Here is a 72,089-nt window from a genome sequence, read left to right as displayed (position 1 = left end):
TCCAGTGTGACCTCCTGCGAGAACCCTCTCGCCACCTTCACTCAGCGCTTCCTCAACGGAGTCATACACCAGAAGCATGGGAGCCATTTATTTCCTTCCCTTCTGGGCATTATATGAGGAAGAAGACCAGCTGTGGCACCAGCAGAACCAGGAACAACAGCAGCAGCAACAGCAGCACCAACAGCAGGAGCGCCAGCAAGAGCACCAGGCTGCTGCTCACCCACCTGAAGCTGCACAGGCCAGAAGGGGCCAGCGCTTGGAAGTGGCTTGAGAGCACCTTGCTGCACATCAGAGGGCCATGGGGACCCGTATCTGCACTGGCAGTCCTACTCAGAAGGACTTCCATGAAGGTCTGGTTTCTCTGTTCAATAGATGCCCATCGCTCCTCCAGAGATGTCATTCTATTATGAGCACTCACCATGTTTTCCATACCCTGGCGACTTATCTCCTCCATGGAGGCTGCCATCCTTTCCATGGTGATGCAGTCAGGAGCCAATGACTCCACAAAGGCCCTGCTCATGGTCGCTATGGACTCCTCCATTCGCTCCACACTCACATCGACCCTGGAGACAAAACCTGCCAGAGACTCCTGCATCTGTTCCTGGAGTTCCAGTCCCGCTGATCTTATGGATGGACCCAGAGGCAAAGGGTCGACATGCAGCTGAGCCGAGCTGGCAGAGTCCTGCGCCCTCCGACTAGGACTCTCCACTGCTATCCCTGTCTCCACAATCTGCTGATGCTCACTTGTGAGCTGTGATACACCAGGTGAGAACACTGCTCTATGTCCCGAAGGTCCCATCGAGGTGTGAGTGTCTGCGCTGGTGCTGGGTGCACTGAATTCTGATGACGCTGCGCCCTCAGAGGTTGCAGATTCCTCTGAGGAGTCTGGAAGCTCAGGCTCTTCCTCCTGGACAGTGGTGACGGGGGCTCTCGATGGTCCTGTGGGGGAGTGAAGGAAAGAGTGGGAGATGTGAGGTCAAGGTTACATGCACATTGCTTATTGTAGATGATCATAGGTCCATCTGTTATAGCTTCAGAATCATTATCAGCGACTCATGCAATGTCAATGAGAAAGATGGAAAACTATTCTGACACCAGCTTGCTGTGATACACCCCTCTGTTCATCCCCCACTTGCGCATCTTCCTCCACTCCTACGATCTCCAGGACCCCCTCCTCCCAGGGGGTGAGGTGGGCTACAGAGGGTGGCCCTCCTCCTGTCCTCGCTCGTTCTCGTTTATTGTGAGCTCTCTTTTCCTGCACTGCAACCACGTTCTTCGTGTGAGCCCCAAGGAGTTGACTTGACCTGCCACCTGTATCCACACAGCCTTGGTCTGACTCGGCTGCCTCTTCCTCCCTGAAGAAGGGAAGAGGACCTCCCTGTGGGCCCTAGCACCATCCAGTAATGCCTGGAGTGAAGCCTCATCAAATTTGGGGCCAGATCTGGCCCTCCCGCTGGCCGCTGCACCTGCAAGCTCCTGTGCCATCTTAATGGTGAAGTTTGGGAGCCTGCAGAGGAAGCAAGGCTTGCTGTGGACCTTAGAAGCAGCAGCAATGATGATGTCATATTCTGCGACATTCTGACTGGAAATATTCAATTGCCAAGGCTTCCCACACGCTGGAAATCAATTGGCCAATTGAGTTAAAATTGCATCAATCTCACAGACCCATTTACAATCGTGTCGGAATCACTAAATTCGGGGAACCCGCCAATTCCCTGCACCTGAACTAAAATCGACCCCCTTGTGTCCAGTGCAGCATCAGGTACTGGCGGAGAAGGTTGGTGATGTTGTTGGTGATGTTGGTGTGCCTGGTGATGTTGGTGCTGGGGCTGATCGTGGAGGGATTCAAAGGACCAAGGTCTGATTTTTTCAAGGGCACCGATATTGCTGCAGGTGAGATGACAGAAACGATCTGTCAGTGGTGAGAGAGGTTGTTCCAATGAGGTGGCACTGGACATACAGTTGGCTCTAAACACTTGCAGGCTAAAGAAATCTCTATCTGCCTTACAAATGCAGCAACAACAGTTTCTGCGCTCTGAAACTGACCATCTGCAACATGGCATCCTTGACACCACTTCTGCAGCTGTCAGCTTATCAGAAACATCAGAGCAGACTCAACTCACGCCAATTTGAGCTGGCGTGTTCCCTGAGCAGCGGGTAACCCATGGGGGAGAACGTAAAATTGGAAATTAGCCATTTAATGATCTCAATTGTCTCCTCCGCCGCTTGGTGTCGGGTCAGTTCTCCGCTCACTGACCCGACACCTGGCAGACTCGCGTGGAGGCAGGTTGACAGTGGGTTTCCTACACGCTGTCAATCTTTGCTATTTTGACAGTGGACCCAGCTCCAAATCTGCCCTCTGAGCGCTGGCAAAATTCTGGCCAGAGAGTCAAGAGTAAGCGTAGTCTTCAGATGAATCAGGGTTTAAGGGGTAGGAGATAATTGGAGCAAGGTGTGCAGATATAATTCAGTCTTTTTAAAATCGTACATTCTGTCCTTATTGTATGTAATATTTCATTTGATATTATTTATTACCTTATTCAAAATATATTGGGCCAGCATTTGTGATCAGAGGCTTCCCGCAGGCGGATGCTTCCGACCCTCAAAAAAACGACAAAAGTACCTGGTGGCCCGGGGGGTGCGGAGGCTCGCGATCCTGGGCCTCTTTGGGTCCACGCGGGCAGAGCCCCACGTATCCCAGGGACGCAGGTGGTTCGTAGGCGCCCCTGGGATCACGTGGGCCATCCCAACCAATAAAATAAGGGAATCCCCATTCATACTTTGGACAGTTCCGTACGTACAGAACTCCAATATGTATGAATGGAGATCACTTAAAAAATACACCAACACATGAAATAAATTTTTTTTAATTACATATTTAAAATTAATTAAAATTCCATTTAATTAAATATTTTAAACAAAAATTAAATTTTTTGTGGAAAAAAATGTTTTTACGGGGCTAAATATAAACTTACCTTATTGAGGAGTATTTTTAATTTATAAATGAGTGATAAAATTTTATTTTTCTATTTTTTAAAACTCTTATTCTGGAAAAAGCAGTCCTTACACTTTTACCAGGCGTAAGAATTTGACAGGCATTCAGCGAGCGGAAGTTGAGCAAATAGCGCAACTCTCCACCCGCAGAGGCCCATCTCCCGGGGATGCGGAGGATCTGTTGATTCTTGACAGATCGCAAGTGCCGGGTTTTAGCGCATGCGCGTCGCACACCTAAACCCGGAACTTGCGCGGCCCCTATGGGCGCCTGCGCACCTCATACGCACCCATAGGGGTCGCAAAATACGGCCCATTGAAAATCTTCTATCTGTGCGTACTAACTTTCACAATATTCCATGTCCACATTTATAATGAAAGTCACACTATAAATACACCCCCCTGCAAAAAGCTGCTGGTTTTGCCAGTAATACTATGTACTATAACCGGACTGTTATAGCCAGTAAGCTTGATAGAGTTCTTTGAGGAGATGACAGATATGATGGATGTGGGAAATGCAGTAGATGTGGTGTATATGGGCTTTCAGAAAGCCTCTAACAAGGTACCACACAGGATACTATTGGAGAAGATTAAGGAGCATATAATTAGGAGGAGGGTAGCTAGTTGGATTAAAATCTGGTTAAACATAGAAACATAGAAGATAGGAGCAGGAGTAGGCCATTCGGCCCCTCGAGCCTGCTCCGCCATTCAATGCGATCATGGCTGATCATCCAAATTCAGTACCCGGTCCCTGCTTTCTCCCCATATCCCTTGATCCCTTTAGCCTTAAGAAATATATCCAACTCCTTCTTGAATATATTTAATGTATTGGCCTCTACTGCCTTCTGTGGTAGAGAATTCCACAGGTTCACCACTCTCTGGGTGAAGAAATTCCTCCTCATTTCTGTCCTAACAGGCCTACCCCTTATCCTTAGACTGTGACCCCTGGCTCTGGACTCCCCGACCATCGGGAACATCCTCCCTGCATCTAGTCTGTCCAGTCCTGCCAGAATTTTATAAGTTTCAGTGACATCCCCTCTCATTCTTCTAAACTCCAGCGAGTACAAGCCCAATCATCCAAATCTCTCCTCATACGTCATTCCTGCCATCCCAGGTATCAGCCTGGTGAATCTTCGCTGAACTCCTTCCATGGCAAGAATATCCTTCCTCAGATAAGGCGACCAATACTGCACACAATACTCAAGATGTGGTCTCACCAAGGCCCCGTACAACTGCAGCAAGACATCCTTGTTCCTGTACTCAAACCCTCTCGCTACGAAGACCAACATACCATTTGCCTTCTTAACCGCCTGCTACACCTGTATGCTTACCTTCAGCGACTGGTGCACAAGGACACCCAGGTCTCGTTGCACTTCCCCTTCTCCCAATCTATTGCCGTTCAGATAATAATCTGCCTTCCTGTTTTTGACACCAAAGTGGATAACCTCACATTTATCCACATTATATTGCATCTGCCATGCTTCTGCCCAATCACCCAACCTGTCCAAATCATCCTGTAGTTTCTCGGCATCCTCCTCACAGCACACACACCCACCCAGCTTTGTGCCGTCTGCAAATTTGGAGATATTACATCTAGTTCCCTCGTCTAGATCATTAATATATATTGTGAATAGCTGGGGTCCAAGGACCGATCCCTGCGGTGCCCCACTAGTCACTGCCTGCCACTCGGAAAAAGACCTGTTTATTCCAACTCTTTGCTTTCTATCTGCCAACCAGTTCTCTATCCAAGTCAATACCTTGCCCCCAATCCCATGTGCCTTAACTTTACACACTAATCTCTTATGTGGGACCTTATCGAAAGCCTTCTGAAAGTCCAAATACACCACATCCACTGGTTCTCCCTCACCTATTTTACTAGTTACATCCTCAAAAAATTCCAGTAGATTAGTCAAGCATGATTTACCTTTTGTAAATCCATGTTGACTTTGTCCGATCCTGTCACTGTTTTCCAAGTGCTCTGCTATTACATCTTTTATAATGGACTCTAGCATTTTCCCCACTACCGATGTCAGGCTTACCGGTCTGTAATTCCCCGTTTTCTCTCTACCACCTTTTTTGAATGGTGGGGTAACATTAGCTACCCTCCAATCCATGGGTACTGTTCCAGATTCCATCGAATGTTGGAAGATGATCAGCAATGCATCAACTATTTCTAGGGCCACTTCCTTAAGTACCCTAGGATGTAGATTATCAGGCCCTGGGGATTTATCGGCCTTCAATCCCGTCAATTTCCCTAACACCATTTCCCTACAAATACTGATTTCTTTCAGTTCCTCCCTTTTATCAGACCCTATGTTCCCCGACATCTCTGGGAGGTTATTTGTGTCCTCCTTTGTGAAGACAGAACCAAAATCTGGTTAGAAGGGAAGAAACAGTGTAGGAGTTAACACCCATGGGTGTTGGTTCTGGGGAGCTTCACATCACTGTGTTGGTCAATGATGTCCAGCTAGAGGGAGTGGTGTCCAAATTTGTCGATGATACTAAAAAAGGAAGCATAGTAAATAATTTTGGGGACCAAAGGAGGATGGTGGAATTGGCAAAAAAAAAGTAGCAGGTGGAATTCAATGTCAGTAAATTTGAGGTAGTATCTTTTAGTAAAAAAATAGAATTAATCATTATACTTTCAATGGGGAAACGCTGGACGATGTAGAAGAGCAGAGGGATTTGGGGCTTCAGGTTCACAAAACATTACAAACAGCACCTCAAGTGGTTGAGGCCATAAAAAAGCTAATGGAATTCTGGATTTTATGGCAAGAGATATATAAAAGTCGAGATGTAATAGTGAATCTATATAAAACCTTAGTTAGACCACAGTTGGAATACAGTGTGCAGTTTTGGGCTCCGCACTATAGGAAGGATCCTGAGGCAATTAAGAGGCTACAGCACAGATTCTCTAGGATTCTGTCTGGTATGAGGAAATTCAAATATGGAGAGAGACTTTAAAAATTCTGACTGTTTCTGTGAGAACAGATAAGTTTACAGGGTGATTTGATATAGGTGTATGAAATTATGAATTGATAGATTCATATGAATTGATAGACTGAATATATTTAAGAAGGAGATAGGTAGATTTCTAGACACAAAAGGCGTCAAGGGGTATGGGGAGAGAGCAGGAATATGGTATTGAGATAGAGGATCAGCCATGATCATATTGAATGGTGGAGCAGGCTCGAAGGGCCGAATGGCTGACTCCTGCTCCTATTTTTCTGTTTCTATGATAGGGACAGGCTAGATAAAGTGGATTAAAAAGGGTTTTAAAAACATGTAGATCGGGGAGCCTAGAGTTTCCCAGGACCTGCCTTCAGTCCCATGGCTAGAAACATAGAAACATAGAAGATAGGAGCAGGAGTAGGCCATTCGGCCCTTCGAGCCTGCTCTGCCATTCAATGAGATCATGGCTGATCATCCAAATTCAGTACCCTGTCCCTGCCTTCTCCCCATATCCCTTGATCCCTTTAGCCTCAAGAAATATATCCAACTCTTTCTTGAATATATTTAATGAACCAGCCTCCACCGCCCTCTGTGGCAAAGAATTCCACAGGTTCACCGCTCTCTGGGTGAAGAAGTTCCTCCTCATTTCTGTCCTAAATGGCTTACCCCTTATCCTTAGACTATGACCCCTGGTTCTGGACTCCCCGGCCATCGGAAACATCCTTCCTGCATCTAGTCTGTCCAGACCTGACAGAATTTTATAGGTTTCGATGAGATCCCCTCTCAATCTTCTAAACTCCAGTGAGTATAAGCCCAATCGACACAATCTCTCCTCGTACGTCATTCCTGCCATCCCAGGTATCAGTCTGGTGAATCTTCGCTGCACTCCTTCCATGGCAAGAACATCCTTCCTCAGGTAAGGTGACCAAAACTGCACACAATACTCAAGGTGCAGTCTCACCAAGGCCCTGTACAACTGTAGCAAGACATCCTTGTTCCTGTACTCGAACCCTCTTGCTAATTCTCTACATGCTATATGGGGCAATTTTCTGACTTTGCACTCTCAGTGGAGAGTCTCGCCCGCTGGGAGCACAGCTCGAAAATTTCAGGGCACAGTTTTCTGACCATTTAAAATAATGGTCGGAAAATCATGCACAACCGGCACCGGAATCCCTGATCCGTGCTCTCGGCAGGTGAGACTCCCTACTGGGAGTGCAAAGTCCTCAAATTGACCCTTTGTGTCGTATGTTGTAGAGAGGAGGCCACATGTCATTTTAAGCAAATGAGTTTTAACTGACATGTCACAAAGCCTTGCCTGAGTTAAGTAGGTCAGGAACATATTTTAAAAAGTGCTGGTGAGTAAAATTAACCTCTCACGTTGGGGCCTGGGTTTAAATCCATCGCAGACTGATGGGTTGAAGTTCTCCTCCATCTGCTGGTTGTAAGAGTCCTATGAGAAAGGAGTTAGGATAGGCTGAAAGTAATATAAAACTGCCGCCAATTGGCTGGTGTGAGAAATGGAAGAATGGCATACTGGTGCAGTAAGGGAAAATTATGCACATTATCTAGTCAGAGTTTAGGGTGCTTTACTCTGCACTTAACTGTGATATATTTGACCTGGGAGGTGCTTGCTTCTGACATTACTCCATTGACCCATCCTAAAAGATTGTTTAGTGTGTAGGAATTTGCTTGGGTTTTGTTGACAGTAATTAAGCATAAGCAAAATGATGAAACTTTTAACTCTCCCTTAAGAAAGAAGAAAGAAAGACTTGCATTTATATAGCGCCTTTCACGACCACCGGACGTCTCAAAGCGCTTTACAGCCAATGAAGTAGTATTTGAAGTGGAGTCACTGTTGTAATGTGGGAAATGTGGCAGCCAATTTGCACACAGCAAGCTCCCACAAACAGCAATGTGATAAATGATCAGATAACCTGTTTTTGTTATGTTGGTTGAGGGATAAATATTGGCCAGGACACCAGGGATAACTCCCCTGCTCTTCATCGAAATAGTGCCATGGGATCTTTTACATCCACCTGAGAGAGCAGACGGGGCCTCAGTTTAATGTCTCATCCGAAAAACGGCACCTTCGACAGTGCAGCATTCCCTCAGTACTGCACTGGAGTGTCAGCCTAGCTTTATGTGCTCAAGTTCCCTGGAGTGGGACTTGAACCCACAACCTTCTGACTCAGAAGCGAGTGTGCTACCAACTGAGCCACAGCTGACAGCAATGTTGTCTCGCCCTATCCTTTGATGTGTCAATATTGGGATTTTAATTCACAGCAACCAAACTTTTGCACTGAGCTATTCTGATTATTTTGAAAAGTGCGACATCGCCATCTGGTGGCTGTAAATATAGTGCTACATAAACAAACAAATACTCCGAAAATTAATAAAAAAACAGAAAATGCTGGACATTCACAGCAGGTTGATCAACATTTGAAAGAGAAAGGACAGGCTAACTTTCAGATGGAACCCTTCATCAGACCTGCTGCACTCAGACAAGTAGGATCCCTTTCATTGGACTAAAAGGACAATTCAGGACATGCCCAAGAGAACAAAGAAGGGAGGGGAGAATGGGTCAGGGTCAGAAGTTCAAATCCACCAACTACTTTCACAAAGAGCTTCAAAGACTCAGTGTTGTAGCTCTCAGGGAAACCAAAATATGAACATTTCAGCTCACCTCTGTGAACTATAATCCGTGAATTATCTCCATTTGGCCCAATCTTGCACAACTTTCTAGATAGCAGGCTCAATGATGTCACCATCACACATCAACCCTCAGAGGTTTGAGGGTAGAGACATTTGTGAATTCCCTTCCTTTTCTTTACATGGGTTGATCAGTAAAAGACACATTGGGCTAGAAATTCCCCTCGAGCCCCGTTTGGGGCGTGAAATCAGAAAAGCTGGAAAAGTTAGCGCCAGGCTAAAATTTCTAAAATTCCCACTTTTTGCTCCAAGAGGGAAGTGTGGCGCTAAATCAAGCGCTCCACTTCTCTCTTGGCGCGCAAGAGGGGGGGGAAGTTCATGACCCGAGGCGCACGGCTCAGCGGCGCCACTCACTGGGCCGCGTGGCGCTGGCGCGTTGCAGGGGCTCCCTGAATTAAAGGGAAGGGGCCCACGTTGCAAACTCTGCAGTTTTTTAATAACTTACCTGCAGCACCGGGGAGCGGGGGTGTCGCGCGATCAGCCCGGCGCTCAAGCAGAGTGCCGGGCTGAGCGATCAGGGCACGGACCCCGCGTACGGAGCAACAAAAAACATTTTTCAAAAAAGCCGACATTTTTTTTCGGGGAGGCCGACCACCTCACCTTTAACTTCCGCCCCACTAGCTGCCAGCTGGCGTCCCTGGCAGCGGTCGCTGCCGTCACCTGGCGCTGCTGCAGGGGGCGAAGGGCAATTTTTCTGCCGGGGCGATGCGCCCGGAGATGACGTCATGATCTCCGGGCGTATGAGATGGGGGCGCAACCCGGCAGCGCCGCCGCTGACCTCCCGCGGAATTTGGCGGGAGGCGCGGTCAGCGCCGCGGGCGGGCGAAAAGGCCTTTGCGCCCCATTAGCGCCCCCCCAAGGGAGACGCAAAAAGGGGGAAATTTGATTTTGTTCACTTTCCCCTTTTGTTATTTTGGAAGGTTCCCAAATAGTTTCTGGCAAAGGCCTTTGGAACAATTGTTTTAGCTTGCGATGTTGTCAATGCAAATAGTAGGCGATGACTTAACTGTTCGGATGGGAAGGAATGTCCTGTAGAAGGTCTGTCTCCTGCACCACAGAGCAAGGTGATGGTTCCGTGGATCGTGTGATCCACCGAGAAGGATCTCACTTACCACATGGAATGCCAGTTTCTCTTCTTATGCAGTCAGTGCAAAAGGGATTGTTAGGAAGAGATTTGTGTGATAGCATTTGCAATAACATAGTGATAGCATCCTAAAACAATCATCTCCAAGATTGCAAAACTGCAGTGCCTTACCTCTATCAGCTTACAATCTGAAACTCATGCTTAGCATCACCTTATTCCTCCTTGGCTTATCTTGTCTACATTTTTCAATCACCGTGTTGTGCTGCACTATGAGCCTTCATGTATATTTCTCAGCTATAAAAACAGGAAATATGTGAAAGGAAAGTCGTTGCTAGCTGCATCACAGCTGAGTCAATACACAGTTGTGAGTAACATTCTTTTATCCCACTGCAACTGACTTTCAACTTTTAAAAGACTGGCATGGACCTCATGGTCACTGTAAGGTTTGTGGTGTGTGGTTAAGACCGCCCTCACTTACTGTGCCCTCCAGGCTAAGGTAGGTCATGAGGAGGTGATCTAATATTATCTAAGTTCTGTGGCCCAGACCAATTTGTGTTGCCCTGCTGCTTCACCTGAACTAGGGCACGCAGAGATCAAAGTCCGTGCAAGAATTAAAAACAAAATCTTCACAATGTCCTGCGACACCATAACTGGTTTCCAAAAACAGTCAGTTAAACAGCCGCATGTAATTCATTCAGCAGAGCGGAGCCCATTCGATCCAATGATTAGACCCATTCAATCCAGTGACTAGTTTATTGCCAGATTGAGTTGTAGCTGGGTACAGGAAACTTTCGATTTACCGGCACCTAAATAACCGGAAATCTCGGTTAACCGGCAAAATTCAGGAGTAGGTTCAGGTAACTTTTATTACTTGCCTTCCTCCATCTGTTGCTATGCAAGGGTGTGGCTGCAGCTGTTGCTAAGCTACAGAGACGCTTGGAACTTGTGGCCATTGTTCTGAACCTGTTGCTAAGCAACAGGGTTTGATGCTTTATACGGAGCTCTCAGCTCTCGTATCTTTTACTATAGCGTTCGGTTATCCGGAATTTTTGATGAAACGGCACCACGTCGGTCCCGTCGGTGCCGGATAAAAAAACGTTTCCTGTATATATGACACGCACTGGAAAATGTCACACAGAGAACAAGCAAAGATGACTGGTGTAGGAAATGTATAAATGTCACACTGGCACAGTCCTGTTTTCCTGTTTGGGTTAAGGGCAAATGTTGGATAGGGGGAGCTTTAGCCTGCCTCTAACCCTTACTATATCTGACCTGGGAGTGTTTGATACTCAGACTACGTGCTGTAGCTAAAAAAATGTTCCACTTATCAGTTCACCTTTTATGAGAGATAACAGTTACCTGATAACATGGAGAGGGGATCTCATTGAAACGTATAAAATTCTGACAGGGCTAGACAGACTGGATGCAGGGAGGATGTTTCCCCTGGCTGGGGGGTCTAGAACGAGGGGTCACAGTCTCAGGATATGGGGTAGGACATTTAGGACTGAGATGAGGAGAAATTTCTTCACTCAGAGGGTGGTGAACCTGTGGAATTCTCTACCACCTGTGGAGGCCAAGTCACTGAATGTATTTAAGAAGGAGATAGATAGATTTCTAGACACAAAAGGCATCCAGGGGTATGGGGAGAAAGCAGGAATATGGTATTGAGATAGAGGATCAGCCATGGTCATATTGAATGGCGGAGCAGGCTCGAAGGGCCGAATGGCCGACTCCTGCTCCTATTGTTCTATGTTCCTATGAAATCTTTTCACCCAACAGAATTGGATTTCCTTCTTAACCTTGACTGTGCCGAGTTTATTCAGGCAGAGGAGTAAGGTTCTTATTGCTGATGAAGAATGTATCAGATACTGACGTGATCACACCTCTGACCATAATGACCATACCAGTCATTACTGGCTTTCAAATGGCTAAAAAAAAAAACAGCCTTTGGGGCTGATTTTTGCCAATCGCGTATTTTTTTAACCATAAAAAGGATTAGACCATAAGCAGGAAAAAATTGTCTCCAAGTTATTTTTTATCAAACAACTAAGCTATAGAAGTGAAGTGGATTAGATTGGAAAGGAAAAGGAAAATGGGGATTAAAAATGGACAAAGATCGAAAAAGAAGAATGTGGCAAATAAATTGCACAGAGTGAGCACAATACAAGTATTTGAAATGATTTTCAACTAAAATTGTTGTTAAGTGCTTATTTTTATAGGTAAAGCTAGTAATGTAGTAAGAATCCTCCTCCTGACATTTGAGCAGTTTTATTACTGTAATGTTAATGTTTGTTTCCGAATTGTAATGAAGGAAATGAAAACTTTAAAAATCATAGCGGGAATGACTTTGTGTGATAATGTAAAATGGGTGATAACTCGTCGGCAGCCCGTTTTACATCGCTTCCGTTTATTTCTATTGAAGTCAATCAGCAGAGATGTAAAAGAGGCTGCCGACACCTGAGGTACGCTATCGCACAAAGTCAAAATTATACCCAGTCAGTCCAGAAAGTCAGACATTTCCCTGGACTTCTAGACTTGACTATTCCAACTCACTCCTGGCCGGCCTCCCACGTTCTACCCTGTTTAAACTTGAAGTCATCCAAGACTCTGCTGCCCGTATCCTAACTCGCACCAAGTCCCGTTCACCCATCACCCCATGTGCTCGCTGGCCTACATTAACTCCCAGTTAAGCAACGCCTCGATTTTAAAATTCTCATCCTTGTTTTCAAATTACTCCATGGCCTCGCCCCTCCTTATCTCTGTAATCTCCTCCAGCCCTACAACCCTCCGAGATCTCCGCGCTTCTCCAATTCTGGCCTTTTGCGCATCCCCGATTTTAATCGCTCCACCATTGGCGGCCGTGCCTTCAGCTGCCTAGGCCCTAAGCTCTGAAATTCCCTCCCTAAACCTCTCCGCCTCTCTACCTCTCTTTCGTCCTTTAAGACGCTCTTTAAAACCTACCTCTTTGCTGCCCTAATATCTCCTTCTGTGGCTCGGTGTCAAATTCTGTCTGATAACGCTCTCGTGAAGCACCTTGGGACGTTTTACCACATTAAAGGCGCTGTATAAATACCAATTGTTGTTGTTGTTGTTGGACCTGATGGCAGTCAAAGGGTTAATCTCTGGCTGGAGCCTTTTCAAAGCCTCTCACTTCAGTGGTCTGCTTTATCTCTCCCTTTCTACTTCCACTCCAGCTTTCCAGCTGACCTGTCACACGGGCTACATTACAACGCACTTCTTGAACCGAACCAGTTGCTCTCAGAAATGCAAATCGCTTCCTAATTGTTAAATTCAATGAACATACACATTCTCTGGCACTCAGCTATTTAGCCCTGTTGGCGATATTGGTGGGTGAACGTTTAACACGCTCGTTTCACATTCCTCTGTCCGCTATTTATTTGAAATGGGTTAATCCTTCCATTAAAATAGTACAGGGAGGAATGTTTTATGAAGAGGTTGAGTATTCGGCCGGTATTATAGTCAACAGTCCATCATATCGTCAACTAGACTGACAACTAATGCCCTGTTGAATGTCATGGTCCAGATTACCCATCCAACTACTACCAGGCTGTGAAGCTACCTGTGAATATATTTATCATCAAAACAGAAAACACATCATGTCGGCACCTGAAAAGAGAAGAAAGCAGGTTACTGTTTTGGGCGGAGCTTCTTCAGCAGATCTCATAGAAATTAAAGCACAGAAGGAGACCGTTTGACTGATTGTGCCACTGCAAGCTCTTCTACTGGTGCTGTCTACTGTTGTCCCATTCCCCTCCACTTTAATCCCATTGCCCTGCCTTCTACTCATTTTTACTCATCAGCAACCTTCGTCACTGCTGTTCATGCTTTAGTGGTTGAGAGGAAGTGACGTGTGATGTGACCCAATCAATCTTCAGGCCGTTGCCACTTGAAGAAGGTTTGAACCCAATTGTGAGGCACATTTTACAGAGTTGCCTCCATCTCTGCGGGGGACAATGGGAGCAGAAGAATAATGGTAAGTAACGTGCACTAAAGTTAACAAGAGTACGGGAAAGAAGGTGTGAATGTGCAGAATAAAGTATATTAGTCAGAAAAAGGGTGAAGTTAAAGTTAAAAGGGGTGTTCATGAGGTTGGGCTGTGTGCTCCTGATCTCCAGACCATTCCCTGCCAACTCTACTCTCCACTGGGAGCATTAGATCCTGGATTCACCCCCAAATAAAAATAGGCCAGAGGGAGAACAGGAGGCATAAAGAGGCCACTGGAGAAACGTGGGTTAAAGGTTGAATATTTGTTATTACTTGAGCACATGATCTAGGCTCCAACTTCAGAGCAAGACTGACTGAGTACTGCACTGTTGGATGAGATATTAAGCCAAGGCCCCATCTGCTCGTTCCAATGCACATTAAAGTTGCCATAGCAACCACTTGAAGGAGAGCTGGCCAACATTCTCCTTCAATCAATACCTCCAAGAAGCAGAATATCTGCTCACTCATCTCATTTACTGTTTTGGGACTTTGCTGTATGTAAAGTGACTATTTTGAAAGTGCTCATGGACAACCTGAGCATGTGGTAAAGAACTATATAAGTGAAAGCTCTTTTATTAAATTTTGCATAAATTCACGATCCTATTATTGATGTTAGCACTTCAGGGTTAACGTTACAATAATAAATGTATTCCTGTCGCTCGAGTAGATTTATCACTGTAACGCTAGTGTTTGTTTCAGGGTCACAGTGCATGAGCTGGAAACCTATAAAATCAGTCGGCCCAGGGAGAGGAGAGTTTCCCTGAATCTGCCATCTATTCTGTATAACTCTTGTACATTGCTTCAGTTAGGTTCACTTGCCTGGATGAGTGCAACTCCAACAACACTCAAGGAGCTCGACACCATCCAGGACAAAGCAGCCCGCTTGATTGGCACCCCATCCACCACCTCAAACATTCACTCCCTCCACCACCGGCGCACCGTGGCTGCAGTGTGTACCACTCACCAAGGCTTCTTCGGCAGCACCTCCCAAACCCACGACCTCTTCCACCTAGGAGGACAAGGGCAGCAGGCGCATGGGAACACCACCACCTCCAAGTTCCCCTCCAAGTCACACACTATCCGGACTTAGAAGTGTATCGGCGATCCTTCATCGTCGCTGGGTCAAAATCCTGCAACTCCCTCCCTAACAGCACTGTGGGAGTACCTTCACCACATGGACCGCAGCGGTTCAAGAAGGCAGCTCACCACCACCTTCTCAAGGGCAATTAGGGATGGGCAATAAATGCTGGCCTTGCCAGCGACGCCCACATCCCATAAAAAAACGAATTAAGAAAAAGTTAGGTGCGTGGGGTGTACGGTTGAACGGGACCAATTCCGTTTTTAATGGCAGAGCTCTCAGCATTGAGCTGCAGCATCAATGTTCTTGATGCCCTTGTTGTACAATATTCTGACAAGGTAACTGATGCTTATGACAGTATGAATGCAGCTTTATCAAAGCACAATCAGTATCTCTTTACGTTTTGTACATGATTATACTTATCATTGAGGAATCCTTCAGTGGTTCACTAGATCAATGTACCGCCTTATGTACCAAACCAGAAAGACCAGAAGGTCCCAGGTTTGACCTCCACTCTATGCAGAGTTAGCTGATCTTAGTCCAGGCAATTGCTGGGAGGCTGCAATTAGCTTCAGAGCCCCTGGACTGAGCAGAAGAAAAGCCAAAGATTTCATCGTTATTTAGTAACTTCTGCTGGAAAGTGTGTGGACATCAGATGAAGGAAGGGAAGGAGTCGACTATGCTCCACAGTTGAAAAGCCTGCCAAAATTCATACCGCGATTATAACTCAGCGAAGGAATCGGGAAATCCGTCTGACAAACCCCTCCCCCCCCCCAACCCCCATCCCCCAGAGCGTGAGGCCGTGGAAAGTTTAAATCTTGGGCCTAGTTACCACATCCAATGCTGACTCCAGCTCGAAGCTGGAGGGAATGACGTCACCGTCAGCCACCCATGAAAACGGTCCCTGGCAAGGTAAGTTAGGATTTGGGCAAGGGGAGTGGGAATTCCATGATCAGGAAGAGGGGAAGCTCGGGGCAGGGAAGGCCCAGGATTTCCTTGTGGGACCAGGAGGAGCTCAAGGAACTGTAAAAAGTTTTTTTTTTAAATTGACCTTACCTGGGCCTCCTGTGGCTAGGCCTTTGCCTTCCGTCAGCATTTGTCGCTGTTATCGGGACTGTGCGAGCCTTAGTAAACACAGAAGATAGGAGCAGGAGTAGGCCATTCGGCCCCTCAAGCCTGCTCTGCCATTTAATGAGATCATGGCTGATCATCCAAATTCAGTACCCTGTCCCTGCTTTCTCCCCATATCCCTTGATCCCTTTAGCCTTAAGAAATATATCTAACTCCTTCTTGAATATATTTAAGGACACCCTCAAAGTCTCCTTGAAAAAGTGTAATATCCCCCCCGGCACCTGGGAATCCCTGGCCCAAGACCGCACAAAGTGGAGGAGAAGCGTCCGGGAAGGCGCCGAACACCTCGAGTCTCTTCACCAGGAGCAAGCGGAAGCCAAGCGCAGGCAGCGCAAGGAGCGCACGTCAACCCAAGCACCCCACCTACCCGCCTCTTCAACCATCGTCTGCCCCACCTGTGACAGAGACTGTAGGTCCCGCATTGGACTCACCAGTCACCTGCGAACTGATATTTAATGTGGAAGCAAGTCATCCTCGGTTCTGAGGGACTGCCTAAGAAGAGAAGAGATATTTAATGAATTGGCCTCAACTGCCTTCTGTGGTAGAGAATTTAGGTAGTAGAGCCTGCAGTTAAAATGGCGTGTGTATCCCAATGATGCCATCTGATGCGACTTCGCCATTTAAATTAGAGCCCCCCGCTCCCCACTCCTCTAAGACAGGCAACCTAAGATGCCCAGACGCACACCTGAAACATGACCACTTGGGCAAGGTACAAGTGGCTTGCCAGCCCTTCTGGCACTGTGCCCCAGCAAGAGTCAGCACTTTCAGGAGAACAGAGAGATGAAAAACATGTTACTCTGGGCCCGGCCGAGAGGGGCAGGGCTGATGAGTGAGGAGTTATGCTTGTGGCTTTACGTGAATATTCTGGTTATAAACCTAAGCCTCAGAAAGAGGGAAAATCCATAAACACTAAACCATTGAGCCATCTATTGTACGCCATAAAACTCAGGGCCAATAATAAAATATAATTACTTGGGAGATATTTGAAGACATCGTAACCTCTTGCAAACCTTCAAAACCACAAGGGAAAAACATGCCAAAGAAAAATGCAACTGATATTTTTTAATAAAATTCAGATAAAAAGATTTTTATTCCATCACTGGTAGTTGGGAGTATCTGTATTTCCTTTATATAAAAAATGCATCTATAGCTACTCTCCTGATGGCTCAGTGAGTAAATGATTGTTCTGTTCGGAGCCGTACAGACTAGTAACGACCCCCCAGGTCCGATCCGTGTGCTATGCTGGCCTCAGCTGATGCAACAGAATGGGCTAGGGATGGGGAACAATCAGACAGGGTTCCTGCTCCCTGGTGTGATATCCATCCCATACAAGTGCTCACAACTGATGAATGTTACACATATCATAGAATCATAGAGGGGAAAATTGGCTCATGCCCCCTTTGCGGCGCTAACTTCGCCGTGGCGCTACTTTTAGCACCCCGAAAAAGTTAGTGCTCCCGCGCCTGAAATTCAATGATAGCGCCCCAAGCAGGAAGCGGGGCGCTACTGGAAGCGCTCCCCCTCCCTCTTGGGGCGCTCCCATGGAATATCACGGTGCTACATGCGACAGCGCCACACGCGCCGTCATGTAGCTCTGCGGGACTGCAGGCCTCCCTCCCCTGATTGAAGGGAAGGGGCCTAGCGCAGCGCGCACCAGGGCCCTGCTGGACCACCGGGGAGCGGGGCGTCGGGAAAAGAGCCCGGCACTCAAGAGGGGTGCTGGGCTGCCCGATCGCGGCCGGCACCCCACAGCAGGAGGCCAGAGGGGGCAGGTGCTGGCAGGCGCTAACGGGAGGCACCAAGCAACCAAATTTTTCCCCCATAGAATCTTACAGCGCAGGAGGAGACCATTTGGCCCATCGTGCCTGTGCTGGCTCTTTGAAAGAGCTATCCAACGCGTCCCACTCCCCCCGCTCTTTCCCCATAGTCCTGCTGTTGCGTTTGCAAAGATAATCCAGAGGACGTAAGCAGAGCTCAGTTCATGTTGCTTTTTAATGGCTGATCCACACACACACTCTCAGGCAAAAGCAATCGAATACCTATACACAATACAATGATAACAGCACTATCAAACTCCATGTGCTCAGGCCAAGGCAATCGAGTACCATTAGATCCGTGTATCTTAATGTTGTGTCCTTCAATAATCAGACAAAAGACTGCAGGGAACGATCAACAGGTGTTTACTGAATGAGGGTTACTCTAGAACTAACTGTACAGATCACTACTCAGGGTTTATATACAGGTGTGGTCACTGCCGGTACTACAGTATACAGGAGCTGTAAAAAGTAGTTCTCCCCTTAAAGGTACATACATTACAAGTACCTATCACCAAAGTCAGACATAACATTTCGTCCCCCCTCACAGAATTTCAAACATGAAATGTAGTGACAAAGTCCTGTAGGTGGCCAGGGCGAGAACGTGTACGAACAGGCCGAGGTGCGGACTGGTGAAGAGCAGGCCGAAGTGGGGACTGGTGAGGAGCAGGCTGAGGCACAATATCTGCTTGAGGGTTGGCTGGCTGAGCCACATGTGCATCCCGCCACTCTGGGGGTAAGGCTTGGGGATTAGGTCCATATAATCCCGCATCAGGGGGTGCTGGCACCTTCCGAAGGCGGCTGGCATGCCACCGAGAGCCGTCACTGAGGCAGAAAGTGGCTGGTCCAAGTTGGCGGCTGATTTGGAGAGGGGAGGACCAGAATGACGCCATCTTATTATTGCGGTGAGGCCTGCGGACTCTGACCCAATCGGAGACTGAGATGTTGGGCGCCTTGGCCCTCTTCGACTGGTCGAAGCGGAGTTTCATCTTCTCCTGCTGTCTAGCGACTGTGGCTTGAGCCGGTGGAGCAGGGCTCTGAGCTAGCGAGGGGCGGAGCCTGCCAAGGGGCAGCATGAGCTCACAGCCTAGCATGAGGGATGCGGGTGAGACCCCTGTAGTGGAATGCTGGGAGGCTCTGTAGTGCAGCAGTGTGTGGAGGAGGGCCTTGTCAAACGCACACCCCTGGGATAGGTGTGCTCTGAGGCCATTTTTCAGTGTCTGGTTAAAACGCTCCACCCCCCCATTTGACTCGGGGTGGTAGTGTGCGTATGTGACGGATGCCCTTGCTCTCAAGGTAAGAGGAGAGTTCCGAAGAGACCATTTGGGGGCCATTGTCTGTGGTGATGGGCTTTGGATGCCCCCAGCGGGAGAAGAGGGACTCAAGGATATCAATGATGACCCGAGAGGTGACAGAGCCGATGGCAGTGACCTCTGGCCATTTTGAGTGCAGGTCATAAGTCACCACTAGGAACCGTTGATGGTGGGGGACACCATGGATCTCCCCGCAGACGTCCAGCTGCAGGTGCTCCCAGGGCTGAGAGGGCCAGGCAAGGGGTTGCAGGGGTGGAGGAGCTTGGTGGCCAGTCTTGCCACTTACAAGGCAGGCTGCACAGTCCTTGACCAGGGCCTCGATTTCCCTGTCGATACCCGGCCACCACACTAGGTCTCGGCATCGTTGTTTGAGCTTCACTATGCTCTGGTAGCATGTGAACGAGATCCGCAGTTTCCACACTGTTGCCGCGGTAGCGCACGTTGCTGCCGTTGTGCGAGCATTACAGTGTCAGGGCTGTCGGGGCCGAGGGTGCCGTCACTGGGTGTGTGTGCTAGTTTCGCTGCACATTCGGCTGCAGACTCCACTTGAAAGGCAATGTTAACTGCCTGTGACAACGACAGATCGTCAGACTCGAGTAACAGTCTTTCACGCACTCTCACGTTGTCGGTGTGCTCTATTAGTTGATCATGCACCATCTCGTCTTGTAGCGCACCGAACTTGCACGAGCTAGCCCCCTCAAATTAGCCACGTATTGATGCACCGACTCGCTGGGAAGTTGGTGACGCTGTCTAAAAATGAATCGCCGCAGGAGGGCACTTTGTGGGGCAGAGAAGTGTGTGCTTAACAGAGCCACAGCCACATCATACGTTTCAATTGAGTCTGCTGTGCATAATGTCCCAAAAACACGCTGGCCCTCTGCTCCCAAGCAATGGGATAACAGTGCCTTTTTCCGAGCCATACTCACAGTTTCTAGTCCAAGAGCAATGAGGTAGGTTTCAAAGGACTGTAACCAGCGAACCCATGGGATCGGGGGCTCACCTGGTAGTGCAAGGAAGGGAGGAGGTGGTGGAAGAGAGATTTCAGCCATCCTCGTCGCCAAGTGTTGCGTTTGCAAAGATAATCCAGAGGACGTAAGCAGAGCTCAGTTCATGTTGCTTTTTAATGGCTGATCCACACACACACTCTCAGGCAAAAAGCAATCGAATACCTATACACAATACAATGATAACAGCACTATCAAACTCCATGTGCTCAGGCCAAGGCAATTGAGTACCTATCACCAATGTCAGACATAACACCTGCAAATTTTTCCTTTTCAATATATATTCAATTCTGCTTTGAAAGTTACTATTGAATCTGCTTCCACCACACTTTCAGGCAGTGCATTCCAAATCGTCATAACTCGCTGGGTAAAAAAGTGGCTCCTCATCTCCCCTCTGATTCTTTAGCCAATTACCTGTATCTTAAATCTGTGTCCTCCCGTTATCGTCCCTCCTGCCAGTGGAAACTGCCATGACCTGACTTTTCTCTTTACAGATACTGACTGACCTGCTGTGTGTTTCCAATGTTTCACTGTTTTGATGTCGGTCACGGCTGACTGATACCAGGGCGATCTCTCCCGCTGCACAGCCCCTGGACCACAATTAAACCATGTTCAACTAAAAAGCAATTTGCTCCCATCGAAATTAAATCTGTGAGAGAGCCGGAAGAAGGTAACGAGACCCTGGCTGTAATCTCATCGAGGGGTTTCGATTAAATTATAAACCACACGTGGGAAGCCTGAGCAGTTTCTGCCATCTGAACCTCGAGATTCGATCGTAACTTTGATATCGCTCCTTCTTGCTCACAGTTGGTGCCATGGCCGATGGCAAAAGCCAGCGCATGCCATGCATGGCGATGACCTCATGAAGGATTAATCCTCGCATGCTATGGGTGAATCCACTCCTCTGAGGGCTGTCCGGCTGTGGGGACCATTAGCAAATATATCCGTCAGTACTGGTCCTGGGTTTTGATGTTTAAAAGCATGTCAAGAGCATTAATCCTGAGTGGTTTCAGTGCCACCACAAAGAACTTAAGCTTCTCTGTCCCAGTTATAACATCATCTGAGCAAAAACGACTTGCACTTGTCCAGTACCTTCGCTGTAATAAAGCGTATCAAGGTCCATCACACAGGAGAGAAAAGGTCAGAAGTGGGGATGGTCGCTGATGACTGCACAGTGTTCAGCGCCATTCACAACTCCTCAGATAATGAAGCAGTCTATGCCCGCATGCAGCAAGATCTGGACGACATTCAGGCTTGGGCTGATAAGTGGCAGGTAACATTTGCGCCACACAAGTGCCAGGCAATGACTATCTCCAACAAGCGAGCGACTAACCACCGCCCCTTGACATTCAACGGCATTACCATCGCCGAATCCCCCACCATCAACATCCTGGGGAGGGTCACCATTGACCAGAAACTTAACTGGACCAGCCACATAAATACTGTGGCAACAAGAGCAGGTCAGAGGCTGGGTATTCTGTAGGGAGTGTCTCACCTCCTGACTCCCCAAAGCTTTTCCACCATCTACAAGGCACAAGTCAGGAGTGTGATGGAATACTCTACACTTGCCTGGATGAGTGCAGCTCCAACAACACTCAAGAAGCTCCAACACCATCCAAGACAAAGCAGTCCGCTTGATTGGCACCCATCCACCACCTTAAACATTCACTCCCTCCACTACCGGCGTACCATGGCTGCAGTGTGTACCATCTACAAGATGCACTGCAGCAACTCGCCAAGGCTTCTTCGGCAGCACCTCCCAAACCCGTGACCTCTTCCACCTAGAAGGACAAGGGCAGCAGGCGCGTGGGAACACCACCACCTGCAAGTTCCCCTCCAAGTCACACACCATCCTGACTCGGAAGTATATCGCCGATCCTTCATCGTCACTGGGTCAAAATCCTGGAACTCCCTCCCTAACAGCACTGTGGGAGTACCTTCAGCACATGGACTGCAGCGGTTCAAGAAGGCAGCTCACCATCACCTTCTCAAGGGCAACTAGGGATGGGCAATCAATGCTGGCCTTGCCAGCGACGCCCACATCCCATGAACGAATAAAAAAAAAACAGACCCAGTGATGGTAGAAGAATTAGGAGAGTTGACAAAGGACCAACAGATGGATAGTTTTGAGTAGGCTCTTAATGGGAGGGCTGAGAGCTCCAGAGGGTAGGACATAATTCCACTAAGTGAGATGCACTGAGGGAGGAGATACACAGGGGCCAGAGTTGGAGGACCATCAGGCTGGAGCTGATTTCAGAGGTAGCATGGGCAAGGCCCTGGCGGGGCTTTTAAATGAGGATGAGGATTTTGAATTTAGTACATTGACTGACAGGGACCTAGTGGACAGCGCCAAGTGCAGGATTGTCTGGTGAGCAGGACTTAACATGGGACAGGACTCAGGTGTTGGGGTTTTGGACAGGTTTTAGTTTGTGTAAGGAGGACATTAGGAAGCAAATAAGTTGACCATTTGATAAGCCACTCTTGATTGAATTAATCTGCTACAATCACTCCCATGAACCATCTAAACCCTTAAATTACATTCCAACCTGTCACTCATTGTATTCTATATATAAACCATCCAAATCTCTCAGTTAGTTAACAGTCTATAACTCACTACTGACCATCCATCATAATTGCCTCTCAGTCTTCAATCAACTCATTTCCGTTCTACGTTTAACTGTCACTGACCACTGTATATGCGATAGATCATAATTATAGATGTTAAGTAATGCATATAATTTGCATACAAATGGCTGATCGATCTGAATACATCCAACCCCAATCATTTATTTTGAACTGCTAGGATCCGGAGTATATAATTATATCATATTTTGAATTGTAGAGGGCTTGTTGGAGTCCCAAGGTATGTGTCCAAGAGTCCTGCTCCAGTACCAAGCAGCGCAGTGAAAATTTGACATTCAAGTTGGATGCCGTGGAAGGGACTTGGCCAGGCTGGACAGCTTGCCAATATCATTCAGCTTTCTTTTCTTCAGCTTTTATTTTTCTGTGTGCAAGTCCAAAAAACAACTTCTGCAGTCGAAATAAAAGTGAATGCTCGCAATCAGAGAACCTTGTGGCAGCGATGACAATTTTGGATGGAGAAAAGGACACACTTCAAGTAAATAAACACTTTCAACTATCTTTACAAAGTACCATTGCAAGAGGAGTTGATGGAGCATTAACGGCATTCTCAGTGACTCCCCCTTCTCCCCCCCATGGATCGTAGCCATCTGTAAGTCACGCAGTCGACACACGGCGTGATCTCTATTGATGCCGCCTGTTGGTACAGAAAGATGAAATACCCTGTATGCCAAATGGGAAAAGTCCACCAGGACTACATGATGTCAATTTGGGGGAAGAATTCCTTTGATTACTGTTTCTAGCAAAATCATAAACTCGATCTTTTAGAACACTAGAAATAGCAAACAGAGGAAATCTTGCTGTGGTTACGATGTCATCAACACATTGTGATCAGAGAAAATCTTTCCTCCTTGATATTGCTGGGTTTGTTGGGTTGAATCCTAATTTTGGGATTCATCTTTCAGGAGCTAATTGGGTTTAACTCTAAAATCAGAAGGCTTAAATAGGATGAAGATAAAGTCTGATACAGTTAGTATTGATTCATTCAAATACAAATTGGATAGATTTCTTTCAGAAAATGATATTTTGGGATACAATATATGAGTAATTTGAGACATGACATGTGGAACAGGCTTGGGAGGAACAGGTGACTTTGGACCTCTGGTTCTCAAAGCTCTCGACCACTGGGATATTCCTCGCCTCATGTCTGAGTCTGTTGTAGACTAGTTGATGGAGATTGATTGCTGTGATTAGTCAATAACTCCATTATTGTTGCATCATGGGACTGCCAGGATGGTAGAGGGCGAACTAGATGGACCTTGGTCTTCTTTCGTCTAGCAATTCCTATGTTCTGATGTAGTATCCCCGTTTGGCCACAAGATGCCACTATCAATTTGGACAGGATGCAAGAAAAACCTGATAGATGATCCCTCTCTCACCTCCAACCTCTCCTTCACAACCTTTCTCGTCACTATTTCATCAGTAGATTTCTCCTCTAAAATGTCCTCTCTTGCTCCTTCTAAGCTCCAAATACATCATCTACATGCTATTTCTGCTCTTCGCAACCTCACTGTGTTGAAGTCTGTGTTGTGTTCATCGCACTGTCTCCAATTCATTCCTTTCTAGGATTCAGAACTGGTACTTGTTCCCTTCCCCAGGTATTCAAAACCCAAGCTTGGCATCACCCAACCACTACTTGCTTTTTCTACTCTTCTCTCTTAATCTTTTCAATCCTGGTGTTGTGCACTATGATCGTTGACCTTTCACCTAGGTTCCTCAATAAAAAAATAGGTAAAATAAATATTATTGCCTACAAACCATGCTGAAGGCATCTAGAGGTTGTGGAGCAGGACTGCGTTAACTTTCTTCCCACTTTGACTTCTTTAGTCCGATATGGGACTTCCAAAAATTGGAGATGGGGCCCCGAGTGGACTCCGAGTTTAAGAACCCTAGGTATAACAGGATCTGGAAAAGCTCCGCTCACGCATGTGTTGTTGTCCAATCTGACTTCAGATCCCAACCATCTGAATGAAGGTGCGAGGGCTTGAATCCAAGCTTGAAGCCTGAAACAACTTGAAATCTCCTTGCTAATCGCAGGGTAACATGGCACTTCCGAGAACGTTGTCCCTTGGGTAGCATACTACAAGCTCAGTGGAAACAAAGCATAAACTTCACATCGCATCAGCATTCAAATAAATTCTCTGTAGCTGAAGCAAGTAACTACACTGACAAACATCTGGTTTGGACATTTATTAATTTTTGCCCAACTTTCTGATTATTTTGTTATCTTGCCAACAAGGATCTTGTTAGTCTAGCCTTATGGCTGAATGGATTGCCCTGTATAAATACAGTCATAAAATAAAAAATACAGCTTCATTGAGCCTATGTGGTCATTCAAGGTAAAGGGTGATCAACATTTTTCCATTAAGAGCTTCCAATTAGATGTATATCATGCATCGAATGAAATAGGGAGGTCACCTTACACAGCCCCAACCAAATCCACCCTCAGAGGAGGATCTTCCACAGTCTGTTTCTCTACTCTTGCAGCCTCTCTAAGGAAAATTGTTTAATTAGAGTAACACGTGAGCCTAAATTGGTACCGTAGACTCATGCTAAGGAGAATTTCACCTAGCGGTTAAGTGCCAAGAATGGTGTCCATACATAAATTCTAGATGATTCGTTTCTCTCCCTCCTTTCTGTTGATTTCTTCAATATTCTTACTCGCAGGGCTCCACAGGGGACCCCTGCATTCATCCATTTTAGAATGGGCACGCTAGAATGATCTAGGGCTTTAGGAGGTAGATGTGACTAGAAACACATGCACAACTCAACGTAACTGCTGAGGTGGCCTAAAAGTTGCCTGAAAGGTATGGCTCATTCTCAGTTGAAGGGGGTGGGACCATGTGCGGCGAGTAATGGAGTGGGGGAGCATTGGTGAAAGTCCAAATAAAAAGATTTTCAGTAATTACAATCCACGTTTTTGTTTCTAGTTACAGTAGTTGTAAGTGCTAATGGGCAGTCTCCAATAAGGCATTAACTGTAAAGTACTTGTTTTCTACCACAGAAGGCAGTAGAGGCCAATTCATTAAATATATTCAAGAAGGAGTTGGATATATTTCTTAAGGCTAAAGGGATCAAGGGATATGGGGAGAAGGCAGGGACAGGGTACTGAATTTGGATGATCAGCCATGATCGCATTGAATGGCGGGGCAGGCTCGAGGGGCCGAATGGCCTACTCCTGCTCCTATCTTCTATGTTTCTATGTAACATAGATTTAAGGCCTTTGATTTGCAATAAAGGAGGTTTCGCCATCCACCTGAACACATATCACCATTTCTGTTGACAGTAGATTGATTTCTATCCATGTATCCTGTTTCCTTCCTTAACTCTACACCTATGTTAGAGAGTCTAGCCCTCTCCACTGTTTTAACTTAATGTAGCTTTCAAGAGTTCTGAATAACTTAATAAAAAGAAAATTATCCAGTTATTTTCTGATAAGCTATTGAATACTTCAGTGCTATTTCGCTGAATCTGCTGCCCCTACGAGGAGCTAGCCCAGCGGCTATGACCTGGGAGTTGGAAGGCCACATGACCTACTCCTGCTCCTATTTCTTATGTTCTTATGACTGGGGGGGGGGGGGGCGCATAAACCTACGACAGGAGTGGAGCAGTCTGGCTTGATGGAGTTGGTGAAGTCAACAGTGAAAGTTCTCCCGCAGTAAGTTTCTGCAGCGAGGAGGGTGGAGTGAAGTGTTTTGAAATCAGAGAGAAGGAGACAAAGACTAAGAGGGAACAGTAAACCAATGCCAATTGGATGCCTTGCTTCTGGAAGAGTGCAGGTGGCCCTTGGTTAGTAGGGTGGGGGGGGGAGATTATTCTGCCCATCCTCCTCCTCACCTCAGTGAGATCAAAATGAAAAGTAAAGGGAACTAGCTCCCTCCCCCAATAAGATTTGGGGGAAGGGGCGGGGGAGGAGAGAATATTTTATTCATTCATGGGATGTGGGCGTCGCTGGCAAGGCCAGCGTTTATTACCCATCCCTAATTGCCCTTGAGAAGGTGGTGGTGAGCCGTCTTCTTGAACTGCTGGTCTTACTAGCAGTTTGTTACAACTGAGTGACTTGCTAGGCCATTTCAGAGGGCAGTTAAGAGTCAACTACATTGCTGTGGGTCTGGAGTCACATATAGGCCAGACCGGGTAAAGGTGGCAGATTTCCTTCCCTAAAGGACATTAGTGAACCAGATGGGTTTTTACGACAATCCGGTAGTTTCACGTTCACCATTACTGATGCTAGCTTTTTATTCCAGATTTATTTGATTGACTGAATTTAAATTCCCCATCTGCACTGATCCAAGCAAACCAAAAGGTCTCTGGTTTAATAACCAGTCTCTTGTTAAGTTAGTGATCTCAGCTGGAATGGCGATAAAAATGTCACTATTGGCCTCCACTGCTGCCCTGGGCTAGGGAGGGGAAAAATCAGTCAGGGTTCACATTCCTGCTGATTATTATCATCAATAGCACACTTGCTCCCTCTGCCAGCCCCTTGACCAGTGCTCACGTTAGTGTCAAACTGCCCCAGCTCCTGCCAAGGGGCTGCAGTCTGTAGCAGGACATTCGTGCCCTTTGACCCGCTATGGATGATCAGCAGCCTTCCACCTCCCAGGTCATAGCCACTGGGCTAGCACCTCATAGGGCCACCAGATTAGACAAAACAGCACTGAAGACAGGCACCAAGGGTTTGCCTGAGGGAGACCTTTAGTTTTCCGACATTTTTATTCACAATTGAAAAATGAACAATTCGAACCAATTTCTTGATGTGCACTGTATCTTTGGATTGGTTTGACCACGCCTAGTGAGGTGATAGAAGTACCCATACTAGTGATGGGGTTGAGGGCATTCATCTGGGTGGTGGAAGGACTGTTTCTGATGGTAGGAGGGACTGTTGGTGCAAGGGAGAGGGAAGGGTGGTTCATAGGATATACGGCACAGAAACAGGCCATTCGGTCCAACCAGTCCATGCCGCCGTTTATGCTACTCTCGAGCCTCCTCCTGTCTTTCCTCATCTAACTATCAACACAAGCCTCCATTCCCTTCTCCCTCATATGCTTATCTAGCCTCCCCTTAAATGCATCTATACTATTCGCCTCAACCACTCCCTGTGGTAGCGAGTTCCACATTCTCACCACTCTTTGGGTAAAGAAGTTTCTCCTGAATTCCCTATTTGATTTCTTGGTGACTATCTTATATTGATGGCCTCTAGTTTTGCTCTTCCCCACAAGTAGAAACACTCTCTCTGTATCTACTCTATCAAAACGTTTCATAATTTTAAAGACCTGTGTTAGGTCGATGAGTTGCTGCTGTTAAGCTCTGGCAGCTGGTAGAATTGGTGGCCCTTATTCTTCCTTGGCATCCTCAGCGTCCTGCGGCTCTTCCTGCTCCTGCGTGTCCACTTCTTCCTCCCCAGGTGCCCACATTGCACGGCAAAGTTATGGAGCATGCAGCAAATCTGGAGTCTCTCTCGGGGATATGTTGCAGGATGCCTCCATACCTAGCCAGGCAACGGAACCTCTGTTTCAACTGTTTGCTTAATTAGAGCTCTGGTAGAGGCGTGGCTCTGATTGCAGTGCTCCCCTGTATCTGTGGTCGGGTTCCTGGCAGCTGTCAGGAGCCACGTGCTCAGAGGATGCACCTTGTTCCCCAAGCAGCCAGCCTGACTCCTGATGGTCTGGGTAGAAGAGATGGGGGATTGAGGCCTGCGCAGGGTAAAGGCATCATGACAACTGGCAGGAAACCAAGCACAGACCTGTATGATTCTCTGCCTGTCATCACACTGCAACTGATCGTTGAGTGAGTGGCACACAAGTTTATGTGGGTGCAGTCAATTATGCCCTGCACCTGGGTGACGCCTGCTGGAAAGATGCTCTGTTCCTGTACATTCGGTGGTGTAAAACCTCCCACGCCCTCCCCTCCCACGCCCTCCCCTCCCACGCCCTCCCCTCCTACGCCCTCCCCTCCCACACCCTCCCCTCCCACGCCGTCCCCTCCCACGCCCTCCCCTTTCACGCCCTCCCCTCCCACGCCCTCCCCTCCCACGCCCTCCCCTTCCACGCCCTCCCCTCCTACGCTGTCCCCTCCCAGCAGCTGCAGGTCTTGCTCCTCTTCGTCCTCCTCGTACTCTAGCCCCCTCCGTGGCAGACTGAGCAACATGCCCAATGTTGGCAGAGTGACTTTGTTCACAAGCCCCTGGGTAGATTCTCCTGCAGCTTCAAAAAAATAACTCTGCACAATTATTGAACTCCACTAGAGCAGCCAACACAGCCAGAAATAAGCCTAAAAGCCGTCACAGCTGTCTAAAGTGAAGAAAGAAAGCAAAGAAAGAAAAGAAAGAAAAGAAAGACTTGCATTTATATAGCGCCTTTCATGACCACCGGATGTCTCAAAACGCTTTACAGCCAATGAAGTACTTTTGGAGTGCAGTTGTAATGTGGGAAATGCGGCAGCCAATTTGCGCACAGCAAGCTCCCACAAACAGCAATGTGATAATGACCAGATAATTTGTTTTGTGATGTTGATTGAGGGAGAAATATTGGCCAGGACACCGGGGGTAACACCCCTGCTCTTCTTCGAAATCGTGCCATGGGATCATTTACGTCCACCCGAGAGAGCAGACGGGGCCTCGGTTTAACGTCTCATCTGAAAGACTAACCAGAGACTTACCGGAATGCTGCTGAACATCCCATTAAATAATGTTAAATAACAGCCTTTTTCCCAACTGTCATCATTAAGGGTTTGTGGGCAGGTTTTAGAATGAGCTATGCTAAACACGCTATCTGAATGGAAGTTGTCATTGTTGTTGAATGAATACAGCGCTTCCAAAGTCCAATTCGGCAGAGGGGTCCTTAACCAGGCGCCGAATCCTTATTTATATATACTTGTTAGGCCAACCGTCGTTTTCGGGCAAGTGCCCATGTCAAAATGGAGTCTGGTGCAATTCTGGTGTAGTTTGGGCGCAGCAGAACATGCCCCAAAATATGGAGCTCTTGCACAGGTATGACGTCGGAAAAACGGGCATCCGTGAGTCGATCTTCTCCCCGAGCATCAGTTTTCGTGCATGTGGTGCCATTATTATAATAAAGGTGGCACTAAGCTCTCTTTTCTGGGTCTTCTCTTTTCCCCATTTCTAAGAATGAAGCCAAACTCGTGGCCAAACAGTTTTCATTAATAAAAAGACGCTTTAGTCCATCAAGCACCACAGGTGAGTCTGCTCGCCTGGGTATTCTTGTGTTGCTGGTACAGCCATTCTGGGTTTTTAAGAGTGAGAATCAAAGACTGAATGAGACGCGACCCAACCCTATCAATCTTCGAACTCGGAGCTTTCCATTGGCTGAAAGTACTGGCTGGGGTGGAGATTGCGTCATCCAGGAGGTAGGTAAACCAATGCAATTGGACGTCTTGCTTGTGGGTGAGTGCAGGTGGCACTTGGTTCGTGGTGTTGGGGGGATTACTATTCTGCCCATCCTCCTCTGCACCTCAGGGAGATAAAAATGAAAAATAAAGGAAACTGCTCCCCAACCCCTGCCCCCCTCCCCCAACAACCCCCACCCCTCCCCATGATAAAGATTCTGGGGGTAAAATGCACTGTCGGTTTTGGTGCTGATCCATCAGACCAAGTGGTTTAATAACCAGTTAAGTTAGTGGATCTCAGCTGGAATGCCGAGAAAGATGTCACTATTGCCTGCAACTTACCAAATTATATAAGTCATGATCAATGTGGTCTCCTGGACTAGTTTTGATTGCCTAGAGGGATCGGAGAGGAACTTTGCAAATCTTCCTCCGCCCCCCCAAATTGGCCTTGGGTTTTTAATCTGGTTTCTCGCCTCTCCCAGGATACTACATGGCACCTAGCGCCTTGATGTGTATAAGGCATCACAACTATGTGGGACACAGGCTAGATGGACCAGCCAGTCTTTTCCTGTCTGAAGGTTTTATATGTTCCTACGAAACACCAACCTTAAAAGCCAGCTTTATTTTAAATTGCTCCCCACCTCCAAAATAGGAGTGAAAAGAAAGAAGGAAGATGGAACATTTTCAGCTTAAATTTCAGGGAAGGTTAGATTAGGAAAGAAAAAGCCAAATTAACGTTCAAAATAGGGCAGAAAAAGAATGGGAGGAAAAGAGGATGATCGGGTGAGCATAGCTGAATGATTTAAATTTTCACTTTTATGGAAAAAGCTGTTTTATTTCAGTGGTTGAGATTAATGTTACATCGTTTGATCTTCGTCTGATTTTGAGTGACTTTTTTACTACATCAGTTCAGTGCAAATTTATAAAATGCGTTGGCCCAGGAAGAGATGGGTTTCCCAGACTTGCCAGTAGTCTACGAGTTAATGGCATCAAGTTTGTTCAGACAGAATGGCCTAGAAACTAGGTATGGCCCCGCCAGCTCAGTTGCGCCCAAAAGTTTGCGCAGCGCCCGGAGCCCGTTGCGCCCGCCAGAAATTCACTTTTAGCGCCCCAAGTCGGAACCGGGCGCTGTTCCAGGGTGTGCCCGCCTCCGCTTGGGGCGCTGAAAGTGAATTTCAGCGCTCCAGCTGCCGCTGCGCCACCCGATGCGGTGCGGCAGGCTGGGGTACTGCAGGCCTCCTCCTTCTCTTAAGGAGGAGCTGCCTGCAGCCGTGAGATCGCCGCTGGATTCTGCCGGCAAATGAGCCCGGCACCACGGAGAAGTGCCGGGCTCGCGGGAATCAACCACCAATGCCGCGGGGGGGGTGGTGTAGGAGGCCGGGGAGGGAGGTGCGGGCAGGCGGCCGCCGAAAAAGCGGCCGGCCGCACCTCCACCTTTATGCGCCCCACTAACGCTGCATGAAGGCCGTGTTTCACGAACGTTGTTTGCGGCCGCTGCGGAAGAGGCGGCCGCAACTGAATATGGGCGTCGGGCCGGCATCGGGGCGGAACCGGGGCGCTGCGCACACCGATGACGTCATTGGTGCCGGCGCAGCGCTACCGGCTACCGCCGCCATTAACGCTGCACTCAATTTCCGCGCTACCAACCCCGCCGGCGCAGAAGACCTCTTTAGGCGCTAAGTGGGCGCAAGGCCCACTGAATTTCTAGGCCAAGGTGTTAGTATTTTATGGCTCAAACACTAATGTCCGTAACTACAGTGAAGAGTGGGAGTCCTTCATCGTGTTTGTGTTGGGGTTAGGGAGGTCTCGGTGTTTCATTTGCCAAGGTGGTTCCTACATGGGCACAGCGCCATCTAGTTGAGAGGCTCTTAAAATGCAATACTTTTTATTTCATTTTCCCAATTTGTATCCCTGTTTCTTTCTCTCCCCTGAAGGTGCTGACTCGTGCTGTGGTTCAGTTCCAAGGGCATCAGCAGTCCACCTGTAAGATGTGTGAGCCCAGCCAGTGTCTACAAGATGTCCACGGTTGAGCCCAGCTTGTTCTTGCCTGACCTCCGCACATGTCCACGCATGTGCTGTGACCATCTGCAGCAGTCCTACAACCACCCTGGTTGAAATCAGCTCACTCAACACAGACCAGGGATCAAACTGGGACCCTCTGGTCTGAAGAGCTCAGCATCATAGCAGTTGCTATGGCCTCCTGTGGGGAGACTCCTTTTTTAATTCATTCTCGGGGTGTGGGCATCGCTGGCAAGGCTGGCATTTATTGCCCATCCCTAGTTGCCCTGAGAAGGTGGTGGTGGGCCTTCTTCTTGAACCCCCACCCCCCCCCCCCCCACTTGATACAACTCAGTGTCTTGCTGGGCCACTTCGGAGAGCAGTTAAGAGTCAACCACACTGGTGTGGGTCTGGTGTCACATATAGGCCAGAAGGTTTCCTTCCCTAAAGGACATTGGTGAATCAGTTGGGTTATTATGAAAATCCGACAGCTTCATAGTCACTTTCATTGATACCAGCTTTGAATTCCTGGTGTAGTGAAATCGTAAATGATCTTATAATGAATGCAGCTACGATTTCACTTCATTTCCCCAGAGAAAGTATATCCCATCCCCCCACTTGTTTTCTGTGAACGCCTTAAAGCTGCTTTCATGATAATGACTGCGGACAGGGAGCCTTGCCCACTGGCAGCGCCCATGATTCCCCAGTAGGCAATAACCAGTGAGTGAGGTAATCTGCATCTGTAAAAACAACATTCCTTCTACCTTCATCAAGATCTCACCGAAAAATTATAACGAAAAATTTAAATTGAAAACAATCATTGCAGAGATAACTCCTGTGCCACACTATTGCTGTGTCTGCTGGCGAGCCCTTTAAATATAGCGCATTTTCTCAGACAAGTGCTGGAGAATTTTTTGGGGGTGGGGGCACAGCTTCTGAGTGCTGGAGACTGAGTGGGTGTGTTTGAAACAGCAAGTGTGAGGGTAAGATGATTAGAGTTTCAGATCCCGTTGAAACCTTAAGCTATTCAGAATTTTTTTATAAAAGTCTATTGGAGGGGCAACTTTGGGTCCACATCCCCCGTTATTAACTTACATGGTGGATCTGGGAAAATTCTGGAGTCAGGTACTGTACTATCCCAAGGTTAGGCATCATTTGCAACTAAAATGAACAACTATAAAAATGAGTTTGAACACTGAGTAGGTGGTTCGGTGGCTGGCTGCATTGCCCAATGTGCCAGTGACCAACAAAGGCCAGAAAGGTCCTCGATTGCATTCCCCAGTCTTTGCCAGGTTAGGTCGTATCAAACGCGCGAGAGGTAAGGGCAATAGAACTGGCCTCTGGGAAGGGGCAAAAAGTAATCAGCTCGGGATCCCCCGCTCATGATCCCTCTCTGGTCGCCGTTTCCCGGAGAGCGGGCGCACGCAGCCGCGATTGGGCTTGGCTGCAGCGCTCCGAGTGTCTAAACAGCCTGGTAGCATGCTCAGGCATCAAGAGTGCCAATTGGATCAGGTGCCAGAGGGCACGTTGGGGGGAGGGGGCGAGTGGGTGGGGTTTGCAACCCGACGTGACTCAGGGCCCTCTGGAGAAGAGACGGAGAAATATCAGACTGGGAAAAAAAAGAGAAAGTAAGAAGATAGTACAGGGGGGAAAAAATGGAAAAACGGTAGAGAAAATTTATATTAAAAAAATATATCCGTTGCTTAGCCTGAGTGGCCCTTTTCCCTCAGTGCTGAAGGGGAGGTTTTGCCAAGCACTTGTGAAAATTTATTGCAGTCATTTTGCAATTCATCAATATCATCAGGAAACCTTAAAAATGGTTGTCGTGGTGAATTATGTCCTGTGGCTATCAAACATCATGTGACAAGGAGAGGGATGTTTTCTGTTATGTCAGGTGACCCGAGAACAGCACAAATCCTGTAAACGCAATGAAAACAATAACACTGCCTGACAACTCTTCATCGGCATTTTGGAAACTTTTTTTTTTCACTGACTAAACTGTTTTCAAAGTGATTAAAGTCCGTATTAAGCCACGGCTTCCATCGTAGGCCAGTAAAGCTGTATAAACATGAGAAAAATGAAGAGGTTTTTGAAAGCAGCCATTTGGAATCAATTAGCCGCACACTTTCCTTATTTCACTAAAGTGCTCTGACATTTTCTGGCTTGGAGATGCAACTCCCGCTCAACCTGGGTAACTCAAAGGTCACGGATACATGTAAAGTGCGAGAATAGTTCCGAAAGAAAAACACAGAGATCGCTAGCTGACGAGTTTCGATCAACATATCACCGATTCTTCTTTTGAACACCTCAGAAGTGAATACTTCGCATTAAGGAGCTGGATGTTACAGAAACATCAACTGTCTTTCCTTTTTGTCAAATGTACAATTTGTACAAGACCTTAACCAGACCCCAGCTCGAGTATTGTGTACAGCTTTGCACACCCCATTATAGGAAGGATTTAAGAGCACTGGGAAAAGTGCACCATAGATTGACTAGGATTTTTCCAGGGATGAAGAGTTACAGTTATGAAGAGTAACTTGAGAACTATTGGGGTTTTTTTTCCCCCACTGGAACCGAGATGGTTGAGGAGTGGCCTGATAGAGGTCTTCAAGGGTGATGATAAAGTAGCTAGTGATAAAGATTGTTGCCACTGGTTGGCGTGAAGGTAAGCAGTCGGCACAAATTTGAATGAAAGGGGAGATTCACGCAGAACGATGTCTGGTGGTCGAGAAAGGCGCTATATAAATGTAAGTCTTTCTTTCATTGTCAATACACCAATGCAAACTGGATGAGGTGAATGAGCTGTTCCTGTGCTGGGACATTCTGTGATTCGATGGAATAATTTATTTTGCTTGTTGCTCTCCGATGGTTCAGTTGAGCCATACAGACCAGGTAGGCCCCAGCTTCATGTTCCCTGGTCTGTGCTTGAGTCGGGGTGGTGGTTGAAGGGGTGTTGCAAATGGGCCGATCACACCATGGCTAGAAAGCTGTCCCTCCGCCTGATTACTGTCTATTGACTCCAGCTGGAAAGTAAATGCATATGGACATCATTTGGGGAGAGGATTGGCTCCACTGTGATGACTGTCAGGGCTACGCAACCTCTTGACACATCCTGGCATGGCTCCTGCTTGAAGACTGGTGGCTTGGATGAAGTATGTGTAGATGGCCGTTGTACAGGTGATCATTCCTATTGAATTACTTCATTTGTCGGGACTAAACACTTTGGCCCCAAATAACTGCAGGTTTTCCGGCACACCCTCCCCCCACCATAAGACAGCCATGAGTGCGGCCGTATCCCTGATACACTGGGTCCCAGCCTGAGCTGCTGCTCTCCATAGGGCCATGGTTAATGGGCCAGAACTTCCGCCTGCCCCAGACATAGTACGCATGGCTGGCAGAGAGGGGACTTCCAGGGATCTGTCGAGCAGCCGGTATGCCAGCTGAGTGAAGGTGTACCAGTCTGGTCGCCAGACGACATGGGACCTGGACCCCCGAAGATTCTCCTGCAACTTCTTTTCTTTTTGGCCCCTTTTATGCAGGGATTGATGGTCGTGGACATTTGTGGGCTTTGACCCATTGAGCAGCACAGATTTTATTCACTATTGATGTGCAGGCTTATAGTAAAACACAGAATTAAAATTTCACTGCACATAAAATGTTTGCTACCTACAAAGGTGAATTCCAGTTTCGCACACAACTGATCATATCTGAATCCTAGATTCATTTCCATATATTCTGAAACTTAGGTGAAGGGGCAAGATCCATAGAGCAGGGCATCACCAAGGTTGAAAAGAGCTGGAGAGAGGTTAAGATGAATCAGGAAGTAATGATTAGGTGACGTCAAGCTTGGAGTTTAAAAGCCTGTAGACTGTAGGAGGATGGGAAGGTTGGGAGGTAGTGAGTTCCATAGCTTTGAGAATCTGGGAAAGAATGAGCTAGAGGGGGAGACGGAGCGATGAGTCTTGATTTCAGTGCAGTGAGCATGCAGGGAGGAGGAAGAAAAGAAAAAAATACTTGCATTTATATAGCAACTTATAGGATCATAGAATGGTTACAGCACAGAAGGAGGCCATTCGGCCCATCGCGCCCGTACCGGCTCTCTGCAAGAGCACTTCAGCCAGTCCCACTCCCCCGCCCTTTCCTCGTAGCCCTGCAAATTTTGTTTCCTTCAGGTACTTATCCAATTCCCTTTTGAAAGCCGCGATTGAATCTGCCTCCACCACCCTTTCAGGCAGTGCATTCCAGATCCTAACCACTCGCTGCGTAAAAAAGTTTTGCCTCATGTCGCCTTTGGTTCTTTTGCCAATCACCTTAAATCTGTGTCCTCTGGTTCTCGATTGTTCCGCCACTGGGAACAGTTTCTCTCTATCTACTCTGTCCAGACCCCCCTCATGATTTTGAACACCTCTATCAAATCTCCTCTCAACCTTCTCTGCTCTAAGGAGAACAACCCCAGCTTCTCCAGTCCATCCACGTAACTTAAATCCCTCATCCCTGGAACCATTCTTGTAAATCTTTTCTGCACCTTCTCTAAGGCCTTCACATCCTTCCTAAAGTGCGGTGCCCAGAATTGGACACAAAACTTCAGTTGAGGCCGAAACAGTGTTTTATAAAGGTTCATCATAACTTCTTTGCTTTTGTACTCTATGCCTCTATTTATCCTTACACCCTTTTTTGAACAAGGGTATAACATTTGCAATTCTCCAGTCCTCTGGCACCACCCCTGTATCCAAGGAGGATTGGAAGATTATAGCCAGTACCTCTGCAATTTCCACCTTTACTTCCCTCAGCATTCTAGGATACATCCCATCCGGTCCTGGTGACTTATCTACTTTAAGTACAGCCAGTCTTTCTAGTAGCTCCTCTATTCATTTTTATCCTATCCAGTATCTCAACTACTTCCTCTTTCACTATGACTTTGGCAGCATCTTCTTCCTTGGTAAAGACAGATGCGAAGGGGGCGATTTTGTGACTGGGTAGCGTTGGAGACGGGACTGCTGCTTGTCGGGTCGATGTCCCGCCTCCATCAATTTGTGGCCAACCCACGCTATTTTCCCTTGATTGACCTTGTTAAGCCCGCCCAGCGGGCTTAGCAGGCCAATTAAGGGAAAGCCGGTTGCAGAGCACATCAGCGTATGACGTTTCATCTGTCAAAAATTTTTGACAGATGAATTGTCATCGTTTGACAGCTCTGTGAAGCTGTCAAACACTGACATTCTCTGTTGTTTGATGAGGTCTTGAATATGAGACCCCATCAAACTTCTTTCTTTAACAGAATTGAGATGGTTGTTACATCTGAGAATGCAACGGCCACCTGTCAATCCCAACGCGGAGGTGCGAGACTCTCCGCATACAAACCGACTGAAGCCTGCAGGAAGAAACAAAGGTAAGTACACTTTTAAAAACACTTTGCACTTACCTCAGATACTCACCTCTACACTCTTGCACCCATCACTTACCTTCACACCACACTTTTACACCCCCGACCCCCGCAGACCCAGTACTCGCCTCACTGAGCTGGCGGGTTTTGGAGCCTTCGGGAAGCCCGCACTTGTGAGGGCAAAAAGGGGATAATCCTATTTTCTGCCTGTTAACTACCTATTAACAGGCAGTTAATAGGCTTTAATCCCTTCCCACCTCCAAGGAGACGGGACCCGGCGCGGGACGGCTACCCGCCTCCTGGGAAGATAGCACGGAGGCAGTTTGGGGGCGGGTTGGGCACCCGCCCCCAAATTCTGCCATTTTTCCGGCAGTCCTGCCTCCATACCCACCTCCCCAGGGCTGACAAAATTGCTCCCAAAATACTCATTTAGTCCCTCAGCCATGCCCTCTGCCTCCATGCGTACGTCTCCATTTTGGTCCCTAATCGGCCCCACCCCTCCTCTTATTCTCATACTCTCTCTTTTCCCCTCTTATTTTCTTTTTCACTTCCCCTCTGAACTTTCTATACTCAACCTAGTTCTCACTTGTATTCTCAACTTGGCATCTGTCATACGCCCTATTTTCTGCTTCATCTTACTCTCTATCTCTTTCATCATGCAGGGAGCTCTGGCTTTAGTTGCCCTACTTTTCCCCCTAGTGGGAATGTACCTCGACTGCAGCCGAACCATCTCCTCTTTAAAGGCAGCCCATTGTTCAATTACAGTTTTGCCTGCCAATCTTTGATTCCAATTTACCAGGGCCAGATCCATTCTCAACCCAATGAAATTGACTTTCCTCCAATTAAGTATGTTTACTCTAGATTGCTCCCTGTCCTTTTCCATAGCTAATCTAAACCTTATGATACTATGATCACTGTTCCCTAAATGTTCCCCTACTGACACTTGCTCCACTTGTCCCACCTCATTCCCCAGAATCAGATCCAGCAATGCCTCCTCCCTCGTTGGGCCGGAAATGTTCTGATCAAGAAAGTTCTCCTGAACACACTTCAGAAATTCTTCTCCCTCTCTGCCCTTAACACTATTACTATCCCAGTCTATATTAGGATAGTTAAAGTCCCTCATAATCACCACTCTATAGTTCTGCCACCTCTCTGTAATTTCCCTGCAAATTTGCTCCTCTATATCCTTCCCACTAGTTGGCAGCTTATAGAATACACCCAGTAGTGTAATGGCACCTCTATTGTTTCTCAACTCTAATCAAATAGATTCTGTCCTTGACCCCTCCAGGACATCCTCTCTCTCCAGCACTGTAATATTCTCCTTAATCAATACTGCCACCCCACCTCCTTTCTTTCCTTCCCTTTCTTTCCTGAACACCTTATATCCAGGAATATTTAGTACCTAATCCTGCCCTTTTTTGAGCCAGGTCACCATTATCGTCACGACATCATATTCCCATGTATCTATTTGCGCCAGCAGCTCACCAACCTTATTTACCACACTTCATGCATTCACACACATGCACTATAAACCTATCTTAGACCTTCTTGCATTCTTTCTTAGTCTGACCCCACCTAATACTGTACTATTTCTTACTCTAGTGCTATCTGTCTCTCCCAATCTTTTGTGCACATCCTTATGATGTCCCAAAAGCACTTCACGAACAGTGGCGTTCCTTTGAAGTCTAGTTACTGTTGTTATGTAACAGCAAGGTCTCACAGACAGCAAATGAATGAATGATCAGATTATCTGTTTTTGATAGTGTTGCCTGAGGGAAAATTCTGGCCAGGATACTGAGAGAACTTCCTGCTTTTTGAATTGTGCCATGGGATCCTCTATAACTACCTAAGCAGGCAGACAGGGCCTCAGTTTAATATCTCATCCAAAAAACAACACCTCCAGCAATCCAAAACTAGGGGTCATAAATATAAGATGGACACTAACAAATCCAAATAAGGAATTCAGGAGAAACTTCTTTACCCAGGGTGTGGTTAGAATGTGGAACTTGAGGTGAATAGCATAGATGCATTTAAGGAGAAGCTAAATAAGTACATGAGGGAGAAGGAATGGACAGAGTTGTTGATAGGGTGAGATGAAGTAGGGTGGGAGGAGGCTCGCGTGGATCATAAACACCAGCCTAGACCAGTTGGGCTGAATGGCCTGTTTCTGTGCTGTAAATTCTATGTAATACTGCAGCTTTCCCTCAGTATTGCTTAGATTACCTGCTCAAGTCCATCATAGAAACATAGAAGATAGGAGCAGGAGTAGGCCATTTGGCCCCTTGAGCCTGCTCCGCCATTCAATGAGATCATGGCTGATCATCCAAATTCAGTGCCCTGTTCCTGCCTTCTCTCCATATCCCTTGATCCCTTTAGCCTTAAGAAATAAAGCTAACTCCTTCTTGAATATATTTAATGAATTGGCCTCTACGGCCTTCTGTGGTAGAGAATTCCACAGGTTCACCACTCACAGAATCACAGAATCACAGAAACCCCACAGTGCAGATAGAGGCCATTTCGGCCCATCGAGCCTGCACCGACACATATCCCACCCGATCCCCGTAACCCCTACACCAACACATATCCCACCCTATCCCTGTAACCCCACGTATTTAATCCACCTAACACTAAGGGTCAATTTATCATAGCCAATCAACCTAACCCGCACATCTTTGGACTGTGGGAGGAAACCGGAGCACCCGGAGAAAACGCACGCAAACACGGGGAGAATGTGCAAACTCCTCTCTGGGTAAAGAAATTCCTCCTCATCTCAGTCTTAAATGGCTTACCCCTTATCCTTAGACTGTGACCCCTGCTTCTGGACTCCCCGACCATCGGGAACATCCTTCCCGCATCTAGACTGTCCAGTCCTTTTAGAATTTTATACGTTTCAATGAGATCCCCTCTCATTCTTCTAAGCTCCAGCGAGTATAAACCCAATCGACCCAATCTCTCCTCATACATCATTCCTGCCATCCCAGGTATCAGTCTGGTGAATCTTCGCTGCACTCCCTCCATGGCAAGAACATCCTTCCTCAGATAAGGCGACCAAAACTGCACTCAATACTCAAGATGTGGTCTCACCAAGGCCCTTTACAACTGCAGCAAGACATCCTTGTTCCTGTACTCAAACCCTCTCGCTACGAAGGTCAACATACCATTTGCCTTCTTAACCGCCTGCTGCACCTGCATGCTTACCTTCAGCGACTGGTGCACAAGGACACCCAGGTCTCGTTGCACTTCCCCTTCTCCCAATCTATTGCCGTTCAGATAATAATCTGCCTTCCTGTTTTTGACACCAAAGTGGATAACCTCGCATTTATCCACGTTATATTGCATCTGCCATGCTTCTGCCCAATCACCCAACCTGTCCAAATCATACTAGAGTTTCTCGGCATCCTCCTCACAGCACACACGCCCACCCAGCTTTGTGTCGTCTGCAAACGTGGAGATATTACATCTAGTTCCCTTGTCTAGATCATTAATATATATTGTGAATAGCTGGGGTCCAAGGACCGATCCCTGTGGTACCCCACTAGTCACTGCCTGCCACTCGGAAAAAGACCCGTTTATTCCAACTCTTTGCTTTCTGTCTGCCAACCAGTTCTCTATCCAAGTCAATGCCTTGCCCCCAATCCCATGTGCTTTAACTTTACACGCTAATCTCTTATGCGGGACCTGATTGAACGCCTTTTGAAAGTCCAAATACACCACATCCACTGGTTCTCCCTTATCTATTTTACCAGTTACATCCTCAAAAAATTCCAGGAGATTAGTCAAGCATGATTTACCTTTTGTAAATCCATGTTGACTTTGTCTGATCCTGTCACTGTTTTCCAAGTGCTCTGCTATTACATCTTTTATAATGGACTCTAGCATTTTCCCCACTACCGATGTCAGGCTTACCGGTCTATAACTCCCCGTTTTCTCTCTACCACCTTTTTTGAATAGTGGGGTAACATTAGCTACCCTCCAATCCATGGGTACTGTTCCAGGCTTGACCCCACGATCTGCTGCCTTGGAGGCACGGGGGTTGCCACCTGAGCCAAGCTGACACTTAAAAGCACAGTTGGATGGTATATTTGGAGCTTGAGCCCAACATGAGAGAAGCGGCACAATGAAGTACTGATCAAAGTATTATTGATAAAATAGATCAAGTCATTCAGATAACAAATGATCAGTGTTGACTTACAAGTGTCTATGAATAGCGTTAAAATCAAATTGCAAACAATCTCAAAACCAAAGAACAATGTGGGATGTATGACATTGTTTGACCCCTTACCTACAATTCATCCCTAACCAGCTGCAATTTTATAAATTACATTCAAGGCACATTTTTCTATGTTTTCATTTATCTTTAAAATGGTTATCCCTGAATCAAGGGATGTCAAGTGAGAGGAGCCCAATGGTAATGAAGAATAATGGGGCTGACATCACGCTGTAATGGCACAATGAATGACTAATGTCAGAGGTTAAAAACTGTGGAAAAATAATCTTTATATTCTGACATCAGAATGTGAACTTTACAGGGATACAGGGAGACAAACGATCTTGTATAAATTGTAATATTGTGGATTCTGTTTGGGAGGTCCACAAAGAACTCAGATCTACACAGCAGGGTTAAAAAAGAAATAGGTCCCTCAATGGTCTAGTGGGTAATTGAAGCACATAGTCCGAGACCATGCCATACAGACCAGATGATCCCAGGTTCCACCCTCAGTCAACACACTGGGCAGACAAGTGAAGCATGGCAATTGGGTGACATGCCAAAGGGTGCCAGTGGATTTAGACCCCAGCATGAGTCAGTGGCTTCAGACAGGGCAAGAGAATTGGAGGGGCAAAAATGCAATTGAGGAGGGATACAAAAAGAAAAGGGATAGGCAAATAGTGGGCGCCTGGAAGCACTGGACGAGGACAGGATCGGCTCGACTGTGTGCCCAACTATGGTTAAATATTCTGCTGACACTCATTGTCTAATGGCCACTTGCATGAGGGATGGCAGCAACGAGAGAAGTAGTAGGAGTCAGCCCCTTCGAGAGAAGAGGGGAGGAAACTGAAAAAAGAGAAGCAGGTCAGGTCTGTTGTGATTTCAGCCTCAGGACTCATATTGCTACTCTGCCCATCTGCCCATTAAGCTGATTATAACAGTACATCAGTGCTATTTTTCGAATAGTGACAAGGAATCTTTAGCCTCTACCTGATTTTAGGACTTCAAGTTTAGCATCTTATCTGAAGTACATCATCTCCAACATTGCAGCACTCCCTCAGTATTACACTGGAGTGTCAGCCTAGGTTAAGTACACAAGTTTCGGGAAGGAGCTTGAATCTTTCACTTTCATGCCTCAGAGGCCAGGGGGCTCCAACATGAGCAAAGCTGACACTCTAATACTTTAGCTCTACAACCAGCATCCAACATCATTTGAAAGTCATTTTGAACACTTTGAAAATTTTCATCTTTACAGCCGTGCCTGGCAGTTTACTCTCGAGATTTATTAGCCTTTTTATAAAAATGTGTTTCCTGATATATCTGTTTTAAATTTACTTTTCACTAAATCAAATCTATGTCTACTTGTCCTACTAGGCTATTGTACTTTGAAGTAACATGTTGGGTTTGTTAAATTATCTCATATGTGTTAGCCGTGGCTCAGTTGCTAGCGCTCTCGCTTCTCAGTCAGAAGGTTGTGAGTTCAAGTCCCACTCCAGAGACTTGGGCACCAGATCAAGGCCGACACACCTGGTGCAGTACTGAGGGAGTGTGGACTGTCAGAGGTGCCGTCTTTCAGATGAGACGTTAAACTGAGGCCCCGTCTGCCCTCTCATGTGGCCGTAAAAGATTCCATGGCGCTATTTCGAAGAAGAGTAGGAAAGTTCTCCCTGGGCAATATTTACTGCTCACCCAACGTCACTAAAACAGATGATCTGGTCATTATCTCATTGCTGTTTGTGGGAGCTTGCTGTGCGCAACTCGGCTGCCACCTTTCCTATATTACACTTCAAAAGTACTTCTTTGGTGGTAAGGCAATTTGAGAGGTCCTAAGGTGAAAAGCTCCATATAAATGCAAATTCTTTCTTTACCTCAGGGAGGTCCCTCTCTTAACCTTCTTTCTAAACTGCAAAGATTAAGCTCTTCTCTTTTGCAATAGCTCATCCCCTTTACACCTGGGCATATTCTTGTCAGTCTATTCTGCATTCTCTCCAATGCAGGTAGATCCTTGTTATTGTAGGATGAATCAGAACTGAGCATAGTACTCCAAGTGTGGCCTGGCCAGTGCATTGTAAAGGCTTAGCTTAACCTCAGTAGACTTGTATTCCACTGTTCTGGCTTTATATCCAAACCTTTTATTAGCTTTTATTGCCTCACCACATTGAATGACAGGCTGCTGCCTGGGTACCAAAGGAGTCATGGAGTCATATTGGAATATATTTTATTGGCTGATGAAGGGGATTATTATGGCTCCTATGTATTACAAAAAAATATTTTACAGAGATATCCTAAATATATTGGGAGCTGGAAACACTTGTTTATCGCTGGTTAAACAACCTTTATTTACTTTATTTAGCCTTCAATTTCTCTCCATTTTCCCCCTCTGTTCCTGACAGTACTGATTCTTGCTGCAGTCCAGGTCCATGGGTCCCAGCAACCTCCCATTAGCTTGATTCTTCATGGAGCAGTAAAAGAATACGTGTGACAAAGAAGCAAGCTCAAAATCGGCTTTGCTCCATCTATTTCTGCAGTGATTTGGAACCAGAAAACCCTGAGCTCAGTAGCATGGGGGAACTCAATTAAAGGGAGGAACTGCATTAAAGGGGAATTAACATTTAGTGTAGTAAAAATCTGTGGCAATGAAAGAATTGGCATTCGTATGACCTCCCAATGTACTTCACAATGTCTGGATGAGTGCAGCTCCAACAACACTCAAGAAGCTCGACACCATCCAGGACAAAGCAGCCCGCTTGATTGGCACCCCATCCACCACCTTAAACATTCACTCCCTCCACCACCGGTGCACCGTGGCTGCAGTGTGTACCATCTACAAGATGCACTGCAGCAACTCGTCAAGGCTTCTGCAACAGCACCTCCCAAACCTGCGACCTCCACCACCTAGAAGGACAAGGGCAGCAGGCGCATGGGAACACCACCACCTCCAAGTTTCCCTCCAAGTCACACATCATCCTGACTTGGAAGTATATCACCGATCCTTCATCGTCGCTGGGTGAAAATCCTGGAACTCCCTCCCTAACAGCACTGTGGGAGTACCTTCACCACACGGACTGCAGCGGTTCAAGAAGGCGGCTCACCACCACCTTCTCAAGGGCAATTAGGGATGGGCAATAAATGCTGGCCTTGCCAGCGATGCCCACATCCCATAAAAAACAAATAAAAAAAACAATCAATGAATTACTTTTGAAGTGCGGTCACTGTTGCTTTGTAGATAAACAGGGCAGCCAATTTGTGCAAGGACCCAAAAACAGCAATGAGATAAATATCCAGTTAATCTGTTTCAGTGGTGTTGGTGGAGGAAAGAGTGTTGACCAGGACATTGGAAGATCTCCCCGCTTCTCAATCGTGCCGTGGGATCTTTTAAAACCATTTGAACCACCTGCTTCAACATCACATCCAAAAGACGGCACCTCTAACAATGCAGCACTCCCTCAGTGCTGAACTAGAGTGCCAGTCTAGATTACCTGCTCAAATCTGGAGTGGGGCTTGAACCAACAACCTACTACCTCAGTGGTGCATCCAAGTGTCCCAGCCTGACACAATGCCCTTTAACAATGCTCCCTCATACCATCGGCCTGGGCAACCCTTCCAGGTCAACTTCTCCAATAGGTGAAAGACATCGACAATAAGCATTTCATAAATGTATCTGAATTTAGGAAGGTCGGTGTTAAGGATGCCACAATTGGTTTCAAGCAAGGAAAAATCAGCCAATGTTCCTGCTCCTGAAAATCTCATTGCTATCCAGTGGTTCCTGCCAGCTAGTGGGAGTACGGACTTCAAATGAGGACAAGTTTGGATTCAAATGCGATGCCCTCCCCGCAACAACTAAATAGCCCATCAGTGCTAAATGGTCTTGAGCTCACTCATAGAAACATAGAAGATAGGAGCAGGAGTAGGCCATTCGGCCCCTCGAGCCTGCTCCGCCATTCAATGAGATCATGGCTGATCATCCAAACTTAGTACCCTGTCCCTGCCTTCTCCCCTTATCCCTTGATCCCTTTAGCCTTAAGAAATATATCAAACTCCTTCTTGAATAAATTTAATGAATTGACCTCAACTGCCTTCTGTGGTAGAGAATTCCACAGGTTCACCACTCTCTGGGTGAAGAAATTCCTCCTCATCTCTGTCCTAAATGGCTTACTCCTTATCTTTAGACTGTGACCCCTGGTTCTGGACTCCCCTGCCATCGGGAACATCCTTCCTGCATCTAGTCTGTCTAGTCCTGTTAGAATTTTATAAGTTTCAATGAGATCCCCTCTCATTCTTCTAAACTCCAGCGAGTATAAGCCCAATCGACCCAATCTCTCCTCATACGTCATTCCTGCCATCCCAGGTATCAGTCTGGTGAATCTTCGCTGCACTCCCTCCATGGCAAGAACATCCTTCCTCAGGTAAGGTGACCAAAACTGCACACGGGGAGAATGTTGGCACCTGTAGAACTGCAAGAGCCTGCAGGAGAAGAGGGGCAAAATAAGATGAACATTTCAGAGGTGGGGTGCAGAAAAAAGTAAATGACACTTTTTTAAAAAAAGCATTCAAAAATCTTCCACACAAATGTAAACTTCACTCTGGAGATCAGTTATAAATGACTTGCTACTGTACACAATCATGTAATTCAGTTTGATTGCACGCGGGCCTGTCACCGAAGCAACGATGAAACTTATGTGGCCAGCAGCAAGTAACTGGTCCGTGGCAATCCTGTCAGCACCAGTTTATACTTTAGCAACAATCAGTGCTTCTCATACTTGAGTGTAACTATTTTGGTTACATTGCACCTGCAGTAGGCCAGCAATTGTAGACAGATTCCTTTAGACAGTAGAATGTTTCGACAGCATTGGACAGGTGGACACTTGAATGCCCTATTTACATGAGGAATCATATTTAATTTACACTGAGATGATCCAAATAGCCTTGGTACTTTTCTGTCATCTCCTTCCTCTTTTGAACCTTACTGGAAGAACTGGGAGAGTTCTGTTTCCAGCTGTGTTTAGCAGCCTCAGTCAGTTATTGAGAAACAGAACCGATCTCTCCTTTAGGTCACAGACACATTTCTACTTGAGATGGTTTTGTACTATGCTGGGGCTCCTCTTGTGGAAGTCAAGAATCCAACTAGCAACCCAGCTCATATTGTACAACTGTCCTGTTATTCCAGTCTTGACATAAGGAGCATACACATGGGTCTGGAAATCTGATCGCATCGTGCCCATTTTTCAGGTGCCTAAGCTTTCAATATGGCTGGCAGGTTGCACGTCCCGTTTCTGCACCAGAAGTGCCTGGGCTCCTACAGTTTTGTGACCAATCACAACCAGATGCCTTTGACCAATGATGCCTCCAATGAATACTTTGGAGTCTGCTGGTATAACTATGTCAAGAACGCAGACATCAGAAGGCACAGAAGTTTCATCGTTGCTTCAGTGACAGGCCCGCGTGCAATCAAACTGAATTACATGATTGTGTACAGTAGCAAGTCATTTATAACTGATCTCCAGAGTGAAGTTTACATTTGTGTGAAAGATTTTTGAAATGCTTTTTAAAAAAAAATGTCATTTACTTTTTTCTGCACCCCACCTCTGAAATGTTCATCTTATTTTGCCCCTCTTCTCCTGCAGGCTCTTGCAGTTCTACAGGTGCCAACATTCTTCCCGTGTGCAGTTTTGGTCGCCTTATCTGAGGAAGGATGTTCTTGCCATGGAAGGAGTGCAGTGAAGATTCACCAGGCTGATACCTGGGATGGCAGGAATGACGTATGAGGAGAGATTGGGTCGATTGGGCTTATACTCGCTGGAGTTTAGAAGAATGAGAGGGGATCTCATTGAAACTTATAAAATTCTAACAGGACTAGACAGACTAGATGCAGGAAGGATGTTCCCGATGGTGGGGGAGTCCAGAACCAGGGGTCACAGTCTAAGGATAAGGGGTAAGCCATTTAGGACAGAGATGAGGAGGAATTTCTTCACCCACAGAGCACAATCCGCTGTCTCCGAAACCAGCAGTCTCCGACAACTGCAACTATTCGGGCATTTTGCTTGGCCAGATAAGAACTTTGGTATGAAAAACAGTCTGCAGGTATTCCGGTCAAGGTTCCCTCCACAGTGGCATAGACCCTAAGGCTGACCAAGAATGACATGGACCCACACAGTCATAGAGGACCTGAAAAGCTCAACTTGGGCTTCTACACTGCAGGGCAACACGTGCAAGGCCGCCACGCTCCCATTGATGGAGTAGGTGATCAGTAGTCGGAGGGATTCCTGGTGCTGTGGACTCCACCCCATTGACATTGCTGAACGGATTCCACAGAACTGGTGGAGAAACAACTATGACATTCATCTCCTGGCCTTCCTCGATGTCCGTGCTGGCCGGTTCAATCCTTGGTATGTGCTGACTTGGTGGGTCTTGGCCGGGTTGGCAGCACGGGCATTACAGTTGCCCGTTGCTGGGTTAGAGAGGGGAGAATCAGCCAGGGTTGTCATTCCTGACCTCTGTGCAGTGACCCCTGCTGGAGCTGCCAAATAGTCTAATAACACTCACTGTCAAAACTTAATACAAAACTAATCCTCATTTGCTTGGGGTATTAGACATCCCAAAAAAGGAATCAGTGCCCCTGAAGAGAAAGGGAGAAAATAGTTGAAGAAACAGAACCTTGTCCATTGAGAGTACCTAGTATCAGTACCATAGGAACATAGGGACATTAGGAACAGGAGGAGTCTATTCAGCCCCTCGGGCCAGCTTTGCAATTCAATTAGATCATGGCTGATCTGCACCTCAACTCCACTTCCCCACCTTTACTCCATATCCCTTGATCCCTTTACCCAACAAAATTCTATCTATCACAATCTTGAAAGCTCCAATTGTCCTTGCATCCTAGCATCCATTTGGGGGGAGAGTTCGATATTTCTACTACCCTTTGTGTGAAAAAGTACTTTCTTTGTCTAATTGTGCCGTAGAAATCATGCCCAGGTCAGGTACAGCACAATTAGACACTGAATAAAGCTCCCAGTCCTCCTCCCAAGCAACGTGCCTCAGGCGTAAACCCAGCAGACCACCCTTAATGCACCACTGCAACAACTCTCCATTTCCTACACCAATCATCTTCTGGTGTCTTTGAGTGAGAGGGTCACATTTTGTGCTCTGGGTCCATGGCCATTAGGCACTGAATTGAGATTGCCCAAAGTCATTTCACATAACGACCCTTACAGCCAGTAGGGGAGACTTTCATCTCCTTAGTACTGCCATGTGAAACCCAAGGTGAAAACCCAGTGTCTAACCCCACTGTGCCATCTAGTAACCATCAATACAAGATCTGGGTAGGGATGAGCACCTGGACATTGCAAACTGATATTTCAATCAGTTCCTTTGTAAAATAAAAAATGATTTGTTTGTCATAATTGTGCTTTGCAGGCACAAGAAAAATAACTTATTAAAATCTTTTCTGACATTAGCGGTTACGCTTGGTAACACATCACATTGAGGAATGTGGAACTGGAAATGTTGCCTACAGAAAGCTATCAACCATGCAAACCTGCTGAGATTTTCCTGCCACTTTCAATATTTAACAAGTCTTCAGTGTTACTGAGGCCAATTGGCACCAGGAAAGGAATGTAAAAGATTCAACCAAAATTCACGCCCTGCAAAAAGAAAATCACTACACTGCTCCGTCTAAGAGAAAGGCTGAAATAAGTAAGGCTTTATTAAAGGAGATATCACCTTTAATTAAACATGTTAAAGCTTATAGCTCCTCCAGTGGGCCCGTGGTAAATGCAGGGGTGTTATCATTGGACAAATCACTGGCATGAGATTTTCAGTCAAGAGTAATTTACTGGAATTATCAATGCGCACTAAAAGCAGCAGCTAAGCTAAAAGGAGAAAGCAGTGTTTGTCATGTGGGCTTCAGGACATGGCCATGTAACATTAACGTATTCGTCTTTCCTCTTATTTTCTTTTCCCTGTCTTTCTCTTTTTTCTTACACTCTCTTTCTCTCTACAGAATTTGGATACCCCAGGTGCTTGTCCGTACTTACTCCATATCCTTATCATCCCAGCAATTCAACTAATTTCTTACGCCTCTGCATTACTTCCAATCCTAACTCTCAATCCACTTTCACTTAGAACATAAGAACATAAGAAATAGGAGCAGGAATAGGCCACTTGGCCCTTCGAGCCTGCTCCACCATTCAAAGCCACTTCCCTGCCCGCTCCCCATAACCCTTCACTCCCTTATCTTGCAAAAATCTGCCTATCTCCACCTTAAATATATTCCCACTTCTCTTGTGAAATGGGGTCAAGTCCACCTGATCTCTCTCACTCTTCTGACTAATGCCCTTCTGTCCTTACATCAGCATATTTTGAATTATGGAAGCTGCTGTTAATTCGCAGATTGTTAATCACCTTGAACGAGCTGGCCTAATCCATGATCCCCGGGGTATGTTTGCAGCATGGTTGTTCCAGTGGGGATATTGTTGCCTAAACACTTCTACTTGTGTGAATCACCTGTCATTGCCTCAGACATCTCCAAAGTCTTGGGCCTGGTACATGTGCTTCCAAATGAGTTATCATCATATGAGCTTCCTCCAAAAACTATGTTCATAGAAACATGGAAGAGAGGAGCAGGAGTAGGCCATTCGGCCCCTCGAGCCTGCTCCGCCATTTAATGAGATCATAGCTGATCATCCAAATTCAGTACCCTGTCCCTGTTTTCTCCCCATATCCCTTGATCCCTTTAGCCTTAAAAAATATATCTAACTCCTTCTTAAATATATTTAATGAATTGGCCTCTACTGCCTTCTGTGGTAGAGAATTCCACATTTCACCACTCTCTGGGTGAAGAAATTCCTCCTCATCTCAGTCCTAAATGGTTCATGGTTTCCATTTTCCTCTCAAAATGCTCTGTAGTTGGTGGTTTATCCTCTGGTTCTTTTTCCATTAGCTCAGTGGTTCCCCAGGGCACTTCCACTCTGTTACTCCTTCATATAAATGACCTCCTGCTCTCATCGTCCAACCCTCTGCCCTTTTTTGCTGATGACTCCACTCTACATTCATCAGCTTCCTTCAGGTCACCAAACTGATTCCTGGGATGGCAGGACTGTCGTACGAGGAGAGATTGGGTCGACTAGGCCTGTATTCACTAGAGTTTAGAAGAATGAGAGGGGATCTCATTGAAACATATAAAATTCTGACAGGGCTCGACAGACTGAATGCAGGGAGGATGTTTCCCCTGGTTGGGGGTTCGAGAACGAGGGGTCACAGTCTCAGGATACGGGGTAAGACATTTAGGACTGAGATGAGGAGAAATTTCTTCACTCAGAGGGTGGTGAACCGGTGGAATTCTCTACCACAGAAGGCTGTGGAGGCCAAATCACTAAATATATTTAAGAAGGAGATAGATAGATTTCTAGACACAAAAGGCGTCAAGGGGTATGGGGAGAGAGCGGGAATGTGGTATTGAGAGAGAGGATCAGCCATGATCATATTGAATGGCGGAGCAGGCTCGAAGGGCCAAATGGCCGACTCCTGCTCCTATGTTTCTATGTTTCTATCACATCCCCTCCAGTCCTCTCGCAGCGCACTCATGGAATTATTACCTTGTCAGCTCTTGGATGAGGCAATCAAAATTCTGTTCCTTTCAATCCTTCAAAGACACAAGCCTTGATTTTAATGATGGAGCCACACGAGGGCCAGAGAGATTTTAACTCCTGGGCTTCATTTCCATGTTGGATGTTCGACTCCAATCCCGAACCTGGCGGGAATCACTCCCTGGCCGGCAGGCAGGAACGGGATTGCAGGCACGAGAAGCTGCCATTGGGGACCCGAGGGAACTGTCTCTGCCACCAAGGTAAGTGGTGAGGGGGTGGGAGCGCAGAGTTGACCACTGTCAGGGGAGGGTGAGGGAAGCCCAGGTCAAGGGTGGCCCACGGTTTCATTGTGGAGCACGGAGGAGCACTGCTGTTCCTCCTGACCCACAAGAAAACCAGGAAAGGATTAAAATTACCTACCTGCCTGGGCTTCTGCTGGCCCCTGGCCCTGCTTGCCACCAGCTTTCACTGGCAGATCCGGTACCGTGGGCGACTTGTGCGACTGGGAGTTAAAATGGCATCAGGCTCTTAATTGCATCATAGGACCCCGACATTTATGTTAATGAGGTCCACGTCTGCCTGCGTTGGCCGCCGTCACTATGAAAACGCAGAAGTTAAATGGCAGCCGGTGAGATCATGTCGACAACGGAGAGGGAAGAACTCTGCCCCAATAGTAAACCTCCTCCCTCACCATTCTCGGTACGGGAGATTAAAATCAGGGCTATAGTTTCTACGTCTAGCCAAGTGCTCCTCCCTCGTAGCTTCGAAGCCTCTGCTCTCAGATCTTCTTCCACGTTCTTGGTCTCGTTATCTGCGCTGAGCTCAAATGGAACCCCCACATCGCCTCCATTGCTAAATCAGCCTTTCCTCTTCTGCGCTAAAAACTTATTTTCCCTTCAAAAACTCTTAACTACTGCCATATCTGGGAGGCTCTTCTAGCCTCCCTCTCCAGCACTCCTGGACAGAGTACAAGAGAAAGCAATCCCGCTCTACCTGTAGCCTTCGACCTCTCGTTCTCTCCTTCACAACCATTTTAGTCTCGACTTTACTGATGCTACTCTGCTCACTGCTCCTGTTAGCTTTCCTTTCATGTCCCTTGCAAGTGCCAAGTATAGTATCCTACACCTCCTCCCTCTCTCCTCACCGAGCTGAAATCAAGGTCCATCACTCAGTCTCTTACTCTAACAGGGCCTCAAACCTGTGTTATACTTCACTTTCCTTAATCTCTCCTGCTCTTTCTAATCTTCAGGCTTGTCAGCACCGAATCACTGCTTCCTGATTTAATTTGTCTTCTTAATTGCTCGTTCTTTTTTATCTTGATGTTGTCTTGTGTTACGGGCCTTGGATTTTGTAATAAAAATAACCGTAGTTTTAACAGAGCGCTTTCACTACCCGTTTCCAACATTTTCTGTTTTCTTATTTTCAGCATACGCATTTATTTACCTTATTTTTAATGCTAATTCTGTTTACAATATTTTTATATTGCTTCGTCTCTCCTCTTGACACTGGAATGACCTCAGCCGAGAGAACCCTTTTCGGAGTCCGGCTGCTGCTTCTCATTGCTATCGGTGAGGCAGCTTTGCTTCTCAACTCTTTCCAGTTCTGCTTTATTTATATGTCTTTGACCTGCATTTCTAACACCAGCAAACCCCCAGTGAGTGTTGCAAAAGCAGGATTCGGACCGTGCCATGTGACACTCTGTACTTATGATGTCATGGTACTGGAACTTGATGACATCACCTCAGGAACAACTCTGCATTAAATGTCCACTTTAGGTGTCAGCTGTGGCTCAGTGGGTAGCACTCTTGCCCTTGAGTCAGAAGGTTGTGGGTTCACGTCCCACTCCAGGGACCTTGAACACATTAAAGGCTAGGCTGACACTCCAGTGCAGTGCTGAGGGTGTGCTGCACTGTCAGAGGTGCTGTCTTTCAGATGAGATGTTAAACTGAGGCACTGTCTGCTCTCTCAGGTGGATGTAAAAGACCCCAGGGCACTATTTCAAACAAGAGCAGAGAGAGTTATCCCCAGTGTCCTGGCCAATACTTAACCCTCAACCAACATAGCAAAAACAGATTATCTGGTCATTATCACATTGCTGTTTGTGGGAGCTTGTAGTGTGCAAATTGGGTGCCGCGTTTCCCACATTACAACAGCGACTCCACTTCATTGGCTGTAAAGCGCTTTGAGACGTCCAGTGGTCGTGAAAGGCGCTATAGAAATACAAGTCTTTTCTTTCTTTCTCCCAGGCAGCCTGCAATCATGAGTTGTAAAGTATGAAACATGGCAAAGAAAGGTGGACAGACACAACAAAATGTTGTTTCTTCTTTATTTTCTTCTAGGCATACGGTGACACTGCCAAAGATCCCTTTATGCAGAGGGTGGTGAATGTGTGGAATGGACTGTCAAGGGAGGCGTTGGGGGTTGGTTGTGTTGTCAAATTCAAAAGAGAGTTAGATAAGTACCTGGAGAAAAATTTGATAGAGGGGTATGGCAGGTGATGCGGCACGATTCTTCCAAGACACTGTGATTGGCCAAATGGTCCCCAGTGATCTTCGCTGGTCCTGCATGTTCTAGTGTTGCTTTCTAACATTTAGGAATTGCTTGCAAAGATTATATGGAATTGCTTGCGGTAAGTTGGAGTGTACATTGTTTTATAAGGACATTATATCGTGTAAGAAACAAAAATAGCGGGGTAGAATATAAAGCAACAAGATTTAGCAGATAAGATAGTTCAGGTAATCACGAAAGAGTTGAATGGGACAAAACACTTAAGGGGGGGAAATTTGGTTGCTTTGCGCCTCCCGCTAGCGCCTGCTAACGGGGGCGCAAGGCAACTAGCGCCCGGGCGTGGTACCGCCAACACCTCCCGTGAAATTCAGCGGGAGGTTAGCGGCGGCGCTAACCGTTAGCGCCCCGTGGTGCTGCGCTACCGGCGATGGCATCATCACCGTGCGCAGCGCCCCGCTCGCGCCCCGGCCGCGATCTTCAGTAGCGCCCCCTGACTTACCGCCGGACGCCATGTCTGATGGGGTCAGGAGGACCTACCTGCAGCCAGGGCAGCGCTATTTAAAGGTGAGCTGCCGGGCGGACATTTTTGTTGCTGGCCGCCTGCTAGCACCTGCCTCCGCTCCCGTCCCCGGTTTCCTGACCCGCCCCCCCGCGGAGTGCCAGCGTCGCTCCATGAGCCCGGCACTTCTCTTGAGTGCCGGGCTCTTTTGCCAGCACTCCCGATCACTGGGGGCCCAGCTGGGCCCCGGGTCGTGCTGCACAAGGCCCTTCCCCTTTAAGAAGGGGAGGAAGGCCTGCAATACCGCGGCAGGTAGCGCCGCGATATTCTCTCGCAGTGCCCCAAGAGGGAGGCGAGGCGCTTCCAGTAGCGCCCCGCTTCCCTCTTGTGGCGCGACCACTCAATTTTGGTAGCGGGGGCGCTAATTTTTCCGGCCCATCGAAGTTAGCGCCCCAAAGGGGGCGCGACTCAATTTTTCACCCTTGACCTGATGATGGTAAAGGAAATTGCTTGCTTGGGGAGGAATTGGGCTTTATGTAGAGTTGGTGGGTGGAAGAGATCATGCAAAGGTCATCCTTCTTTATGACATCATAGTACCTTTAAGTTTTAAAGAGAAGGGTCGCCCTTTATATGATTTGTTTCCCCCCAGGAAAACAACCGAATGCCAACACTCTCTGTGGAGGATTTTTTTTAATTATTATTCCTGGGATGTGGGCGTCGCTCGCAAGGCCAGCATTTATTGCCCATCCCTAGTTGCCCTTGAGAAGGTGGTGGTGAGCCACCTTCTTGAACTGCTGCAGTCAGTGTGGTGGAGCTACTCCCACAGTGCTGTTAGGGAGGGGGTTCCAGGATTTGACCCAGTGATGATGAAGGAACGATGATGTATTTCCAAGTCGGGATGGTGTGTAACTTGGAGGGGAACTTGGAGGTGGTGGTGTTCCCATGCGCCTGTTGCCCCTGATCTTCTAGGTGGTAGAAGTCACGGGTTTGGGGGGTGCTGCCGAAGAGCTATGAACCATAGAGTAATGTATTCTTCGACTGCTGAGGTGAAGCTAAGTCCCTTTAGGACCACAAGGTCTAATTGTGGTGAGTAGGCACACTGAGAGGTCAATTAGAGGGTAATTCCTTTAAGCCCTCAATTATTGTTTCTCTGTCGATTGGCAGCTGGTTGTAGATCCTCAGCTCCCACCCAAAGTCGGAAAAAAAAACAGTAGGAAATGACTGGCTTTCTCTTTTTCTAAGATTGTTTTGCATCTATGACAAAGTGTTACACTTTGGGGGTAACTTTCAACTGTGGTGGAGACAGACCACTGGCGGTATCAGATCAGCCGCTCGTTATACACCCTGTCCAATTTTCCCTCCAATTGGCAGGAACTTGAACTTAAGCCCTTCGTCCAAAGTGTCACTGACGTCTGAAATGCGACTAGCTCAAAACCTTTACATATAGACCAACGGGGCAATTAAGTAAAGCATGTGTTCCCTTTAAAAAGGTTCCAGGTTAAAGAATGCTAATGACATAATGTGCAGAGCTGTGTTGATAAGTCATCAGCGTGTGAGAGGAAGAAGATTGATGAACTCAACAAGGACCATTTAAGCCATACGGTGCTTTTCAGATTGTGTTGTAGGTAAGGTGAGTGACAGATGATGAGGACGAGACTCCCCCTGATTCCTGTTGGGAACAATGGATGAAGTGTTACAAAATTAATAGAATCTCACCTCAGCCAAGTCTGTCCCATTTCCAACAGCTTAGTCTAATAATTTTCCATGTTTATGTATGATTCTCATGATGGATAAGGTACGTAACCCGAGTCTGCTCAGGCAGAAATGCATTATTTCAGTGAGGCACTTATCTGTCTGGTATCTTAAACCCGTTTACATTACGACCCAGAGTGACACAACTCTGTCTCCCTCTGGGCATGTATTCACCGTTGGCATTTCTGTGCTGAGCCAAGAGGTAGGTACATAGCTATTGTGCTAAGGTTCATCCAATATGATTTATTCAGTATGGGACCTCACAACTCACTTTAATTCTCTTAACCCGTTCACGGCTGCATCTCTGCAATGTTTGCCAATCAGCCTCCTAATAAAAGTACACAAAGTGGCTGTTTCTACAACTTATATCTTTTCCCTGCTTTTAACAAGGTAAGAGGTTAATTAAGTAAAATTAAAACATTTTTTCCACAGGTTTATCATTTTAAAATACTTTAAAGAAACATAAGTTTATTTTTAGCCCCGTTAAAAACTTTAATTAATTTTTTCAAAAATTTCAATTTTTGTTTAAATTAGTTAATTTATGTAATTTACAGTTATTTTAAAAATGTGATTTAAAAAAAAATTTATTTGAAGTTTTAGTTAGGTTTTGGGGCCGATCTCTATTCATAGATTTGACAGCTCTTCCTGTCAAATTTATGAATGGAGATTCCCTGCTACGATTGGCTCTCCATGGCCCATGTGATCCCAGGGGACGCTTCGAACTAACTTCGCCCCTGGGATACACAAGCACTGTGCGCCGGCAGCTGGAGGAGGCTCAGGATCAGAATCCTACACGGGCCCACAGCACAACGGCAGGCGTGCTAGGTAAGTGCAGGTCGGGGGCTTGCACCCGCGGGAAGCCTCCGACCCGAATTTCTGGCCCAATAGGTTTGTGCGTGCTCCTGGCAGTCTATGGAGGCTTACACTGTGACTTGAGAAGATAAAGGTTGGATTTTAGCTCACAAATTTCATAGCTCCAAACAGCCACTCCCTTAACCACCGTCGCACCGTAGCGGCAGTGTGTACTATCTACAGGGTGCACTGCACCAACTCACCTGTAAAGTCTGTGGGTTGTATAGCGAAGTAATACACAGACTACAAGAGTAACTTAAACAGGACTTTACTATTCGAAGGTCAGGGCGAATCTGCCCAATAAATTCTGCCACAGCACTTATATACCGGTGTGGTCACCGTCGGTATTACAGTATACAGCAGTCAGGATAAAGTAGTGCCACACCTAAAATAGTTCTCTTAAAGGTGGACGGTTACATACAATAGTTCTCTTAAAGGTAGAACAGTTACATACACTACATCACCAAGGCTTCTTCATCAGCATTTCACAAGACCATGACCCCCCGCACCGAGAAAGACAAGGGTAGCAGGTGCATGTCTTCAAGTTCCCCACCCAAGTCACCATCCCGATTTGGACGTACAGGAAACTCTTTGGTATCTGGCACCGACGGGACCGGCGTGTTGCCGGTTGATCAAAAATTCCGGATGACGGAGAAGGTTATCTACCGAGGCTATTTTTAACAAAGAAAAATAAAAAAATCAAGAAATGTGCAGTATACAGTAATTGGGTACTCACCTACAGAATGTTGTGTTAAATGGATGGTGGAAGATGTTTGATTAAGTACAGTACTGCCAGTTGAGGGTAATGCAATGCAATGACTACCAGCAGCGTGGGAGACACACAGTACCCCTGTAAAATGGCGGATCAGAAGAGACTACCGGCAGCGCGGGAGAGTCAGACTCCTGTTACAGGGGTATTGAGGTGTTCCGACTCCCGACAGCACCAAGAAGCCGAGTAGTGGCAGTTTGGAGAACTACCCCCACTGACTAACTCGGCCACCGCGGGAGACTCGGACTCGGACTCGGCAGCATTGCCGGTTATTGAGGTGTTGTTTTCGGAGTGAGAATTTTGCCGGTTAATAGAGAATTCCGGATATTTAGGAGCTGTTTAAACGAGAGTTTCCTGTATTCTTCATCATCGCTGCACCAAAGTCCTGGGAATCCCTACCTAACAACACTGTGGGAATAGCTTCACCACGTACACGCCAGCGGTTCAAGGAGAAGGCTCACCACCACCATCGCAAGGGCAACGAGGGATGGCCAATAAATACCGGCCTTACTGGTGACGCCCACAGCCCGAATATGAATATTTTTTTAAATGTGGAAAGAAAAACTCAATCTAATTTTTTCTATGTTCCAATCCAGTTAGTTTCAAACACATTCAATTCGATTCTGTTATCAGAATGATGTAATAATTCTCAGGAACAGGGAAAAGTCATTAAGGCCTAACAAGCCTGTCCTTTTTTTTTCCAGAGAGCTGGATGCTGGCAGTGGGTGCCTGACATCGAAACAGTTCCACCCCCAGCAGTAACATCCCTCACCTTAAGGAGCACAATATTCACAAAAAGAAATAGACATGCCACAATTGGGCGAGTTTTAAGGATTCCCCCGTTAATACCGAGGCCGGGCTTGTTTGCTGATGTTACTGCAGGCCTGCAGTTTTACCTCACCCACATCCAGTTCGCTGCAGTTCCTTGTGAGGCTTATCCTCTCCATTCTTGCAGCAGACCCCTGACACATGTGCTTCAGTGTTATATATATATGTATATACATAGGAGTTACTTTCATAAACCTGTCAAGTGGTTCTAACACAATAGATTCTGTTTGGATAACATTCAATGGGGCTGCTGTGTAAATTCCATTTGTCTTGAAATCTGGATTAAAGACCACTTAACTTGCACAATAAGTAAAACCATATGGTATTTATAGATAGTGATAATTCTACCAATTATATTATAGTTGATTATACCCATGATTTTTTAAAGTATTTTTTTTAGCTGCACTGTCCCTATTGATGGCCATTTATGGTATGAGTTACGTTCTAAATGGGCTTGCTTAAAATTATTTCCCCTCCAGTCTTCTCTTGAAGATGCTGATCTATGCTGGGGGACAGTACCATGAGTACCAGCAGCTTCATGGCAACCATGCCCAAGGAGCCATTCTTCAGGCCTGGGAGAGGGCGCAAAGGAGATTTACCAGAATGGTACCAGGGATGAGGGAACTTCAGTTATGTGGAGAGACTTGAGAAGCTGGGATTGTTCTCCTTCGAGCAGAGAAGGTTATGGGGAGATTTAATAGAGATGCTCAAAATTATGAAGGATTTTGATAGAGTAAATAAGGAGAAACTGTTTCCAGTGGCAGGAGGGTCAATAACCAGAGGACACAGATTTAAGGTAATAGAACCAGAGGGGAGAAGAAGATATTTTTACTCAGCAAATTGTTATGATCTGGAATGCATTGCCTTAAAGAGCGGTGGAAGCAGATTCAATAGTAACTTTCAAAAGGGAATTGGACATATACTGGAAAAGGAAAATTTTGCTGGGTGATGGAGAAAGAGCAGGGGAGTGAGGCTAATTGGATAGCTCCTGCAAAGAGCCAGTACAGGCACAATGGGCGGAATAGCCTCCTTCTTTGCTGTAAGATCCCATGATTCCATGTGTGAGGGCAGACTGAGTGCTGGCAGTGCAGCACCTGATCCACACACTCAGCACCCGCACACAGGAGGAAGTGGACAGCACTTAGGAGAGACAACCCCAACTGAGTTTCCCCTTCTGCACTCAAGAGGGACTGAGGAGAATTGTGGCAGTACTGCTGCTGCTGCTGCCTCATGGCTGGGAGCAACTAATTCAGCACAGACTGGAGACTGCACCGGTGCACTTGCCAGTCTGGATCAAGTGTCTGCTTGGCTCAGCGGGTAGCACTTCCACCTCGGGAGTTAGAAGTTGTCGGTTCAAGCCCCACCACTGACTATGAGACACACAATCTAGACTGATACTGCAGTGCAATACTGAGGGAGTGCTGCATTGCCAGAGGCGCTGTCTTTTGGCTGAGATGTTAAGCGGAAGCGCTGTCTTCCTGTTAGGGTGGCTATAAAAAAAAAATCCCATGACACTATTGGAAGAAGAGCACTTTGGGTTATCCTGAGGATGTGAAAGGTGCTATGTAAATGCAGGTTCCTTCTTTCTGTATGGCTGAGTTTCACATCAAGCTGCGCACTTAACAAACCAAGGCTTCATCCACAACCTCCACCATTTGGAAGGACAAAGGAAGCAGGTGCATAGGAATACCATCATCTCCAAGTTCCCCTTCAAGTCACGCACCATTCCGACTTGGACATATATCGCTGTTCCGTACACTTTTCCATTTCCTATAGCTTTCTGGCCTATATTGGCTCCCAGTCTGGCAACGTCTCGAATTTAAAATTCTCATCCTTGTGTTCAAATCCCTCCATGGCCTCGCCCCTCCCTATCTCTGTAACATCACCCCGCCCTACAACTCTCCGTGCTCTCTGCACTTCTCCGATTCAGGCCTCTTGCGCATCCCCGATTTTCTTCCCTTCACCATTAGCGGTCGTGCCTTCAGCCGTCTAGGCCCTAAGCTCTGGAGTTCCATCCCTAAACCTCTCCTCCTCTCCTTACCTCTCTCCTCTCAGTCCCTCCTTAAAACCTACCCTAACCCTAACCCTACCTCTTTGACCAAGCTTTTGGTCACCTGTCCTAATATCTCTTTATGTGGCTCGGTGTCAAATTTTGTCGGATAATCACTCCTGTGAAGTGCCTTGAGACATTTTTACTATGTTAAAGGCGCTATATAAATGCAAGTTGTTGTTGTTGCAGCCATGCTGTGTGCTCACTAGATGCATTTGCTGATTTAAATGACAGTCAGTGATAAATTAGTGGAAGTTTTGCTTTATGGGCTCGTGCCCACCAGGAACTGGATTGAGGCTGCTGAACCTCATGCCGTGTAGCATCCAATGGACAGATGAGACTTCTATCCTGTCGGCCTGTGCTGGATTTCAACTCACGTCCCAGAGGTCAAAGGCCAAAATAATTTTGAATGCAGGAACAAAAGTGACTGTATTCTTGCATCCACACAGCCAGCTGTCTCTGCTCGCTCTCTCTGTGCTGCGATGCAGCTGATGATAAGACGACTTTGGCCCCACGCACTTCTGTCAGATACTTAACCAAACTGAGCTGAAGAGGACCGCAGTACTCTGAGAAAGGAACTGAGTAACACAGCAACAATTCTTCAATTAAAAATTCATAATTCAAGGTTTCAACATTACAGTAACCTTTTCAAGGTTTATTCTTGAAGGATAGAATTACACTAGTGACTGGTTGAACTTAGTCAACTATTTCCAACTCATCATTCAGGCTATTTACATGACCTCTTGAAACATAGAAATTGCAGCACAGCGGGAGCCCATTCAGCCTGTCGTATCTGTGTCAGCGCAAGCTCTTCAACTGGGGCTATCTACTGTAATCCCACTTCCCTGCTCTTCCCCTTATCCTTTTATATGTTCATTTCAAATACTGTCCCATTGCCTTTTACATGATGTTCTAGTCTGTCTCGATTGTCACTTGTGATAAATTTTCCTTCTGTTCTACGAAATGGCTATTCACTTCCCCTTTTAATTCTTCTAATGATATTCCTGAATTGATAATGAAATTTGTTTCCCTTTCCCTTCTGTTTTTATGCTAACATTTTACTAATATTTTGGTATATTGTCTGTCAGTTCTTTGATATGAAGGGATTTAAAAAGCAAACATTGTAAATTAATTCCCTCAACATAGTGAAGGAGGTTCGAGCTGGTGCTGGGGAGTGCGACATTTTTTAACCCATTTCAGGCACCCAGTGTCAACTCCAAGCACTGCCAGGTCAGCTACAACACTGTCACACACAAATGAAATCTCCCTTGATTCCTCCCCAGCAAATACCTTAAAAACAGTCTCAGAAAAGCAGCTCCGCACGTACCAGTGGGACATTTTTCCGTTCCCCACGGCAGCCATCTTGTGGCCTCTCCAAGAGAGATTTCCAATTCAGCATCAGGGGCTAAATGAGGGGCCATTTTGTGCCATGCGCCCACGAGGAGGTGGGTTAAGACTGCCAAACTCAATTCACATTGGACTCCTTACAGCCAGCAGAGAGGGGGAATAGTTACATGGGTTTCTTAATGGATACCTTGATGAAATATTTGTGTAACTAATTTATCTGAGCTGACTTACTGTTCATATTACAAAGTAGTACAAAGTATTTACAGCATAGGAACAGGCCATTCGGCCTAACTGGTCCATACTGGTGCTAGTGCTCCGTAAGAGCCTCCTCCCACCCCTCTTCATCTAATCCCAGCAACATATCCTTCTAGTCCTTTCTCCCTCATGCGCTTCCCTCCAGCTTCCCCTTAACTGCACCTATACTATTCGCCACAACTATCTCTGTGGTAGCGAGTTCCACATTCTAACCACTCTCTGGGTAAAGAAGCTTCTCCTGAATTCCCTACTGGATTTATATGTGGAAAATCATAGGAATATTTTTAACATGAAGAATGGAGAAACTACCCAGCCTGGATGTTCCAGTATGTCAACCCATTGGTGTTTTGTCTGGTATTCTCGACTTGCTAACCTTTCGCACCACGTGGACAAGGCAGCCCCTTGCTATTCTCCTTGAGTTTACAAGTTCAACCAGGAATTTGGTTTTGTTTATGCTATGAAGCTCTTGTCTACTTTCAGCATTTACCCAGTATCTTTCCAGCAGGTGATCCTCAGCCCTGCCTTACTCTTATTTGGGTTGTGCAGGGCAAATTATGCAATGTGAAGCTCCCAGCATGGAGCTTCGCTCAATGGGAGTGCAGGTCTCAAACACAATACATAACACAATGGAGACAATACTACAACCCACGTTCATGTCGAGCTAGGTTCCATATTGGGAGTAGAGCTATACCTTACATGTAAAGAATGAACTTGCATTTATATAGCACCTTATTATGTCCTCAGGATGTCCCAAAGTGCTTCACATCTAATGAATGACTTTTGAAATGTTGTCCTACGGGCAGACTATATACGTACTTCATTTGAATCTGTTGTCTGTCCTTTAACTTTTTTTCTTGCATGTAGCGCGTTCTGATTATTCCCTGCCTCAAAATATTAGCAGCTAAAGTGTTCATCGATGGACAACCATGTGTGCCACACCATGGACGTGAGGGCGAGCCATGCAATGGTGGAGGGACATGAGAAGGTGAGATGCAGAGCCTTCCCAGCACTGGATCAGGCCTCTCATCACTCTGAAGAAAAAGGTAGTGTTAGCATTGAACTCACTGTCAGCACACGAAGGGAGAAATTTTTGAGGCCTCCCTCGCAGCAGAAACAGGGCAGTAGTGCCCTGAAAATGGTGAGATATGACTTACCACCCTATGGCCATTGGCAATGTGGTCAACGCTATATTCCCAGGGGCCAACTGCAGGGCGGCCAGAGCGCCTGCCTGAGTCAGGCAGTAGGCACTTTAAACATGCAAATCGGGGTCCTGTGACGTACATAAGACCACAGTGTCCATTGGAGGACTCAACTGGACGGAGCTCATGTACGATGCTCACTGTGCACAGTTTCAGCTGGTGATCCAGCAGAAGAGGAACCCGGAAGGTAAGTTGTCATTTATTTTTGTGGGGCCGGGAGGAGCAGGAGCATTCGTCCAGGTGCCTTAAAAAAACCTGGGCCTCTGCTGCACGTGTCCCACCCCTCCTCACAACATGCCGCACCCCCCCAAACCTCTCCATATTCCACACCTGGAGCCAGTTGGGTCTCCCGATATTGCGGCGGCCTGGAGACAGTAGGCTGCCCCAGAGAGTTGGGGCTGGATTTTTCTCAGCCCCGAGGAGGCGAGTATGGAGGCGGGACTGCCGGTAAAGTTGCAGAATGTGAGGGCAGCTGGCAAACCCGCCCCCCATCCCACCTCCGTGCCCTTTTGCCAGGAGGCGGGAAGCCGTCCTGCCCTGGGTCCTGTCTCCTCGAGGCGGGAAAGGGATTAAATCCTATTAACTGCCTGCTAACAGGTAGTTAACAGGCAGAAAAAAGGATTAATCCCATTTTACCTTTCCAACTGCAGGCTTCCCGACCTCGGAGAACCCCGCCAGGGTGTAGGAGATGAGAAGGAGGTCTGCGGGGGTCGGAGGGGTTTGAAAGTGAGATGTAGAGGTGAGTGATGGGTGCAACTGTGGAGTGGTGAGTATGTAAGGTGAGTGTAAAGTGTTAGAAAATGTTCACTTACCTTTGTTTCTGCCTACAGCCTTCAGCCACTGTGGATCCGGAGTCCTGACATCTTCATTGTAGATTTCACAGACTGGCTGTTGGATCCTCCGAACCAACAGCCAGGTGATTTCTGCAAAGTTGAAAGGTTTGATGAGTCCTGAACACAAGGACTCATCAAACTACACAGAATGTCAGTATTTTACAGCTTCACAGAGCTGTCAAACGCTGACATTTCTTCTTTCAGTTGACAGATGGCACATCAGATGTTGACGTGCTCTGTCAGTGACTTTTCCCTAATTGGCCTGCTGAGCCCACTGGGCGGGCTTAACAAGGCCAATCAGGGGAAAATCCCGCTGGTTGGCCAGAGGCTGATGGAGGCGGGACTGAGACCTGGCAAGCAGCAGTCCCGCCTCCAGCACGTCTCCATTCATAAAATCCAGCCCTTAGTTTGTCACCTGCAGCCCGCTGTCTGTATGCTAATGAGGCCCGTCCCTCAAGATGAACCATTAGTTGAGATGGTTCAGGGATGGTAAGGCACATTGTGAATAGAGGAAGCCTGCACTAAAAAAGGTGCATTTGTGTGTGTCAGTGTATACAGACCCATGTGGAATGGTAGATTTTCTGATCATTGACTACGAATGGACGGAAATCTAGCTCAGTACCTAAAGGCCACTCAGAATACTGTACCTTCATTTAAAGAAGTTCCGACTTTCAACTACTTTGGGAAAATGAATGACCCTCTCCATGCTGTACAAGGACAGCATATTCGTATTGTGGGAAACAGGTCATTTCAGTTAATAGAACTATCAGTTACTGGAACATAGCATGCCAAACCCTGAGGATGTAGAATACAGAAAGGAAAGAAAATGGGCGTGGGACCACAAAAGCATATTCTGTCGAGGGAATACATGTCTGAAGTTGATCATTAGATGAGAGGCCATGTTCGGGGGGAATAATTCCACCTCTAATTGTGTCTTCATCCTCCACATTGCCAGAAAGTGCAGTGTCGGCTTTTTAACCAAAACAAGTAAAATATAATAGACAGGATAACTTCTGAAGATGAAGAAAAAGATACACAACGTGGAAGAGCCTTGGGATCATTTTGGTCCCTCTCAGACTTGTTGGATGGCTACATATCTTCCTTCATGAAGAAAAGGGAATGAGCAAAGGCTATCCTTTCTCCTGTCATTCTTCAGACTTGTGCATGGCTTCCTGCTGATCTTCTTCCTGCAGTCATGAAATTTCACAAAATCATAAGATGAATCCAGATGAGGTAAACCATTCAGCCCATCTTATCTCATCCATCCAGAAAAACTCAATATTTCCCCCATCCCTGGCACAGCACCCAACCTTTTCCTAAATATTTCGAATAGTTTTCCCTCCACTACCCTACTCAGCAGGCCATTTCAAGTGTTGATTACTCTTTATATGAATAACTTCCTGACATGAGTCCTGAATTTGTCTTTGGAATGTTTGAACTTCTCCTATTGTCATGGTTGAACTGTAAGCTGTATTTTGGATATGCTTTTTATTTTTTTTAAATTCGTTTATGGGATATGAGCGTCGCTGGCAAGGCCAGCATTTATTGCCCATTCCTAATTGCCCTTGAGAAGGTGGTGGTGAGCCGTCTTGTTGAACTGCTGTAGTCCGTGTGTGAAGGTACTCCCACAGTGCTGTTAGGGAAGGATTTTGACCCAGCGACGATGAAGGATCGGCGATATATTTTCAAGTCAGGATGGTGTGCAACTTGGAGGGGTACTTGAAGGTGGTGGTGTTTCCATACGCCTGCTGCCCTTGTCCTTCTAAGTGGAAGAGGTCGTGGGTTTGGGAGGTGCTGCAGAAGAAGCCTTGGCGAGTTGCAGCAGTGCATCTTGTAGGTGGTGAACACTGCAGCCATACGCTGGTGGTGGAGGGAGTGAATGTTTAAGGTGGTGGATGGGGTGCCAATCAAGTGGGCTGCTTTGTCCTGGATGGTGTCGAACTTCTTGAGTGTTGTTGGAGCTGCACTCATCCAGGCAAGTGCAGAGTATTCCATCACACTCCTGACTTGTGCCTTGTAGATGGTGGAAAGGCTTTGGGGAGTCAGCAGGTGAGACATTCGCCGCAGAATACCCAGCCTCTGACCTGCTCTTATTGCCACAGTATTTTCTATACCAGTACTCTCTATACCGTCACCTCTTCAAGGTTGAAGAGCCAAAGTTTCTCCCATTCTTTCCTTATGAGGTTGGGATCAGTCTCATGGTTCTTCTCTACCCTGCTTCCAGGAATTGAATGTCCCCATTTTGTGGCCAAAACTGGATACAGTCCACCAGGTTTTTGCATTACATAATCTCACTTTTTCTCTATAGATGCAGAATGAAGACATTGGCCCAGAATTTATGGGGCCCATGACCTCGTACGCCATCGTAAGTGCTGTGAATGGCTCTGCAAGGTCCGTGGTTCCGCGTGCACTGTGCATGCACGAAAACTCGGAACTCGCGATCTGTCAAGTTTCCCTGCCACAGAGTTGGGCATAGGGCCTTCTTTTACCAGCATAAGGGTTAAAATAAATGTTGAAATAAAATTTTTGAAGTGATTTTAACATTCACTTACATTTAAAATTAGTTTAGGTTATTTTTGTACATTTATTTTTCAAAAGTTAAATTTTTCTTTTACATGTTTAATTAAAGGGTATTTTAATTAAGTTTGAACCCGCGATCATTTATTTTTATTTCAGCGTTGTGAAATTGTATTTATTAGGCAATTTCTATTAAGCTTATAAGGATTCTGTACGTAAATGGAATCCCCCATAAGCATAATAGGGATCCCCCTTTGTCATTGGTTGGCTTGGCCCACGTGATCCCAGGGACGCTTGTGAACCGCCTGCTCCGAAGCTCCGGAGACACCCAGGTAAGTACATAGTTTTCGTGCGGTTCAGAGGCGTACGCGGGCAGCAAGCCTCTGACCACAATTTCCAGGCCATTATGTTTTGGGCAAGATAATGAGAGAACAAGGGTGAAAGCACAATGTAAAATTTGGCAACAATAAGGGGTATCATTGCCCCTGGAAATTTATATGAAAGAGTTTTGGAGCATTATTTTTAAGCATGCATTGCAGTCATAGAATCATAGAATGGTTACTGCACAGAAGGAGGCCTTTCGGCCCATCGAGCCCATGCCGGCTCTCTGCAAGAGCACTTCAGCTAGTCCCTAGTGATGTTTCTGAATCACAATGATGCTTGCGTTGGAAAATGTCCATGTGATTGAGTCATAAAAATAGCGTTGGGACAGTTGGTGACACAATCGTGTATCTGGTGCTACGAGTTTATTATTTTTACTCAAAGCCAAGGTAAAGCATGAACATGACCGTCAACGTGTTTGTGATTGGAGGAGACCACCCCCTAATACAGTGACATCACCCTTCCCCCGCCACCCCCGCCCCCAACCACTTTTCTCCTCTCTGCTCCTGAAGGCATGAACTCGTGCTGGAATGTGGTTCCACAAGGACAGGCCAGCCTTCGCTCCCTGATTCAACTGACCATTCTTCAACGTGTGAGCTCAGAGACTTTAGGTGAGCTATTCCATTATGGAGGGCATCGTGGCCAAGCCCGACTGTGTCCTCACCAAAACATCCAGATGTGCACACGTCCCAGCAGCTGTCACTAGAATATAATCGGGAATGGGAACCGTGGCTAACTTTCTTTCCCCCTCGCTTTTACCAAAGGGAATGATGGCCAAATGTAGCCTTTCTACTACCTCCTAGGCTGAGATCAGCCAACTCAGCATAGACCGAGACTTGAAGCTGGGAACTTGCTGTACTACATGGCTCTGTGCCATATCTGTCAGTACCTTTACCCACTCAGCCATTTGGGGAAAGAGTGTTACCCCTTTAACCCAAGTCTTCCCATGACCACACTTGACTCAAAAACTGAGTTAAATAAGTCCGCAGCTTCAGCAGTCCATGCACTAACTGCCTTTTTTAAAAATCGTTCACGGGACATGAGCATCGCTGGCAAGGCCAGCATTTATTGCCCATCCCTAGTTGCCCTTGAGAAGGTGGTGGTGAGCCGCCTTCTTGAACTGCTGCAGTCCGTGTGGTGAAGGTACTCCCACAGTGCTGTTAGGTAGGGAGTTCCAGGATTTTGACCCAGCGATGATGAAATATCGGCGATATACTTCCAAGCCAGGATGGCGTGTGACTTGGAGGGGAACTTGGGGGTGATGGTGTTCCCATGCGCCTGCTGCCCTTGTCCTTCTAGGTGGTAAAGGTCGCGGGTTGGGTGGTGCCGTCTTAGAAGCCTTGGCGAGTTGCTGCAGTGCATCTTGCAGATGGTACACACGGCAGCCATGGTGCACCGGTGGTGGAGGGAGTGAATGTTTAAGGTGGTGGACGGGGTGCCAATCAAATGGGCTGCTTTGTCCTGGATGGGGTCATGCTTCTTGATGTTGGAACTGCACTCATCAAGGCAAGTGGAGAGTATTCCATCACACTCCTGACTTTGTTAAAGTTATTAACAGGCTCGTGAAGGGAGCTCTTGATTTCTGTAGTTTGTAACTCATGAATCAATTAGTCACCCCAGCTCTACTTAATAACCTTCCACGCTTGGTACCCTTTCTCTTGGTTGACCCCTGACTTCCTAAAGGGCATATCCTGAGAATACTATCTTGGCCTTTGCACTGTCAGCCTTGAGAGAAAAAAATACTCTTTTGTTGAATTTGTCTTTGGGGCAGGCTGTTGAAGAGAAGCAGGGGAGGTAGTTCTTAATCTGTTTATGTAGCTTCCTTAATCAAAACGACTGAGATGAAAATGTTTATCTTTCGTCATGTCCTCCCCTCATTGACAATGCCGCCTCCTTTCATTCACTTCATTAAGCCGTTTGGCTGTAACACTTCATTAACTGCTGCCTGTAACCGAGATCCCAATCCTGTCGGTCTCCATTATTTAACCTCTAGTTCATTGCTTCATTCCAGCTGGATCTGCTGTTCTCTTCCATTTATTGTTGCTGCCAAAGCGGAAAGGCAGAATATGAAGTCGGCCATTTCAGTACTGATCGGACACTTTCTCAGCAGCCAATTGCAATTTCCTTCTCAATTAACTTGTGGTAAGAACGCATTCATTTATCCATTAATTGAGCACAGAGACTGGAGCACATAATCTAGGCTGATATGCCAGTGCCAGTACTGAGGGAGCGCTGCACTGTCGGAGGTGCCGTCTTTCGGACGAGACGTTAAACCAGGTGGACGTAAAAGATCCACGGCATGATTTCGAAGAAGAGCAGGGGAGTTATTCCTGGTGTCCTGGCCAATATTTATCCCTCAACCAACATCATTACAAAAACAGATGATCTGGTCATTATCACAGTGCTGTTTGTGGGAGCTTGCTGTGCACAAATTGGCAGCCGCGTTTCCTACATTACAACAGTGACTACACTTCAAAAGTACTTCATTGGCTGTAAAACGCTTTGGGAAGTCCGGAGGTCATGAAAGCTGCTATAGAAATGCAAGACTTTCTTAATGTCATCAAGCAAACAAATCTGACGATTGCAACAATCCCCATTAGGACAATTGGGTCACAAATGAAATGAAAATACTCCATAAAGTTCACAGCACATATCGAAGCAAAGTTGATATCCTTAGTGATTGCAGGGCAGCAATCTAATCTCGAGGTTCAGATTATTATTATGTAGTCATCTCAGTTGTTGCATGCAATGTTGTCCGACCTCTATGTTTGGATTACAACCTTTCAATAACTCCCAGGTATCTGTTATTCTCTAAGCAAATCATCAAATCCCTCAATTAAATTCCAGCCTGTAACTCATTCCTGAGTCTCTGTTATTCTATGTCTAAATCACCTCAATTCTCAATTAGATTGCAGCCCCTTTATTTGATTCCAATTACCCACGGTGTGTGGTACATGTCAAGCAATGGTGCAAAGAGCAACTGTTGATGCTGTAATTTTTTGTGTGGTGCACAAGAACATTTGATGCCTGTCCATGTGTAGCTTGCATTTATTTGCAGGTAGAAAGGTTTTTGTGCAATAAAGTAATAGTCAATAGATTTTGGCCACTGAGGGAATCAAGGGGTATGGGGGGATAGGGCGGGAAAGTGGAGTTGATGTAGAAGTTCAACCATGATCTTCTTGAATGGCGGAGCAGGTTCGCAGGGCCATATGGCCTACTCCTGCTCCCATTTCTTTGTTCTTTTGTTCTAATAGTGATGACAGCAGGTGTTCTGAAATGGACTTCGGTGTGGCTTCGCTGTTCTCGCTTCCCATAGTGTTCCTGCAGCAAACTCTATGGATAAGTATTGGTGATGGTACAGGGAGGAACAGTGAGTTAGTGCCCATCAGTGATGGTACAGGGAGGAATATGAGTTAATGCCCATCAGTGATGGTACAGGGAGGAACAGTGAGTTAGTGCCCATCAGTGATGGTACAGGGAGGAACAGTGGGTTATTGCCCATCAGTGATGGTACAGGGAGGAACATGAGTTAATGCCCATCAGTGATGGTACAGGGAGGAACAGTGTGTTATTGCCCATCAGTGATGGTACAGGGAGGAACAGGGAGTTAGTGCCCATCAGTGATAGTACAGGGAGGAACAGTGTGTTAGTGCCCATCAGTGATGGTACAGGGAGGAACAGTGTGTTATTGCCCATCAGTGTTGGTACAGGGAGGAACAGTGTGTTATTGCCCATCAGTGATAGTACAGGGAGGAACATGAGTTAATGCCCATCAGTGATGGTACAGGGAGGAACATGAGTTAGTGCCCATCAGTGATAGTACAGGGAGGAACATGAGTTAATGCCCATCAGTGATGGTACAGGGAGGAACATGAGTTAGTGCCCATCAGTGATAGTACAGGGAGGAACATGAGTTAATGCCCATCAGTGATGGTACAGGGAGGAACAGTGTGTCAGTGCCCTTCAGTGATAGTACAGGGAGGCGCTCTGTGGGTTAGTTCCTATATTTGCCTCTTTGCCGCAGGTACAAGCGATCGACCAGCGCAATCCACCGGTTGGTCACTCAAAAGACAAAATCGACTCCAGTGTATCTATCCTCTGATACAGGAGACATCCTTGATCTGCCCCAATACACGTAGTGTAGTGTACACCCCCTATTACACAGGCAACAGTACACACACAGTGCACACACAGTGCACACACCCTCTCACACAGGGAATGCTCAGTGTTGGATTTAAACAGAGGGAAAATGATTAAAAATGGGGAACAAAATGATGGAATAAAATTCAAATTTGTGGTGCAGTCTAAACTTTGAAAGTTTGCATTCGTACTGAATTGGTTAAGTTCTTAATCTTGATAATAGAAGCAAACTTCAAGGTAGAGAGTTATTCATTTCATCTAATTATCTTTTTGATCTGGCTGAAAGTGAGACTCCCAACAGAAAGTGAATCCCGGGCCTTCCTGGTGGGATGTTTCTTGTGTGTACTGTACCATAGTTCCCCCAACAGTAAATCTGAGGCACAGGGTTTGTGGAGAGTGTCACTTTGGAAACAGAAAGCTTGTTAGTAATTTGTTCAAGGGCCTAGGAGTCTAACATGAGGAGGCTCGCATATGCCATGAGAGTGGCTCGGCCGTGATCTATGGGACTTCCTGAGCAGTGGATGATTTGTGTGGAGTTAAGCCCTGTATACTTTACACGTTCTTTTCAAGCTGAGATTTAAGGAAGTCCGCTGGGGTTTTTCCTCTCCCGTGCTCCAGCCAGTTTCATTCCATTTGCTATTGATGTGAACGTTTTATAAAGTTTAGGAAGCTCACTGAGGATAAAACCTCAGCACATTGGTAGAGCATTAACACTGGACAAAACGGTCGTGACCCACGTAACTGAATATCCACTCGGCATTGAAAACATAAACCTGGCTAAAAATAGTTAATTCTACCTTCACGTGGATCGCAGAGGATAATTTCCATTAGCGTAGTCTTCTCTAAACCAACATCACTAAAACAGATTATCTGGTCATGATCACATTGCTGTTTGTGGGAGCTTGCTGTGTGTACATTGGCTGCT

Source organism: Somniosus microcephalus, chromosome 25 (assembly GCF_052327205.1).
Source record: "Somniosus microcephalus isolate GS21.2 chromosome 25, FLI_Smic_1.0, whole genome shotgun sequence".
NCBI lineage: Eukaryota > Metazoa > Chordata > Chondrichthyes > Squaliformes > Somniosidae > Somniosus > Somniosus microcephalus.
The sequence above is the reverse complement of the archived record's forward strand: the minus strand, read 5'-3'. Positions refer to the sequence as shown.